This window comes from Ipomoea triloba, chromosome 4 (assembly GCF_003576645.1).
Source record: "Ipomoea triloba cultivar NCNSP0323 chromosome 4, ASM357664v1".
NCBI classification, from domain to species: Eukaryota; Viridiplantae; Streptophyta; class Magnoliopsida; order Solanales; family Convolvulaceae; genus Ipomoea; species Ipomoea triloba.
In genome coordinates, this window is record NC_044919.1 from 30,846,966 (window position 1) to 30,902,639 (window position 55,674).

A 55,674-nucleotide genomic window follows, 5' to 3' on the forward strand; every position below is an offset into this window, starting at 1 on the left:
TATGTAATTAGGGTTCTAGGAGCTAGAATCGATGGAACTTGTTAGACCTATTTCGCGCACTTAATCAAATGAATTATAACATTGGAAGATTTAGTTGATATTTCTAAAAATTTTCAATTCTTTAGGTTTCTTGATGTTTTTCGAGACAAATTTTGATCAACAAAAAAAAACTACTAAAATGACTAAATGAGAAATTAAATAATATATATGTGCCCATGGGAAAAATCAATCATATCACTAATTAAGATAGGACAAATGTCATTTTCCCTTCTACTTAAAATGGAAGGTGTACATACCTGTGATGCTGCCTTGATAATTGTCTCGCATGTATAAGAATGGTCGACGGATTGGAACTTATCGTCGATCACTGAAAGCATAACATCTATGAAGTCTCGATCGTCGTCCTTAGACCCTCCATCTCCCTTCATCTCCCTCCTTTTGACATGATCTTTAATCCAATTCTGAAAAATATCATCCATGGCCTTTGAGACTTGCTTCATGGATGCAATTTGGCCGCCAAAATCTAACCATCTGACCAACCTCGTCGGAAAAAACGCATCCCCGGGAGCAAATTCCCCTATGAGACACATAATTTCCTTAAACACCTTAGTTATACATCGTGCCTCCTCGTCCGCCTTGCACCGTCTTTCGGCATGTACTTGTATCTCTTCCCTCCTATCAACTTCACGATCAAGTTTAAGGTCAAATGCCCAATCCATTCACTCATGTCCACCTTTTTTGGTCGGAAGTTGACATCATCGAGTACTAAAGTGTAGAGTTCTTTGATGTTGGCCTCCAACTCCGACATCCACACATGCTTCAATTTCTCCAGTGTGTTGTTTGAGAGCAATTCCACTACCGTACTGAGTGAACGGCAACACTGCATGGTCGTAGCCCAAATACTTTCCTGCATATGCATCATAATGATACAAGTTTTTATCAATTAGTTAGAATTATAGGATTAATTTTAGGGTCACATAATGCATATTATTGGTTGATTATGGATCATTAGTTAGAATTACAGGATTAATTGGCCATTGTACGATCCAGTTTGAAAGTGTTACTTACCTGCACAACTAGGCGGGCGATCAGCAAGGATCTTGTCGTTAGTAGAGAAGCAATCTCTGGCGGTTTCCCAGCTGCTAATGATAACGGACGGCTGCATTCCGATCCGGACGGTGAATATAGGGCCGTATTTATCCGCCAGCGCTCCCAAAGTCCGAATCAGTGGTTCCTTGCCGGAGGTGGCCGATCAGCGGCCATGCGCCGGGGACTACCGGAGGTAACGGCGGCTTTGATGAATTGCTATTGCTATTACTTTTTCTTCCTCGCCATGAAGTGCAGAGTAACGCGAAGATGAATATCCCTGCTAGGGCTAAGGAATTGGAGACAATCCCAAGAAGCTCCATTATTGATGGGATTGAAGCTGGTAGATATTGCGTTATTTATATAGGGAAATAATGGTGATGTTGATGAGTAATTGATTAATTCCCAAACCATCAAACCATTATTCCTTGTTGCTCATGTAATCATATATGTTGGTGCTGATGTTGATGAAAAACATCTGATCTGTATCAAACCAACTTATTCCCTTGAGCTTTATAACCAAAATCCCTATAAAATAATTTTAACTTCCGGAAACATCTTTTAAGGAGGGTTGATTATAACACCCAAAATTTTACAAAACACTATCTATTTTCAACAATATTATTTGGACAATAATACCTCAAAAAATTATTTTACAATTATATATATATATATATTCATGTGCGATTATATCTTTCGGTGCGGTTGTGTGGTGATCAATGCTATTTAAAAAAAATTCTAAACTGATTGCACCTTAAACTTCTAATCTACGCACTTAAATTGGATTAATATAAATATGACTTTGTAGAGAAAATCTTATAAAGAATATTAGTTGTGTTTTGGAATTTCAAAAAAAAAAAGTGTCTCCTAAAGTTTCAGACTGACGCACCTTAAGTAGGAAACAATGCACCTTAAGAAGGTAAACCACGCACCTAAAGTCTTAGGCCAACGCACCTTAAGTTTCAGCAACTGACGCACCTTAAGCACACAAACCACGCACATTAAAAAGGAAAATCACACACCTTAAGAAGAAAAACATGCACCTTAAGCTTCAGGTTGACGAACCAGTTTCAACAACTACTCACCTTAAGCAAAAAATCACACACCTTAAGCAAAACAATCACACACCTTAAGCACAAAAACCACACACCTTAAGTACAAAAAACACGAACCTTAAGTTTCAAAAACTACTCACCTTATGTACACAATCAACGCACCTTAAGTACAAAAACCATGCACCTTGAGCACAAAAATACGCACATTAAGAAGGAAAAATGCACCTTAAATTTTGATATAAATGCAAAAATTGTCAAATTGTCCCCGCGTTTTTTTTTAATTATAAATTTTGGTAATTCTGGACGTTGATTTAAGCAAGATCAATGACTCAGATTTAACCGCACAACCGCATGGGAACTGAATTCTACACACACGTACACACTTCAACTTGTTGGGTAAATGAAAAAATTAGCAAGGGATATTACGGAATAAGTGTATATATGAGATTCGATGGGATATTATGGAGTAAGTGTATATGATGCAAAATGATGACATATTGAGGGAATTATAATGACGAAGTTAGTAGAATTAGTAGAATGATGGAATTAATAAGGATGGTGTTAGTATGATGATGAAGTGGCATTTTTGCATTATTTGACAGCAGTTTAGTATTTTGATCATATCTTAGTGTAGGAATATCCAAATTAAATAATTCTTGAATATATGGAAAGGTAATTTATAAGGCTACAACTTTCATGAAGACCACTAAGACATTAATAAAATGTATGATAGTAAAAAATGGCATGAAAGTCAGTGGTATCTTATTCTTCCAAGTGGTATGTTATTAACTATATTATCTAAAATTAGAAATAAATTCCCATTATGTATGGAGCATAATTGAAGACAAGGGGATGCCTGAAGATAAGATGCCAATTAAGAGATATTATAATTTTATATTTAAATTATTAGGAAATAATTACAGTTATATCCAAAACTCCACATATAATTACCCTAGTTCTATAACATATTTTTTTTGTTGGTAAATTCACCGTGACTTTCTCTGTCCGTTTAACGGTCCGGGTACACCCGCGTTCACTCTGGGAGGCACAGAAGCTAGTCTAGGGAGAATCATCACTTGTGGGAATTGAACTCGATTTCTCCCGAAATTCTTCTCCACAAAAAGAGCTCACTTGCTACTTGAGCTATATATAACATTCTCATCATCCAAAACCACTCAAATCTTCTCTCTCATAGTAGTTCTTCTCTTTTCTAACATGAAGAGAAACTCTCTATAATTTTCTCTATACTACATAGAAAGAGAAATGTAGGAATGAAGGAAAAATCTAAGCAATTTGGACATCTTGACTTCGAGGATAAGATTTATGTCTATCCAAAATTACTTTAGCCACAATAAAATCATTCTCCTACCTGTTTATATGCAAGTTTTATTTTATTATGATTATCGAAAAATTATATGATTATTGAACAATTTATGTTGTTTAATTTGAATATGATTGATTTATTTGATTTGATAAATATTTATACAATAATAAACGAAGGATTGGATATATATATATATATATATATATATATATATATATATATATATATATATATATAGAATTTTATTCAAATGTGGTCGCGCCCTTACGTGCGGCCGTGCGGTTTACACCACTCAATGTTAAGAAATGCACCACTCAATATTACGAAATATACCACTCAATTTGAGTGGTATATTTCGTAATATTGAGTGGTGCATTTCTTAACATTGAGTGGTGTAAACCGCACGGCCGCACGTAAGGGCGCGACCACACCTGAACATGACCCTATATATATATATATATATATATATATATATACACGCACATGAATCTGTTTGTTCTGTGCCATAAATCTTACTGGAACACATTTAAGAATTCATAGCTGTTCAATCTGTTCTGGAACAAGCAGAACCTGATGGCTTTGGAACAGCGCATTAAACATGTCTCTTGGTCTGTGGTTTCATCTTCAAACCCATCACAGCACAAAGAGGTTAACTTGCATATACTCTCCAAATTCAGTTTGTGCAGAACAATTATGTGGCACTAACATATATTATCATGCGCCTCTTTGAAACATTATATATTGATTTCCTTCGCCCTTTAGGCTATATCAAATTTGAGGTTCAAAGATAGTTGCTGGAAGGATTGGACTCACACCTGATTTTCCCTGACTTAGATGTGTGAGTGTAACTATGCTACTGACGTGAAAAAAATTGTTCAATGTACATAATATGTTGCGGCACTGAATATTTACTTAACAATTTAATGTACAACCTGTGGATCTCAAGAATTGTCTCTTATTAAAGGATTCTGAAATTTTTTTCCATCAAGTAGGAACTTACATTTCTCCATAGAATGAGGGTTGTAAGCGAGGAGTAACATGCACTTCTAATGGAGTTGCTCTAATAACCATAGTGGTGGCTTGACCTTCAAACATATCCACTGGCATATTCAAAGGTGCGGTGACATTGTATCCTTGGAGTAAACGACCAATGGAAAGATGTGCCACTTTTAATGCATACGAGATTCCAGGACAAGATCTTCTTCCAATTCCAAATGGAATGAACCCGAAATGCCTACTAGGAGTATCCATCTCTGCTTGACCTTCCAAGAACCTTTCTGGCAAGAACTTTTCAGGCTCTGGCCATACTTGTGGGTCTCGTTGTATCTTCCACACATTGGTGTACAAAATGGTCCCTTTTGGAATGGCGTAGCCACCAACAATGCACTCTTCTATGGCCCTGTGTGGAAATAGCATAGGCGCTGGTGGGTACAATCGCATGGCTTCTTTGACAGCAGCTTGGAGGTATGCCATGTTATCAATGTCATAATCTTCTACCCATCTCTCCTTGCCAACTATGGTATCTATCTCTTCTTGAATTTTATTCATTACATGGGGGTTGTTCAATAATATGGATAGTATCCATTCCAAATTAAGGCCTAAAGTGTCTGCACCATCTTCCAGCATACTCTGTACCAAAAGTAGGGATATTAGTAGCAGCATGAAATAATCCTAACTTGATTGAGTGCATAAAGTAATAATCCTAACTTGATTGAGTGCATAAAACATATGAAAATATGAAAAAATGACATTTTTTTCTTGGATTATCTTAATATCGTTTTCCCCGACCCTTTGATTATTCTCACAATGATTGTATTTTTTAGTACTTAATTAAAAGTATCTGAGACCAACAAATTCATGTCAACCAATAAATATAAACAATATAATGAGCGGAAATTATTATGGAAACTTAAGTGGGGAAAATAATGTTATCATTTGTTTAATTCAAACCCAGGAAATAAACAAGAAAATTCCTTGGATTTTAATTTTTGGATATGCAATTAGGGTTTTTTTTTTTTTTTTTTTTTTTTTTTGAGAATAGGATATGCAATTAGGGTTCTATTAACTAGAATCAAGGTTCTATTTTAACATTGGAAAATTTCTCTACATTTTAACATCGAAAGATTTAGTTATATTTCTAAAAATTTCTTCTTTTTTTTTTTTTAATTCTCAAAAAAAAAATTCTAATTTTTTAATTAAGCTTCTTGATGTTTTCCGAGAATAATTAACGAGTTTGGGTTAAACAAAAATACTTTCTAAGTGTGAAATTAAATAATATATGTGCCCATTATCAAGGGAAAATCAATCATATCATTAATTAAGGTAGAAAAATTGTCATTTTCCCTTCAACTTAAAATGGAAGGTGTACATACCAGTGATGCTGCCTTGATGATTGTATCGCGTGTATAAGAATGACCACCGGATAGGAATTTATCATCCATCACTGAAAGCATGACGTCAATGAAGTCTCGATCGTCGTTGTCTCCCTTCATCTCCCGCCTTTTGACATGATCTTCAATCCAATTCTGAAGAATATCATCCATGACTTTCGAGACTCGCTTCATGGACGCAATTTGACCGCCAAAATCCAACCACCTAACCAACCCAATCGGAAAAAATGCATCCCCGGGAACAAATTCCCCCATAAGACACATAATTTCCTTGAACACCTTAGTCAAACATCGCCCCTCCTCATCCGCGCTGTCGTTCGACCTGTACTTGTATCTCCTACCTCCGATCAGCTTCACGATCATGTTCAAGGTCAAATGTCCGAACCACTCACTCATGTCCACCTTTCTTGCTCGGAAGTCGACATCATCTCGTACTAAAGTGTAGAGTTCTTTGATGTTGGTCTCTAACTCCGACATCCACACAGGTTTCAGTTTCTCCAGTGTGTTGTTTGAGAGCAATTCCACCACCACTAGCTTGCGCATGTTGCGCCAGTATTGACCGTGAAGACTGAACGGCAACACTGCATAGTCGTACCCCAAATACTTCCCTGCATATATATATGCATCGTAATGAAAGTTAGCTAGAATTACAGTTGGGATCGATTATATTTTAGGGATATATATTGTTGACGCAAATGATATATATATTTTTGAATGTGTACTTTGAGTGAAGTCTGCATTGTAAGATCACAAGATAAACTTGAAATCTTATAATTATCAAGACTAAAGTAGGCAATCACAAATTATTCAGTCCCACTGTCTCTGATGTATTTCTCTTATATTTCTTTCATACTCTTTCTACTCAACTTAAATCTTTCTTCTGCGGTTTTCCCTGCAAGTTTGTGTGGACGTACTCAAACCGAAGCCTATCAATATCATAAACATATCCTAAGTGCTTTGGTTGATATATACAAGTTTAAACATATTCGGGTAAATAATTCCAACCCTTGAAGCTGAAAAAGCCAATTGATGGCTTCGTCAAATTAACCATAGCATTTGTAGAAGACTAGAAAGTAACCGATCGACTCAGACGCTTGGTCAAATCAGTCACCTTCTCGATCAATTATCATAATGACATCAAAATTTGTTACAAACTATATATCCAATTTTCCTGCTGTTATAATATTAAGCCAAAGCACATGGTGAATGCCACGAAGAATAATCGCATTTGTAATAGGGTCACATTTGTGTGATAATATCTTATGGATCTTTATCTGTGAGCGGGTCGATCGGGTCATCAATCAATATGAAAATGTAATACTTATATTGAAAAATGTAATATTAATCATGAATAAAGTTTTTGTTACTTATAAGGGAAAGAAAAAGTATGTTAGGTCAAAATTTTTAGATTTTGATGTAAAATTATTACATTTTTCATTAAGGTTGTGTTTGGACAGCAGGAAAATGACTTCTGGAAAATGGGTCCATAAAACATTTTCCTTTCCCGTGTTTGGTTGCATTCTAGAAAATTGTCTTGATGTGTTTGGTTCATTTTCTAGAAAATGAGCATAATTATTTTTAATTTTAAATATTTAAAATATACAATGCTGGTGGTGGATGTGGTGGGGTAGTAGGTGGAGGTGACGACGACGGGGTGATTGGTTGCTCCACTGCTACAAACGGAAAATGACTTCCCAAAAAAAAAGGGAAGTCATTTTCCTTAAAATGTTAGCTATTTTCCATTGACAAACTCATTGTTTTCTATTGACTTTAAATTTTCCTTGTTGCCAAACACTGAAACCCGGAAAATGATTTCCATAAATCATTTTTCGGGTTTCCAAATACACCCTAAAAGTATTATATTTGTCCTTGTAATGTTGGCAAATGTTTGTTATATTTTTATCAAAAGTATTGCGTTTTCCCATATGAGTAATAAACACTAATTTATTTCCTATTAATATTACATTTTTATAACGCAATGGAGTAGCTCAAGTGACAATTGAGATGTACATTTACCAAAAAAGAAATGATTATATTTTTATCTTGACCTAACCGATCTCACAGAATGATTTATGAGACGGTAGTTTTTGGCTTTGTAATAAATTATTAATAATATAACCACAAGAAAATCCATACTTCATTAAGACAATAATACACTCTTTTTTCTGGTAGACCCGAACTACCAATACTCTAATCACCCTTCTGTTTTCTTCAATTCCTTAATTAGGAGTATACTTTGACTCGAACCCAACCCTACTGAGATTGCATCATATAATTATAGCATGTACTTTGTCTCAATTAAAAGTCTAAGCTGATATAGTTAAATTACATATTTATGTTTATATATTATATGCTCAATATGTCCTCTTACGTGTGCTTACTTTTTTTTACCTTTGACATGAGATTGGTTCTGGAACCAAATTGAAGCATTTACTTCATCTCAATTGAAAGTCTAAACTGATATAGTTGGATTACACATTTATATTTATATATGAGTTAATTTCATTTTTTGTCCTAGATTTATAGGTAACAATTCACTTTTAGTTTTTTTTTTTTTATTCAAAATGTCCACTTTTAGTCCTAGTATTATTGTGACGTGATTATTTTTATCCTCTATCAACAAAACAGTTAAAATATTGTTAAATACACAAAGGCATTCCGGTCTTCAATTATATATATATATTTTTTAAAAAAAACATAAAAATATAGTGGGTCAACCTACTTTGTATAAAAAAAATATCTAAATGTCCTTATATTTAAAGAGATTTCAACGATTTTAATGACAGACGACCAAAAATGATCATGTCACAAAAATACTAGGATTAAATAAATATGTTCTAATAAAAAATGACTAAAAATGAATTGAGAATTATAAATTTAGGACAAAAATAAAATAAAATTTTTATATATTATATGCTCAACACATGTAACCGCGTTAATACAATCCAGTTTGAAGGTGTTACCTGCACAATTCGGCGGGCGATCAGCAAGGAGCTTGTCGTTGGTAGAGAAGCAATCTCTGGCGGTTTCCCAGCTGTTAATGACGACGGACGGTTGCATCCCGATCCGGACGGTGAATATAGGGCCGTATTTATCCGCCATCGCTCCGAAAGTCCGAAACAGTGGTTCCTTGCCGGAGGTGAGCTGCCGGAAGTGGCCAATCACCGGCCATGCACCGGAGACTACCGGAGGTAACGGCTTTGATGAATTGCCATTCTTTCTTATTCTTCTTTGCCATGAAGTGTAGAGTACTGCGAAGATGAAGAGCCCTGCTATGGCTAAGGAATTAGAGACAAGAAGCTCCATTATTCGTTGGTTCTTTTTTTTTAAAGACAATTATTGGTTGGTTCTTTGAGTTCAATTCCTCGGATGAGTATATATTAAATGCTGGATGAGTCTATATTAAATGCTTTTAACTTACGGAGTATTTGTTTGACTGCCACTGACTAAACCTCTTGGGCTATCTATCTTAAATAAAAAAAAAAAGAATAAAAATAAAAAAAAAATCCTCTTGGGCTATCCTTATGACTAAGTAAACCCCTTTAAAGATGATGTGTAAGCTTATGTGAATTTTTTTATTTTTATTTTTTGTTTTATTTTGTTAGCTTATTTGGTTTGCAAGTTTGCAATGGACTATATTTCTTTATTTTATTTGTTATTTTATTATTATATCTATAATATATAAAAGGTAAGGATGACTACTTTTGAAAGTGGAGAGTATTGTAGGGATGTAAAGAGAATAGTCGAGAATTTACAAATTTGATGATGTGGAAGTGAAATCCACTTTTGAAAGTGAGAGAGTATTACAGTGATAAGTATAGACTTTATGTAACCGTCTGTAATATTAAACTTGTGATCTTCAGATACGAAAATGATGCTCTACTAACTTATTAATTTTGTGGGGATAAAATTTTATTATGTTGATATAGATAATGAGAGTTATGAAAGTGGCGTGTTAAGTTTCTTGTCGTGTCACATATTGTGTTATATAATAGAGAAATTATAAAAAGCTAGTTTTAGTCTTGACTCTTGATTTGTTTGATTCTGTTTGAACTTTGAAGTGAATTATTTTAATTTAGTGATGATTATCCTACGACCTACAAATATATTTATTTTTATAATGGAGAGACTTTTGTTTTTGATGAGATATCTTGTTTAAAATGTTGTGAATTAATTTAGATGTACTTTGTCAGAGAACTTGGTTTAGTGGCACCCGATTGCACCCTCACATGGAAGGAGTTGAGTTTAAGTCCCAGTGGATGCGATTTTGACTCTTTGATTATGCTATGGACCAGGGTCCCCCTTGCAAGGTGGACCTAAATCCATGTCCATTCAAAAATTGTGTTATACTATCGAATATAGAGTCCTGAAATTGTAAACATAGAGTTTTGTAAATGAGAATATAGAGTTCAAAGTTGTGAACATAGAGTTCTACATTTATGAATATAGAGTTCTAAAATTGTCTTGTTGTTCATATTTTTAAATTTAAATTTTTAGTGAAAATAAATATATAATTATGTGCGCAAGAAAATAGGCTAGGAAATTTTTGAATTTTCAAATCTAACCGAATCAAAATCTGAGCCAAAACTAAACTATTTCAAAGTAAATCGAAATAAAACCGATCTAAAATTTAAAATCGAATGATTTCATTTTTAAAAAATCAAAACCAAACTAAACCTGAAAAAAAAAAAAAAAAGTTGAATTGAAAACCGAAACATACACCCCTACCAACCTTATCGACTAAGAGTCTAATATGGCGTCGCAGAGTCGAAGGTGTGAATCATTGAACCATGGTGGAGTGTAGTGGTTCAATAATTTGGTAGTGGTGGCCCTGGTGGCCGACATAGAATTTTCTCAAAATAATTAAAATCAAGTAAAATTATGAGCAATATCTCGCTACCTAGTACCTAGGCCTAGCCAATTATTATTGCATAGACCATGAGCTGTGTGGAGCATAAATAAAAAGTACATTTTTAATATACTAAAAATACATTATTTTATATATATTATCAAATAATATACATTTAATATAAAAACAATATATTTTTAGTATAATAAAAATGTACCTTTTTTTTTTGGTGCACAATAAAAATGTACCTTATATTAATGGTCCACACAACTATATAGAACATCGTCCACACAATAATTTGCTGGCCCCAGCTAGGGTTAATGGGCCTTTTGCCCATTTGTAATATGCTTTGCGAAATGTTGAACTAAAGATTTTTTTGAGCCCAATAAATTCCCATAATAGCCCAAACCAAAAAGATTAATGGGCCACTAAATATCAACAGTTGGGCCCAGTTCTGCAAAACTCAAACCTGGATCTTGTTCTTTTCGTCCACCGGTTGAAGCTTCAATGGCGGAACATCTTTCATCCTCCATACTCGCAACACTAAAATCATAGCTAAATCTCACTTAAATGCAGTCAGATGGTTAGGTTAAAGCTAATCTTTCTATTGATTACGCTCCTTTTGAGCTCCAAATCAACGATTGGAAAGGAGGAAGAGTTCTCAGAAGCACTGCTGTTGAGGCCTTTGCCTGATCGCAAAGTGCTTTCTCATTTTCACTTTGAAAGCAAAGTTCCCCCAACTCACACTCATGGCCGTCATCACCATCTTTTCCCCAAATCAATTTATCAACTGGTAAGGCCTATTCATTTATTTACTCCGCAGATCATATTCTGTTTTGGTAGTGGTTAATTTTAATGCGTTTCTCTACTTCATTTTTATTTTCTTATTTTCGCATAGTAGTTTAGTCTCAGGAACTTTTGTTTTCGTTCTTTTGCATAATTTGTTACTCAGTTGCATGTTGTGGGAGCTGACGAGGTGTAGTTGTAGCAACGTTGGATGTTTGAAGTTTGTAGAACTGTGGATGTCAGTTCTAGTGTTTCTTACGTGAGCAATCAATTGCTGATACTTTATGAAGCTCGGAAACTGAAATTGGATCAGATTCCAGGAAAAAAAAAAAAAAATCTTTTTGAGGACTCTTGTTCAATTGAAATTCAGTATTTTGCTTTCTTCTTCTGGAATGTTTGTTTGTTTACTTTCTTTTGTTGATATTTATGTTTTTTCTTGGCCCTTGTGTGGGATTAGAGCTTTAATTTACAGTTTAGTCTTAATACCGGTTGAATCATTCATAGATTGTAGCTGATAACTAGTCTTGCTCTACATTTTAGGTACACAAATTTCGCATACGAGAAATGGATTTGTCTTTCACCCAAGGTAGGTGGAACTATGAACAATGGGGTGGGTACGATCCAATTGCGAGCAACAATGCAAAGCCTCCTGGAGTTGAACTCTGGGCTGTTTTTGATGTCCCTCAAGATCAGGTTGATGCTTCCTGGAAAAACTTAACGCATGCTCTTTCTGGCCTCTTTTGTGCTTCTGTTAACTTCTTGGAGTCTTCAACTGCTTATGCTGCTCCTCAGTGGAGCTTCCGGTCTGTTGTTGGAAACTTGAGATATGGTACATTACCCCGTGAGGCTGTTTGCACTGAGAACCTCACTCCCTGGTTAAAGTTGCTTCCTTGTCGAGATAAAGCTGGAATTGCTGCATTAATGGACAGACCATCTATCTACAAAGGATTTTATCACTCTCAAAGATTGCACTTGATTTCAGATGAGTTTAGTTTAGATGCATCAAGTTCTGGAGTAGTGCTTGAACAAACTCTGACAACTGTCCTTCAACCAAATACTTTTGGATCTAGCTTGAATTCTTTTGATGGGTCAATAGTACAACCTAGCTGGTCTCTTAGCTCATTGTTTGGAAGGAAAGTTAGTGAAAGATGTTCTCTTTCCAAGTCTAGTAATGTGTATGTCCATCTTGACAAGAATTTAGTATCAAAGTTGAAGACTCTATGGAAGAAAGATGGTATATCTGATGATGTTGATGTGACCTCTGAAGGTTCATGGAAAAACCCAAGCTTTGAAATGTCCATACCTCCTGCCAGGGTAATCAAAGAAGTCTATACCTCATCCAAAGAGGAGAAATCCATTCTATGTGAATTTTCAATTGAACATTACAGCCAATCCAGACCATTTGATTTGGGATTCAGGTGGAAGCTACCTGTACTGTGGTCAAGTCATTTGGCACCCTTGCATGCAAGCAGGTTCCTAATGGGAAGTGGGAATGAACGGGGTGCTATAGCCATCTCTTTAAAGGCCACAGGAATGAGTGACAATACACAAAGTGCTACTAGCAGTGAAGGAAGATGCTTCTTGCGGGTCAATATTTTCCAAGTTGTTCCATGGTATGTGAAGGTGTATTATCATACACTTAAAATTTTTCTGGATGGACATGCCAAATCTACAGCAGATATTGTTGAGAAAATGCGAGTTTCACCTTCTGAAGACAAGGTTTCGCCAGGACTAATGGAAATTACTCTGAGATTAGCCTGTGATGTGAACTCAGCTACATTGACTCTGGAGTTTGACAAGGTATGCAGAATCCATATGAGCAATTTCTCTCCAAATCATTATTAAAATTGAAATCTCAATGCATGAAATTGATATTGCTAAATAAGCATAAGAAGCTGTTGTAAATTTTCGTTGAAAAACTGGAGTATGTCGCTCTATTGCCAATATGCCTAGCGTTAAATCCTTCTGCTAGTAAACTCAGTCAACTTGTAAATAGCATGAATCTTTCATTGAATGATGCCAGGGTAATTTTAGAAGTACAAGGAAATCATATCATTTAAAGTTCTAAGAAATCTTTACCTTTTATGATCTGAGAAACTTGGACCTCATATTTCATTGTGAGCATGTATTAAAAATGTTTCCTTCGGTGTCACCCAATTCCTGATGTGATTCCATTGCTTGGTATTCCTTTGCAGGGGTTTCTGCACATTGATGAATATCCTCCTGATGCTAATCAGGGGTTTGACATCCCATCAGCTGTAATTAGTTTTCCTGAGTTCAAAACAAGTTTGCATCTAGTCAAGGATAGCTCTGCCAACACATTGCCTATTTTATCTAAACTGCAGGTACTTATTTGTTTCAGAAAAGAATATTAAGAATTGATAAAGAATGTATCTTGTCCAGTTTCTTGTCATTAACAATCCGGATTATTTTACAGGATGAAAGCCCCGTTCTTTCCTACACAGAAGTATTACTTGTTCCTTTGACAACACCTGATTTTAGCATGCCGTACAATGTCATCACAATTACATGCACAGTTTTTGCTTTATACTTTGGGTCGCTGCTCAATGCACTCCGAAGGCGTGCCGGTGAAGAGGAACGGTTATTGAAAAGTAAAGGTAACACTTACTGAGAGAATTAATCCATTAATTTAGATACTTGACACTTCCATACTTGAGTTTATACACCGTGAGGCCATTCAAAAATTTTCTTTTTCTCGAGGGTAATCACTCATGGTGTATCTTTCCTTGCAGCCTCGAAGGGGACCGGTCGTTTAACTTTGTTAGTATCCAAATTGTCTGCTAAATTGAGGGGAAAACCATGGAATCCTCCCAACCCAGCCTCTTCATCATCATCATCATCTTCATCTTTCTTGAGTTCTAAGCTGATTATAAAGGTCATAATTATAGCCTGCATTGCTGCTGGTTGGCAGTACTTCTCGGAATGACATCTTGAGGAGCAGCTTATGAAAGCCATTTGTGTAAAATGACATACAGAACAGCTATGAAAGCCATATCTGTACAATGTGCCCAGAGTACCACTGTTTAAAATGTGACTTCAATTTTGTACCATTTAGTTACAGACATTGACTGCATGATTCTACATTGAGTTGTTAGTATTTATTGACTTGAAGATGCTAACTTAAATCAATAGGCACATGGAAGATTGGATTTGTGTTAAATGCTTTGGATAATGATTATGGATTCTAGATCTCTCAATCACTTTGGTAATATGAGAGAGTATAAGAGAGTATACGAGTTTCGACCCCTCACTCAATATAATGAACTACTTATTTATACATGATTTAAAGATCTATTTGTCATAGAGCTACTAATGGGAGCTTAACACGTGTAACAGAGAGTATCAATGTCAATGGATTTTTTATGGTTTTTAGAATAGTGTAAAATGATGTGGAGGGAAAGAGAAGAAAAAGAGATATTGCATATTATCTTCCTGAAAATTCATGGTTTTTTGTGGACTCTAGTGAGAGAAACATAAGAAATTGTGTGCATTCTGTGCGCGTTTCGCCACGTGTAGCGGGCTGGCGCGTTGGGAATTTTTTTTTATTACTCGGAATGCTTTTTTCCTTTGTTTTTTTCATCTTTTTTCTTATTCTCTCTCCCTCCTCTCTCTCTTACTTGGCTTCTTAAATATTGTGCAAAAAACCAGTTAGTGTGGATGCTTTAATAAAGATGTCGCCTTTGAGCAAGAATCTAGGGTGGTTGATATCTCTAGCACGAATGAACGTCTAAGATTCGACAAACTAATTTGTTTACTCTTGCAATAAGGAACTCAATTCCATTAATAGTTGTGACGTGACTAAATAAAAAGGACAGAATAATCAAGAACATAATTTGTCAAATCACCTCATGGATTTGAAGGAACTGCATGTGATTAATTATGGGAAGTTATAACAAGATCATAACAGTTGAGGGAATGATTTGTGCTTGGATCAGCGGACAATAGCCCGCCTTCTGAGGCCCAATATGGCGAATCCTTACGCGGCCGGAGAAGGTATTTTGAATTTGATTCTAAAATGTTATAAAAAAAAATAAACCAGCAAAGAAGACAAACACGGGTGTGTGTGGTGTTGTAGTAAAAAAGGTAACACTTCCTCAAAGAGGAGTGTTAGCTTTTATTATTTTTTTACGGAATGTCTGATGATTATTCTAATGATCATCTTTTATTGATAACTAACTAGATTTCAATGATTAGTTAGTTATTAGAATGATCAATTTTCAATCATTATTAGAATGATCAACTTTTATTTTAAAATAATAATGATTAGTTAATTATTAATGTTAGGAATTATTAGTTATTGATGATTAATTGATGATTAGATGGTTATAATGAAAGAATAGGAAATGTTTCGCGCGCTTTTGATATTGTTTTCCCTTCTTCCCAATTCAAATTTGTGGGTACTGACGAAGCAAAAATGCAGAATCTATCAAACCAGAAGCTTAAGGATTGGGGCAAAGAATCGGAATCTCTGATGGCTTCCGGTGGCGTTTTCTTCCCTCCTGGAACTCCTCGCGACAGGTTTCTCCGGAAGTCCGTAGAACCAGCGTATAATCCTCTAACCTCTTTCCTATACCAGTTCAAATCTCATAGCGAGATTCTATATAAAGAACGGATCCGGTTTCATTTTAATTTCAACTGTTTCTTTTGCTTGGGCGTTATATTTTGTGAAATAATATATAAGTTTTACTGTTTTCATTTCGGTTTGTCAAACTTCGGGAATGGATGCTTTGCAAGTTAACTATGGATTACTTAGTGAACTTGAATTCATGGGATTCTCCGAGAGCCGAGCCAAGAAGGCGCTTCAATCTTCTGGTTAGTTCATAAGATTTAGCTCTGAGTTTCTTTGTGCTTCATGACCTTCCTTTTTAAAATTAAGAATTAAATTCAGGTAATTCGAGTATTGAAGCTGCTATAAATTGGCTTATTGATCATGAGAATGACCCGGATGATGATCAGAAAAGCCCAGATGATGATCAGGATGACCCGACCGAGGTGTGTTGCTTAATCCCAGTCACTATGCATTTAGTTTTCGATCTTCAAGTAGTTTTCTCTGTTGCTATTGGGATTTTGTTTTGATTACTTTGGGAAAATGACTAATCTTCAAGGATTTGTTGTTATAACTTTTGAGTTTCGATATATAATAATGGCAGATAGAGTCAATTTGCAGTTATGCTTTTTTGGGCAACAATTGGCTTCTAGAGTACAAGCTTCTAGTTTTTCTTTCATTGCTTATTCAAGTTTTTTTGGATGACGTTGTGAAAGGACCACAAGGAGGTAAACTAACCTAGGTTTCCCGCTCAAACTAAGAAGGCCAATAGACCGCTCCCACTAGGAGTTGAACTTAGAATGTTGTGGTTACCAAACCAATAGTTGACTATCTTGGCTATTCAGTTTTAACCTATAGTAGTTCAGATTTCAGAATTACTTTTGCACCAAACTCAAATAATACTTAACAATCTCAATTGCTATATACTGTGTTACTTTTCCTCTTCATGGTTTTGTGTACAACTGTGAACAACACTGAGTGTGGAAATTGCATTCAGGTCCCAGTGATTATTGATATTGAAGGTCCTTCGATTTCTGAAGAAGTAGAGTCTAGATCACAGGGACTAAGGTCTGCTTCTACCTTTTTTGTTCATGAAGGAACTCTTGAATGTTTTCCCCTTCAAGCACTCAAATTAGATGTATATTTCCATTCATTATACTTATTTTTTCTATTGGTCTTCCGTGGTTAAACATTTCTGATTCTTATCAAATTTCTAGCTCTCCTGATAGGGATAGAGCGCGCAGTAAAATGGAAGAGGAAGCGAAAAAGCTAGAAAGAGAAAGGGAAAAGGTTATGTCCCATATTGATCATATCCTCAGCATCTATCGCCTAGCATACTGCATGTTTTCTCTACATTATTCCTTCCCGTTTACCTTCATTACTTGGTGATAAATGCCTTTAAGCCTTTCTTTCACTCAGCAGTTCCATTAAGATCTTGTAAGTATTAGCATATCACCCTCTATTGTAGCAAAACAGCTCTTTGAGTGGGATGTTTCTCTCTTTCTGTATAGAAGACGGGTAAAATTAAACTCTTTCTATGTGCAGCAATAAAATAACGAAGTTTTCTGGAACCTATTGCAAATAGGAAAATTATACTCCATAAAAGGAAGATGTAATTTGAACTTGGTTTCATAATCAAGAATTTATGGAGTTCCATGGTTGCATTGGAGCTAAGAGTTTATGTTTGTGTTAAGAGAGAGATCATATTATTTAATTGAGTTCTTGGACTCTAGGAAAGAATTCAATCTGGTAAGGAGTTGTTAATGGCAAAGCGAAGGGCAGAAGAAACTGAAAGAGAACGGTAATTTTTCAACTTGCTACTTTTGTATCACAACGGAGTTCTTTGTTATTTCATTTTCAGACTCATAGTGAGTGTTTGTAACTAAATCACATGGTACTATATCAGCTTTATAGCACAACGGAAGAAAGACAAAGAGGAAGAAAGAAGGGCAAGAGATAGAGTTCGACAGAAGTTGCTGCAGGATAAGGTATATACCTCAAGTTTCTTTTCAATCTAATATTTGTTCTAACCATTGTACACCACAAATGTATGTTCTAATAGGCAGAAAGAATGGGGATACATGGCGCATCCTTGATGAACGAAGAGAAGGTAGTACTTTTTGCACTATATCCTCTGGCTTCTAAGAACTTCAGTCCTAAAACCTGTGCTAATCTCATTAATCTTCTGTCAATCAGAGACAGAACCCATTAGTGACCAAGTCTGCTCCCTTGCCTGATTATTCTGCTCAGAGGACAGAGCTCATGAGAGAATGTCTGAGATCTCTTAGGCGTCAATACAAGGTAGATGCTGCTCTTTTTTACGTAGTGTATATTAGTATGCAATCCAAAAAATTTGTAAGAATCTCTTCTAGGCTCATTTTTGTGCACTTTTGAATCATATCAGCAAGTCCATTTTGTGTAATCTAATCTTCAAATGCCATGTGTGGCAGGAAGATGATACCAAGGTGAAAAGGGCATTCCAAACACTTCTAATATATTGCAGAAATGTGGTCAATAATCCTAATGAAGAAAAGTTCAGGAAGATCAGGCTAAGGAATCCAGCCTTTCAGGTGAACCCCAAGCATTCCAGTCTCTCAACATTTACCTATTTTCACATTCCACGTTTGTTAGGAAAAATATCTGTGATACATGAAAGGAATCAAAAACACTTTAGGCATGTATTAAATACAACAACTACAAGGCGGGATTTACCTGATGCACACTCTTGTGTAGTGGCTACGAGTTTCCCTCCTCATCCAAAATACAACAACGTACACAACTTCACAACACTCAAAACTATTATTTAAGTTCCCGGTAGCATGACTGAAACTTTAATCAACCATTATTATTATAAATTTCCAAGGATGTTAATGCCATTGCTCATGATCTGGTGACAGGCCAGAGTTGGATTTTGCAGGGAAGGCATTCAGTTTCTTGAGCTCTGTGGGTTTGAAAGAGTTGGAGGAGATCAGTTCTTGTTCTTGCCCAGAGAAAAGCTTGACATGGCAGTGCTGAAGTCTGCTGGGATTGTATTGCACTCTGCTATAACCAACCCCTTCTTTGGGCTTCTCTCAAAGTAAGTGAAGATCAAGACTGTCAATGATTGCTCAACTTTTCAGACAAAGTGGAATACAGCATATATAGTGCAGAAGATTGATAATTTAGAATGTAATGAGGTTTCAAAGTCATGGTGTAGCATGTGGAAGGAATCCACACCTTACTAAGATCTCTTCATATCTCAAATGCCAAATGCTTTATTCCTTTTGAGTGGATCTCGTCCTAACCACTAGTTTTAAAGTTATAATTGTCCCAAAGCACACTTTCAGATAATGATTGTGATTTTTTTCGTAAATTAAAGAGTTATAATTGTCCCAAACTACTTTGAATTGATTGAGAATTAGGCTGGATCTGCTTGGCCTATTGGCCGGTGACCTCTAATAACTGTTATGCGCAATAGAAAATTAGAATTTGTTAAAATTCACAAGAAAATATAATTATTAGTAATAGGATAAGATAGTCAGGAATTTGTCAAAAATAAAAGAATACCACCTATTTGATAACTAATATTTTCTAAGATCTCATGACCATGTCCTTAAGTCCTTAGATTTATCTCTTGACTCAACATTAAATTGTACGCTAGGAATCAAAATCAAACCCTCAATGTTTGTCGTATAAATTGAATCTCACCTTATCGTAAGAATAAGTCTTAAGTGATACGGAGTACTTTTTTTGGGAGATTCCTACATATATATGTAATGAATACTTAAAATTTATTTTACTTGCCAAGCACATTGTGCTTAATTGACACATATGTAGCTCTGCTCGAGGGAAAGTCACAGGATTGAACTCCGGTGGTGAGATATTAACTCTTTAGGTTACAACTGATAGAGAAAATACATTGAGAGAAACTCGTAGTCATTACTTGAGAGTGTGCATTGTATAAAACCGAACAAGTAACACTATGGTCATCAAATGAACCGTCTAACCAATTTTATTGTGGTTGACCTCGAATTTATTTTACTTTGACTATTACATCGGAGTGAGACTTACTGATATACACCATTAAATAGTGACAATGAATTTATCTCATCATAAAAAATATTTTACTTTTTCTAATATTTTTTTATTACACTCTAATATATAATATCTATTCAACAATTATACTAATTCTAATTCGAATAAGAATCAAAAAAATTATACGAATCCTAATCCTAATTGGAATAATTAGACCTCCCTAAATTTTCTATAAATTTATTTTTTAATCAACTACAACGGAGTAAAGAGTTCAACACGCCAACACAAAAGTTATTCGCGGGTTTAAATCGTACAATTTATTTCCAGGTGAACACCCCACGTTTAAGTAATCATCCAAATATCTCGTAGACGACTTTCGATTTCATATCTTCGCATTCACCGCTCTCCCTTCAACCCTCGCCTCCGCTGCGCTTTTCACCTAACGTGATTCTCTCTATTTCAAGGACTGGAAAATTGCAGAATTGCGGTTAGGGTTAGGGTTTGGACCTGAGAATTTAGGTGTTTTTTACTTTCGAATCCCGCCATAAAATAATTTGTGCGATGTACGCTGATCGATTGGAGGCTGGAGGGAGGCTTCCAGTAAAGGATAGGCTCAACGGCAGAACACTTGATGGTTCTGGTCGCTGGCGACAAATCTCCGGCAAGAGGTTCTCTCTCTTTTTAGTTGTACAGTACATGCATTTATCACCCTACTCCCCTATGTGCATGTATGGTGAAGGCGGGTGTGGCGTTCTAGGATAAAGGACTGCGTAATTGAACACTTAAACTTTTGCTTTCTAATCATTCCCTTTTGCCTAGTCAAAATGTTAAAGTTTGAGTGGAGAAGGTTTATGTGGCAAATTGCCTCACAAATCTATCTCTTTGGTGTTTTCTAGCTTGACTTAAGCAATAGCATTTACTCATTTAGTTTTGGCTAGATGGATGGTGAGGATGATGGTAGCAATAGTGCAATTTAATGATTGGTGTGGGGTTGTATAATTTTAGAGCAGATGGGCAATGGAATTTTTGTGTATATGAGCATTTACACATATGAGTTTGTGAGATTGAATGCTGTTATATTTGAAGCATAAAGCAAATGCACACCTTCACAATATATAAGATATCATTACAAAGCTATGATCTATTTTGCAGGCAGAGAGAGGATGATGACAAATGGGAGCATGATTTGTATGAGCACAACAGGCCTCAAATGTCAAGTATGTGAATATGTGATGATTTTGGCAACTGTTATATCTTTTTTTGGAAGATATACTTGTTGAATGCATGAGCAATGCATAGCTTTTCTTTGTATTTTATATGGCTAACCTTGTCCTGTTGACTTGTTGTAATGGACAGGAAGAAAAATAGGTTCTACAGACCTTCGTCTGAAGCTGCAGAGGAAAAGTAACCAACAAGCTTCTCAAAGTGGGAAGGCAGATCTACGTGAAAGGCTTTCTGGTATATTTCATCCCCAAGTGGAGAATGATCTGCCAAAGCCAAAGAATGCACCTGAGATCAGTAAACCTGTTATGAAAAATGTCATATCTGAAGCTCCTATATCGGCGACCAAGAAAGTTTCTAACAAGATTATTAAGAAGAGTCAACAGAAGGTAAGAATATTACAGCTTACATTATGCATTTATTTTATGGTGAACTTTTCCAGTTCATGTCTTTTTGGCCTTACATGACTTATTCTCTAGTTAAATTGGTCTGAGATTGTAATTTAATTATCATGTTTTGCCTTTTTAAGAAAGATATAATGACTAAATTAGCTTAGTTTCCCAGTTGTGAGATGACCGAGTTTTAATATGGAGTATGTCTTAAGGAATTAGATTTCATAATAAACATAGGAGAATGAGGTTAGTGTAGGCGTTTTGGATTGCCATTCTTCCAAGTCATTAGACCTGTCAACTTTTTCATTTCACCTTCTGAAAGGACTACATCTACTGTTTCCTTTTATCATCTATCACATTGTGCTTATGTTTCCTCTTGGTTTTGCTGTTATGTAGAAATTTTAGCTCTTTCAGAGTTAATCCATACTTGTTTACCATTTCTTTTTGTCCTTTTGGTTGTCTGCTATGTGCTTCAATACCATGTAGACATGTAGTACTGCTCCTCACTAAAGCTCAGTGTATAATTTGGACTAATTTGATGCAGGCTGGATCAATGGATAGTTTTCTGCAGTCATTGGGTCTTGAGAAATATTCCATTACATTTCAAGCTGAAGAAGTATGTTATATCTTCCTTTTCTGTTTATACTGTATTTGATGATAGCTGCAGAATATTAACCAAAAAAATTTGTAGGTTGACATGGCTGCCCTTGTACACATGACTGATGAAGATCTTAAGGCTATGGGAATACCAATGGTAAATTATCAGATTCTACCCATTCTGTGAATTATTCTGATAGGAATATATTACCATCATCACAATTTTCTTTCTTTTTTTTTTTTTTTTTGATTTGTGGATCTTGTTAGAAAATTAGACAATGAATTTTAGGAAAAAAATAATACGGAGTAGTAAGAAGGTTGAAAGATAATCTGCCATGGATGAAGCTTTTATTCTTCCCCATTGTGAGTCCAAGAATCTCATTGATATATAGGCTCTAGAGGGCAGTTGAATAAAGGAGTCTTTTGTTATTCTTGGAATGCTTGCGCAATAGGGTGCCAGAAGCTATTCTTCTGCACCCTTTTGCTTTCAGTTCTTTCTTCTAGCTCTTTGAAGAGATGTTTAACTGTTCTTATTGGAGTAGTGACATCTTGGACTCTTGGTATTATAACCTAGTTAACTTGCCTGCTAGAGTAGTGAAGAAGAAAGATATTGTGCTCCTTGTTTGGTTGGAGCAGGAAAGACATGTTGCTTTCTTATCTCCCAAAATATTTTCCGCCTTGTATAATACGTAGTAATTCTTTATGTTATATATTTAGTTTTTGTGATAAGTCCTCGTATACTGTGAATTACTTGAGATTTCTGTGTCAAATTGTGAAATGGACTTTCAAAATTCAAATTCCCTGACCTAAGTCTTTTGAGCTTATGTTGGGGTCAACCCTATCCAAAGGGATAGCTAACTTGACCTCTTTATTCCATAATACTCCCTAGCCCACCAAGTGCACTACTTGTAACTTGTTAGAGATGATGTTTTAGTCTTCTGGTTTTTTTTAGGGGTGGGGGGGTGGGGCAAGGAGAATAAAGGTGGAGGTGCACATGCCTATTTACATAATCTTTGTTATTTCTAGAAGATTGATTAGTCAATACACTATGAGCTGTTTAATACTTTAATTTCTCCTACAAACCACAGCTGTAAATTTGATGGTTCTGTTTGTTCCAGGGTCCAAGAAAGAAGATACTTCTGGCATTGGAGTCTAAATCCTGAGAGTTGGGGCTCTTCTTATCCTTTTACTCCTTTGATGGCTTATAGTGTGATTCACTCTTTAGAGGGCCCATTCATTTTAACTGTACAAGTATGTAATGCAACTTCTATGGGATTTTATTTTATTTTTCATTTTTTTATCACTCTTTTATATCACTGGTAGTGGATCCACCATCAACCATTAAGCAAGTGATCATTATTATTTTACTCATTTTTTGTGCTTTTACCATGTAAGCTGGATTGTACATTTTACTGCATTTCCTCATAAAGCAATACATAATCACAGGTGTTTGGGGGATTAATAAGTGAACTACTATTAATGCAAATAGTAACTTTAAGGTGATTGATTTTTGTATGATAATTTTGTATGCATGCATTATGTTAAAAGAACTTTCAAACCAGATTGAATATGATATAGTCTCACAATGATAGAGATATTAAATACTACCTATTATATATAGGTTTTGGTGTAAATTGAATTTAAATTTAAATTAGTTTCACAGTGGTGGGGATATAATATGCTATACACAAAAAATGGGATACAAGACATCTTGGGTGGATGATAAGATTAATGCTACACACCTACACCAATGATCTTGAACACTAACAAACCAACATAATACACTAATGGAGTGTTTGGTTCAGGTTATCTCACACAACTTCAACAATGTAAATATATATGTGTGAGATTATTGTCCACATTCTTAGATTATATGGAGGTGTTTGAAAAATAGTTTATCAGTTAAAGTCTAGCTTGTTTGACCAATTTTAGCTTGTTTGATTGGTCAAACATCTAATATGAGTGTTTGATAAATTATCCTTTTTGACCTAACTTATTGATGTTAATAAGTTGAAAATGAAAAAGTTACTTTGAGTAGCTTATTGATATCAGCTTAGTCTAATTTACTCATAATAGTGGTTGGTTATTATGTTATTTATATTTATTCAATTTTTATTAAATTACAAAAATTTATCCGCAGATAAAATCAGTTAACACAATCAGCTATTAGTTAACAATCAATTAATAAACATCCTCAATATAAAATTATTATATTATTTCAAAATATCCCCGAACTAAACTCCTAAAAGACAACTTTGGTTGCTCATGAATGTATTATATTTGTTACAAAATGGAGCAATCAGCCGCGACAACTTCCATATTTACAGATTCAAAGACAACTTCGGCTGCCCATGTGCACAGAAAAAATGGGCTACAAGATTTTGTGAGGTCATTGAGTGAGCATAGAGACGTGGTACGCCACGCATAGGTTAAAAGTCAAACGCCCTTTTGGAAAACAGGGTACTAGGAAGAATAAAAAAATTAATTAACTAATAATATTTTTACCAATTAAATGATTAATCCTTCCAGCAAGTTGAAAGCTTCATCGTTGACCATCTATATATACGAGTATACGACCAAGTATCCTGTGTTCTGTAGCATTGACCGGTTGATGAGTTGATGACACTTGTTGAGTTGATGAATGTTTCTTCGTTGACCGGGAACCCCAGCCTAGAAGGGTTAATTCTCACCGGTTGAATTAATGAATTCACAGGGACGATTCCTTGTTAATAGGAGCTTTTATTTACTGTGGTAAGTGAGGTAAGGGTAAATTATGCATGCAGTAAGATTGTGAGAGTGAAATGTTGGATGAATTATATTCACTTTTAATTTCACCATGGTTATACTCTGTTTAATTTTTAGAGTATTATTTTTGTCACATTTAGTACATTCTTTTAAAATTTATTTTCTTCCATTTAGTTTTGATAGAGTAAATTAAGTCAATGGTGAAGGTATAGAGTTACATTATCAGATAAAAAAAGTACAAAATAAATTTGCATTGACACAACGAATTGGTACAAGCTGATCGGTCTGCAAGGGTCATCCCATTAGGCCATGTGACAGGCCTAAAATGATGTTACTTTTCTAAGTTATCAGACGTAACTCGGCCATACAAGTTTAGTTGATTTCCATCAATGGATCAAGAAGGTCTTGACGAATTAGATATTTGGATCCGTTACATTGAACTTACTTTTTTGGTTATTGAGTCAGTTGAATTACCTTGTAACCCCTTAAATTCTTTATGACAAAAATAACTAGATTATATGTTTTCACAGCCTCAGACTCAAGAGTTGAAATGTTAAAATTAATATGATTTTGAACTGAAAATGTGATGTATTTAGAGTACTTGATACTTAGTGATCAAATATAGAAGCAACATAATAGTCATAGACCTGAAATTAGAAACAATTCAATGTTGAATTAAGCAGCGAAGAGGGGAGACTAGTCAACCATTACAGCCTGTAGCCCTATGGTCAAATGGTTTGTTGGTTAATACTGTATATATAAGGGCAAGCTGAACTCATCTGTTCAATTCTGGTTCTCTTTCTCCCTCGGAATTTTGTATATGTTCTTCATCACTCCCATTCTCTGAATTTCAGAAGGTTGGTTCAGAGTTTTGATTTCTTGAAGATCATATATAGTCCTTCTCTGTCACTATTTCTGGCTTTTCAGTACTTTTCACAAACACCTGCTCGGCAAGGGAAAAATGGCTGCTGTAAGTCAACTCCTTCAACTTCTGCATATTTAATCTTTACAATTTCTGTTCTCTCTATGCATTCGATCGTGTTTTAGATGGAAGGATTGAATGTAATTAATGAAAGAAGCTTGCAATGCAGCGTCCGAATGTCCCAAAATTTGGAAACTGGGAGAACGAAGAGGAGCCATACACGGTCTACTTCGATCAGGCAAGGAAATATAAAGGTGGGAAGGCGATAAATCCAAACGATCCGGAGATGTATCAGAGCGCGGCCCCGTCCAAACCTAGAACCCTACCGCCGGAGGAACCAGTCCGGCGCGGCGGCGTTAGGCAAACGAATGAGCGTAGGGAAGATGGCGATTTCCAGCAATTCTCTAATCATTCATCCAGGAATAATAATAACAACGGTAATATGAGCTCCAGAGGCCGCGGATCAAATTCCGGCGGACGCCGCCGCCAAAGTGGCGGCTCCGATCACAGCTTCGAGAAATCTCCCCTCCACCACCAGCAGCGGGCAAAGCTAGCTCCCGGGAGAGGTAGTCCGTCTCATGACAATAGCTTCGGTACTCCGGGAAGGTCTTATGATAGTAGCTATGGCGGTATTGGCAAATCCCGGCTAAAGCCTGAAAGTGTGAGTTTTATTGGATGCCTATTTTGAATATTAACCTTATTCTTATTATTATTAGTTTATATTTACGAATTTCTCTTCTGATTGTATGTATAGCCCGATAGAGCTGCAATTCCAAAGTTTGGAGGGTGGGACGATGTGAATCCTCAATCCGCAGAAAATTACACTGAAATTTTTAACAAAGTGCGAGAGGCAAAGCGCTTAGATTCTACAGACATACCTGGGACTGGGACGCCTAGCCGATCATCATATAATACACAAAAGCAAGAAGAACGCCCTCGGGTATGCCAATCTTTTTACAAATAAACATAATTAATCACAAAACCTCATATAAAGAGTTCATTATTTATGTTTTACCGCTATTTAATTCGCTCCATTCCCCCTTTTCTTTTTCCCAGAAATGTTGCTTTCCATGGTGGTAGATAGATAAGATCATAAGAAGAAAGTGTGGGCTTCCATTTCTTCATGATGTCAATTGCTGATCATTGAATGTGTAGTTTGGTGGGTGAAGGTGTTATGTTGCAGAGGATTTCTGATTCCTCTGTAATAGTGTTTTTTTTTTCCTTTTATTTTTGTAACAATTCATTTTGAGGTTGTATTTTTTTTTTTTTTTTGTAACAATTCATTTTGAGGTTGTATTTAATTTGTATGTAATCTTTTCTTAATTTTGACATTAGAATAAATTTGGGAATTTTTTACACCTGCAAACTATCAAAAACTAACCACAACTACTTTACAAATAATGCTCATATACAAATATACCATTTGGAATATTAGGTTTCAGACCAATCTAATCCAACAAATTATGCAATGAGTTCAATTGAGCATCCCAAACTTGAAAGTTAAGTGTGTGAGCCTGCCTATATGATATAATTAACAACGTTTAATGTAATGGCATGCATGGAGCGCTGTCACAACCGACACAATAGGTGATATACAAGAATCCCTTTGTTAACGATTGTCTAGGTATGAAATTTAGATCCAAATATAATGTATGAATTGTTACATTTTCATTTTTATAGCACGAGTGAACAAAACACTAAAATTAATAATATTTAATAGTCAAACGTCTATATGTGTATCTTTACTATTGAGTTGACTAAAGTAAAAAAAAAAAATAGCATTGCCTCATTCGATTTAAGGGTGTATTTGAAAATTAAGAAAATGACTTTTAGAAAATGAGTCATTTTTTATAAAATATTCTATTTTCCCGTGATTGTTGCATTCCAAAAAACTATCTTGATGTGTTTGATTATTTTTTTTAAAAAAATGAACAGAATTGTATAATTAAATATTTTAATTGTTTTGTTTAAAATCTAATACTCCGTAACATTTATAATAATAATATAATTAAACATTTTAATTCTGTCTATTAACATTATCATTACTCACCATTAAACACAAACATTTTGATTATCCAAGCAATTCAAGAAGAATATAAGATATGTATAGAAAAAGAACATTGGTGGATTATATATATTTATATAAATAAGCAAAATGAGTATTATTTATAAAAATAGATAAATAAAAAATTTAACACCGGAACCCGTGCTCTCGTTTCTTGTGGGAATCGATGCTTTGGTTTCCGCCGAAAACTAATTGTGATTTTTCATTATTATTTTTTTTAAAATAAAAAAATAAAAAAAATATTGGACTAGAAGATAAAGAAAGACGTGGGAGAATATAGACACCGGAATGACCGAAGAAGAAGTGGCGGAAGATGGCCGAGGAAGAAATCGCGGAAGAAATCAAGAAGGAAGAAGTGAGGAAGAAGAAGCCGTGTGAATCTTTGAAAATGACTTCCAAAAAAAAAAAAAGGAAAGTTGTTTTTCAAGAAAACAAAACATTTTCCCCTTTGACTGAAAATTATTTTGAATGACTTTAATTTTTCAAACCTTCCCAAACACTGAAAATCTAAAAAATGATTTTCAAAAATTATTTTATGGGTTTTGAAACACACCCTAATATAAAAATTTATCAAAATTACTTTTGATTTATTTCTCATTTCTCCATTCTCACCCTCAGGCCTCAGTAGTCAGTACTGTTTGGGAGTCTTCCCAATTTAAAGCCCTCTACGCTACCCATAAGAACAGTGTAAGCTCCCATAGATGATCACAACATTCTTTTGGCTTAGTTAACCATCTGGGTCACTCTCACGCCTATTCTTCAAAATCCCAAGATTCAACTTCCCCCGCACCGCCATTCCTCGAGCTTCGAGTAAAGCAAGCGGGAGAGAGCAGAAAAGCAACCTAGGTCAACTCTGAACTCTCTTTCGCCAATTTTTTGATCCGATTCGACCTCAGGTACCAACAGATCGCTCGATCGCCCTACTTAATTAAGCTCCCCTAATTATTACATACATGCATATAGGTTTCCGTATTTTGCGCTAACATACGTCGTCGTAGAGTAGCTTTCTTCTTCAATATCGCAATTCTATGGTTTTGAGTCACCGCTTTTATACTGTAACAGTTTCGGCGATTTGTTAGTTAAGATCAAGTGGCGATGGCGACAAAACCACTGGTATCGTAAGTCTTCTTTATTTGGCTAGTTCTGCTAACACTGATTTTTTCCTTTTTTGGGTGATTATAGGTGGGCAACTCGATTGTGGTCCTTTGTGGAGCAGTATTATCAATTGATCATATACTTCACCACTCTCCCCGCCAGGGTTTACAGGTTTTATTTACAATTCAATATTTGAACTTTTAAGTTTTTGCACAATTCGGCATTCAAACTTTATCATTTGAACACAAATCATTCAAAATTCACAGATGGCATAATAATTAGGGCCAGATTAACATCTCACCCGGTTTAACTCCTTGTACTAGTCATTCTAAAGTTGACAGAAGGTTATATAGTTTCAAAACTTTTACACAACATAGGGTATCAGGAACTTATGGAGAAGAAAGAAGAGTAAGATGAAGTCTTCTCCAAGAGAACTGACTCTATATGATAGGTTTATAATAGTTGGGCAGGCTTCCTTCTCCATTCAGTGCGACTCCTGTTTATTTCTAACCCACTGCCAGATAATCTCAATAAATGTAAGAAGCACTTGTTTAGATTGATCATAGCCGTGGGCGATCCATTTGTTCCGTTTAGTACTGAAGAAGCTGCATTGTCGATCAGTTCAAGGCTTGTGAGGGAATCAACCACATCATCTTGCTGGCATTCGCGCCTGTAATCTAATGTGATGGTTTGTAGCTCGTGTGTGTCGATGATTTCTTGAGGCATGCTCTGCAATAAAACCATGCAGCTTAAAGGTTATTGAAGCAACTTAGAAGGGCACAAACATTTGGTTCTTACAAATGTAACTATTGGGAAAGAGTAAATGAGTAATACCAAATCAAAGTACAACACTTTGACCATGAAGTAAAACAACATTGTGTTTGGGGACATCTGACAATCTCAACCAAGTTGGTCAAATTGTTGGGCTTGGTAACCATAAGACTACAAGTTTGACTCCCGGTGAGAGTAATTTATATTAGCCTTCTTGGTTTGAATTGGTCAGCTATGATAACGAGTGAAATGTTGTGGACTGGGGTAAAAAGGTTCATGTTGATTGCAGAAAAGTACACTCTGAATTTGAATGTGCTGGGACACATTGAAATATCAAGTAATTCCAAGAAAGAAGCTGCATTAAAGTACAAGGCTACAAACCTCAAGGACCCATCCAATGTAGGTGACATTATTTACATGTTGGTTCATATCCAAATCAGCTCTTCTTGGCTGCCAAAATCACTAAATATGTAAATATCTGAGAATAGAAGTTTACCTGGACATTTTTATTTTCAAACTGATACTACTTACCACCAGTCCCAGTCGGGAATTCTCAGCTGGATCCTCCAGCTTAGCTATCTTCTTTAGACTGCCGTTGTTTGCCTCAGGGAAAGCTAACCTAGCATCAACAGCAAAAGAACAATAAAGATATGTACTTGTTGACATCACTACAGTGCACAAACTGCGGGGGAATTTAAATGGATATTGCTCTTAAAAAAGGCGGGAATACATGCCCAAGGAAGAATAGAGTGAAGGACACAAGAGATAGTTAACTATAACTCTACCTTAGTGTTTTGGGACAGTAAATTACATATTCATTGCGCACATCATCAGTGACTTTCTGAAGCCGTCTAGTGTCCTCGTTCATCATCACCCACTTGCTGCAATTAGAGGATATAAATATTCTTCAATGTCTATGAGAGTACGAGTGCAAGTAATTGGATAAGGAGTTTGATGCAATTGTCAGAAGAGATGAGATCTGAAACCATGATTTTAGATAGGAAAGGTTCAAGCTTTCTAAATCACAATTGAAATACGTAGTTGCTCAGTGGTGATACTTGCTCAATTTTCATCACGAAAGAAAGGTCTATTTCCCCCAAGGAATTACATTTCAAACTAGGACCCCCAAATAAAAACTACTGAGCAATCTATCAGCTTATTCAAATTTCAAGTGCAAACAAATGTTATATACTCCATAGTCTGTAATGGATCAAGATTCAAAAGTGTTATACTTATTGATATTTCGTATATCTTTTCAAATAAGCTCAGTGGCTGAATTAGGAGTAGGCTCAAGCGCACCTGGTAGCCCTTCCAATAACATCACCATTTGCATAGTCCTTGAGAATCCAATCCCGTCTAGTCCCAATTCTTCCCTCATTCTGGCACCAAGTCTCTATCTCAATTACATCACTCCTGTGCATAATGCACGCAATTCATATCATGGTTGTCACCAAAATAGTACTCCGTGTATATAGCAATCACAATTACTTCGAAATAAAATGGAGTATTACCAAGCAGGGTATTTATAGATCTCAATATGCATTCGTGCAGTGACCCATATCAGATGCAGTTTTCTCATGGTATGTGTGGTTGCAAAACCATCTGTTGAAAACCCGACACTCTGAGCATGGTTGCATCCAACTTCCTACGCAACAAATTTTTTTAGAAAATAACACTCTTAAGCATATCATAATTGGAGAACCAATACATGAATCATAGATACTCCTAGCAGTGCATAAACTTAAACAGGGTATCATCTTAGCTCACACAGTAAACATTGAACCATTCCATTATGAAGTACCAACACTTAACATATGTAGGACCCATCCCAGCCAAGTTGGTTAGGCTTGGTAATCACAAAGTTCTAAGATAGGCTTGGTAATCACAAAGTTCTAAGTTCAACTTTCAGTGAGAGCGGTCTATTTGCCTTAATTGGTTTGAGCCCGTCGACTATGAGCAACTTAAACCAATTTATCTCATTGTGATCTTTTACCAACTAGAGTTATCTTGTGATTCTTTGCTCTCTAGAAAGATGAATTTTATTGTTTGGTTGGTGGAAAAAAAATTACTGGGAATATTGATTCCGTTGTTTGGTTGGATTTAGAATGATAAGGAATAATGAGTATAAAGATCTATATGCCCCTATAAATTAAGAAAAGTAGTAATAATTAAGAAATGATACAAAGGGTAAAATAGCCCATCCATTCCCATTTTTCTTCCCATCCTCCCGGAAAACAAAATCCATGGTCCAAGGATTTTCCTCAAAAGAAAAGTGCGCTTCCCATGATTTTGAGGAAAAGATTTTCCTATCAACCAAACATGCCTTCATGGTGTGTTTGGTTGGTACATGGGAATCAGAATCGGTATGTAAGTCAAATACTTGGTAATTGTATGAGTTTTGGTGAAAGTATTTTGTATTTTTTATAATACTGTGAAATTGAAATGATTACCAATATTTTTTTATATTAAATGGAGGGGTGATACCCTACAAAAATCTGTTATTGTGAAATACAAACATTCCTCCACGCTGGGAGACCAAGACTATCATCCTCCAATATTCCTAACATTCCATCCGGAGGGTGAATGAGGACATTCAGTCCTTTGGGCAAACTCGTCGCCAATTTGGCTAAGTAGTCAGCCTGATTACCAATATTAATGTTTGGTTATGAATGATCCTATAAAGGGAATAAATGTTTTAAAAATACAAAAATAAAAAAATCAATAAAATTGATCTTACTATAATGATATCCAAAGCACTTATACAAAAATCTAAAAGCACTAATCCAAACTTAAAAATCATATTACCAATGAGATGAAATGATAACATTTTTAAATTAGGTAATAGATTTTTAACTGAAAGATAATCAAATCTCATAATTGTGTTTTAAAAAATTGTTAACCAAATATTAATTATGATTTTGATTCACATTATTATTGACATATGTAAATCACTAGATAGCTGTTACTACATTACAGAATAGAGTAAAAAGCTGAAGGAATCCAAAAACTTTACAGCTAGAATCCAACAAAAAATAACATAATGACATCCATTGAAAACTTAAATCCAGATTAGTGTACAAAAGTAGCAATCATTATCCCTAAAATCGAAGTTGATTCACTTAAAAATGCGAGGTTTACACTGAAAGAGTAGAGTACCTGCAATAGATTAGCGATAGTTTCAACAGTGGCGGTTTTGTTAATCCCAACCTCATAGCACCGAACAATGAACTTCTCCTTGTAAGACAAGCCGTCCTCCGTCAAGCTCCCGAGCCGGAGCCGGTCCGCGAGGCTCGGCTCGAACGCCAACTGCTGGCTCCTCGGCTCCTCGGTGGCCACCGCCAGCGCCGGACCATTCGCCGGAGCGTAGCAGGAAACAACCACGCTCCGGCGCCCAACGGCGGGCGAGTTAGCGAAATTGAGACTGGGAAACCGGCATTGATTGCTCAGAACTTGCGGGTGAGAATCAATGGCGGTGAGGTTGCATGCCGAAAATGCCCCTCGAAGAATCGACATTGTAATCAAGCGCTTACATAATAGTACGGTGCGTTGTCATTTGAAGTTTATATGGTGAGAAAAGGAGAAGAACACAGTTCGATAGGATCGAAGCGGACGAAAATATAGGACGTGGAAATGCCACTTGGCTTTTGGGGAAATTACCAAGTTGCCTATGACATTATGGTAAATTACTTGTAGTTTGTTTATTGTTTACCACTACCTACCCCGCTGTATCAGCTCAACAACATAGAACTGCCGCAAGTATATTTTTCGTTTTCCCCATTTTGTGGATAAATCCGGCACGAAATACAACACAGTACACATAACATAATCTCAATAAAATAATTTTTATTCATATTAAATAGGAAAAATGTCGATTTTAGTCCATCAATTATACTCATATTATAGACTCGGCCTATGAATTATTACCATACACATATTTTTTTCCCTTTAATTGTCTATAAAGTGACAATTTTAGTCCACGGGTAACAAATTATGCTAATATTAATAATGCATTTTAAATTTCTAAATTATTGAGAGATACTTTAATCATTTTTTATTGATGATATTATTTTGTATTAAATAATTAATTACTCATTGAGTTTGACAAACACATTTTTTAACCATTGGAGTGTTGCTAAAATATTAGCATTAACTTCATGCCAAAGGTACTACAACAATATCTACTATATTAATAAGAGCCAAATAGAGTTAGGCCTAAAATTGGTAGAAAAAATGGCGGTCAAATTATTTAATCAAATGGATGGTTCAGATTAATTATTTAATCAAATAGATGGTTAAGATAATTCAAATTAATATTATTAATAGAGATTACCTAATTTAACCTTACTTTTATGATTATCCGTTAAGTTTTCCGTTAAATATTCTCTTCTCCGTTAATATTCCGTTAACTTTTAACTTACCCATTAATTTCTATAAGAAAGTTCTTAGGTTCGAACCTCATCTCAATCAAATTTGACATAATTAAGTTTCTCACTTTATTTTACTCTTATTAAATTAAATTAATTAGTAGCTACAACAAAAAAAATGATACATATGTATTTCTTTAATTTAGAATTATGTGTCTACAATACCTTTATTAAAAAAAATTATTCATTATCAAAAAATTAAATTAAATAAGAGAAATAATTTCATTAGTTATATTGTCTTTATTTTATCTCATGCAAAGATTCTTTACATTTAAATTTATCAATCGATATTCATTACATTGTCCATTATCTTATTTTTACAATATCGTGTAATTAAATATCAAAGTTATAGTACAAAATAATGTTATATATTTATTTACCAAGTATTTTATTAATACTATGAAAAAAAATTTAAAAAAAATTTGAAGCTAATTATATTAACTACTTGGGGATTGGTTGACAAAGATAGTACTCAAATAACCCAACAAATTGAAGCGGAATCACTCTATTTTACTCTTATTGAATTAAATAAATTAGTAGTTACACCAAAAAATGATACATATGTATTTCTTTAATACCATGAAAAAAATTAAAAAGAATAGTTTGAAACCAATCGTATTAACTACTTGGGAGATTTGTTGACAATGAAAATACTCAAATAACCCATTACCCAGCAAATTGAAGCGAGAAACTACATTTTAATATCTCTGGAATACATAATATTTTAAATTTTCAAATTTTTATTAATTTATTTAATCTTTTTTCTTAAACTATGGATTTCTTTATCCATAATAACTCATTCAACAATAATGGTTGAACCAAATGAACCCCAAGCAGAACACCTAAAGGAAAACCCATAGCTCCTATATCATAATCTCATTGCATGACGTTGTCATCTATGCTACCAACAATAACCGAATTGCAAATAACACACTACCAACAAAAAGGAAGAGAACAAATCGTAAAGATGAAGACAACGACAATGTTACTCAAAAGAGAATTAAGAACACTTAAAAAAATTCAAATTAAAAGTAGTCTTTATTTAGACTATCATTTTTAGACCAAATATTTAGACTATCGATTTTACAAGGTTGCAAACATTTATTTTAGTAATAATTATAATGAATTTTTTATATTATCTTGGATTCATATACTTTGAGTTAGATATTTAAAAAAAAAAAATTCGACATTCAATTACCCATGTCTAAACTTCTCCTATATAATCTTGCATTAATATACTTTCAAATATTTATTTAAATATAAACATTGGGCATTAACCCATTCGCGCAATGCGCGTATAAAACTAGTAATAATAATAAGAGACAATTGTATTCGACTAACAATCAAGACTTGAATATATTACTTTTAAAACAAATAGCATTGCTTTTTAACTCTAAGGTCAGATGTCAAGTTAAATTCTTAACCACTTTAATAATTAATAATATAAAATTATAAATAAATAGCAATTTCCATTAAAATGTAGGTAAAGAAACATAGATGCGGGGACATAGCGTGTTCACACTCCCCTCCACATTTCATAAGGCTATTGACCTATTGGGTCATTGGGGCTCACATATACAAAATATTTGCACGAGCTATAAGTTGGGACAATAAGATGCTAACAAAACAATGACATATAACAGAATAAAGTTGATAAATTAGCCTTCAATGGTGATCAAATAGTTTTGGAACATTATTTCTATATCAAAAACTCGCAAGTTTAAGTTTAAGTTTAAGTTTCGTTAATATCTCTTTTGCTCAAAACATAATATTAGATTTACCTATTTTACACTCTCAAAATATATACACTCTCAAATTAGTTAAAATTTTCAAAGTCGAGGGACTTAATTGAGCACGAAAAATTGTCGAGGACCAAATTGGTAATTTCGCAATAGTCGAGGGACTATTTCGGTAATAAACTCTTTAAAAAATGAACAATTTTATCACATAACATTTTCTAATTAGTTAATTAGTTAATATGACAATAATATCACTACTTTTATAAATGTAAAAATATTTTTTTTTATTTAGACTATGTATATATATTTTTTGTTTTGATCATTTCTCCCCAAATAACTTTATCACCCCTAGAAATAAACTTTGTTATTTTGACTTTAGGAAATTAAACAACCTTTTCTTTTTAAGTACTATTAACTTTACAAGGTAGTCAATACCCAACACCAGAGACTTATAATTGGGTGATCCAAGCATATACAAGGGTTGAGTCTTATAATAGGGTGCAAGGTGTTGCTGAGCTACTGGACATGCTAATGCTGATAGCTTGCATTTCATCCTAAGCTGGGCATAAATTAGCCTCAAACGGTGATCAAATAGTTTCGGAACATTATGTCATATAAAAAGCTCCCAAGTTTAAGTTTTACTAATATCTCTTTTCGTCGAGACATAATAGTAAATTTACTTATTTTATACTTTCAGATGTCTGTTCATATAAAATTATTCATACATACATACAGTTTTACGACTAACTTATTTGAATAATAGAGTACGGTAATGCAAAAAAAGTTGTTTTATTTTTCTTCATGTAATTTCTAAAATATACTCCGTATATAACTATCATATGTGAAAACTTGAATTAACCTTATTATTACCCATCTTTTCCTATACTTGGTTACTTTGACTTTAGGAGATTAACCATTTATTTTGGAGTATTATTAACTCTATTACAAGGTAATATATGTTCTATACTTTTTCGATCTTGTGACCTTCCCTCAATAAGAGTTACAAATGTGTCATATGAGCACAAGGTACTTGGCAGGAGATTAAACAACTTATTTGAGTTATTTCACATCAATTAAGATTAATTTCGTATATAAACCAACTACAAAATCATAATCATAGAGTTTCCACGTAAGCATTCAACAAAATCATGGATTTCCCTAATATAGTTCCCATGTGTACAATATTGAGTTCATTTATTTTTTCTAGGAAAAAGTGTCAAATAAGCCACTGAACTTGTCGCTTTTGTGCAATTGGGCCATTGAACTTAAAAGGTGTGCAATTCAACCATCAAACAAGCAAAATTTGTGCAATTAGACCATTTTTACAAAAATTTTTAATTCAATTTGAGTTAAAAACATTTCAATGTTGACTCCCAACTAGTATGGTAGAAGAAAATGCCACTCTTAATACATATATGTTAGTAATATAATTGAATTTTACCAGAATTTTTTTGTAAAAATGGTCCAATTGCACAAATTTTGCTTGTTAGATGGTTGAATTGCACACTTTTTAAGTTCAATGACCCAATTGCACAAAAGTGATAAGTTCAGTGGCCTATTTGACACTTTTTCCTTTTTTCTATAGCTAATTAGATATTGAGATCGTTTATTTTTCTATAGTTAATTAGAGAATCCAATTCATAAATAATCATTTTTCAACCGCATGTATCGAGATAGATATTTTGAGGAATATGAAATAAAAATTGTGGGCAAGGAAATAAAAAAATTATTTTTTCAAATGTAAAATTAATTTATCATAAATGTTAATTTTACTTCTTTTTTTTTCTTTGACGATGAGGGAAATTCATAATTACTACATAGGGATGTGCATAGGGTAAACCTCTCTCATCCTTTGTAATAATCCACAAATTACATGGGAAACGTAAATTACATTAGAAAAATCATGTGCCACGGACACGTTTAAGCAAGTATTGACAAGAATTTGATTCGTGATATTTTAGTATGGAAATCATGTTCTACCCACTCGATTATTCTTTTTGAGCTATTTTACTTCTGGGCATACAATTGTCATGAGCCTTTTTCTTTCTTTCTATATTTACACCCAAAAAAAAAAAAAACTAATAGTGGAACAAAATTTAAAATTAAAATTATCCTTTAATACCATTCACCATCAATTATTAGTATTAGTATATAAAAATAATTTTATACCTTTGATTATTATGCCACGCGACTAGAAACATGTATGAGAAGAGTGAAAGGTCTGAATTTGATCCCTTGTGCACATAGTTGACTGCGCGACTTGCGATTTATCTACGCAGTAACTTTAAAGACGGAGTCCGGTAAAGATGGGATCATCTAGTTAAAAAAAGTCCATGCCTCCGCCTTATTCGTCCGGGCATATTACGTTATTATGTCATTTATTTATGAGTTCTACTACATGTACTCCCAAATCTTAGTCCCTCAAATTTACTCCTGATGTGGTGGATCTGATAAATTATTTTTTCATGTGGACTTCTGTAAAAGTGTTATACATCAAATTTTAAGTGTAAGAGTAAAAGTTAGAGAATAAATAATGAGAGTACATATAGTATTTTGGTTTATTTATTTGTGTGAACTATTTTCATGGTAAGTAGAGAAAATACTTTAGAATTATTATTAGTTTTAAATAATTTTTTTTTTAAATCCAAAAGAAAGGGAAAGAAAAGAGAGAGATTGCGTGATTGTGCCGGTATAAAAACCATAATCTAGTCAGCATCGGGGGTCACTCTCGCGCCTCTTCAAGATCCCGCTTGCAAAAACCCTAGATACAACTCCCCCTTCACCGCCATTCCTCGAGCTCCGAGCAAAGCAAGTGGGAGAGAGTAGAAAAGCGAAGAGACGCAATCCGCACAGCTCACTCTCCTTCGCCTAATTTTCTCGATCTGATTCGAGCTCAGCCGCTCAGGTATCAACAGATCGTTCAATCTCCCTGCTTAAGCTGCAATAGTTTTTTTGCATACATGCATATACGCTTATAGGTGTTCGTATTTTGCACTAACGTATGATTAGAGTAGCTTACTACTTTGATATCGTGAGTCTAGGGTTTTGAGGCGTCGCTTTTATTGTGCTACAGTTTTCGCAGGCAGTTTGCTAGTTGAGATCGAGTGGCGATGGCGACAGTAGCAGCTCCAGAGGTGGCGGCGCAACCGGCGGTCTCTGCCCAAGTCGTAAGTGTTTTTCCTTTTCTTCTTTGTAGGAAAAAATAATTTGGCCTGTTCTGCTGACACTTTTTGTTTTGGTGGTGATAATAGGTGGGCAACGCGTTTGTGCAGCAGTATTATCATATACTGCACCACTCTCCGGACCTCGTTTACAGGTTTTATCAGGATATAAGTAAACTAGGCCGCCCTGAGGAAGATGGATCCATGAGCAGCACTACCACAATGCAAGTAAGCCCCCTTCTCTCTGTATATCCAGCAACCATGCTTGTTTGTGTTTATTTGGTTTTGTAGTTGTTTAATTTTTCCTCTCTTTTGGATTTGAGAACTTAGTTACATCATTATGTATGTAAAAATGCAGGCAAATATCACAGCATCTGTTTAATTGATAAGATAGCTATGATTAGTGAATGAAAGAAAAAATGACTTGAATCTTTTCCCTTTTTGAGCAAGCAATTATTGAATGCCATAGGTTGAACACTTGAGTACATTGATGTAATGCCCTCTAGTGATTTATAAACCTGGGTTTCTAGCATTTGGAATGCGGATAATCACAACAAAGCAATTGGAAATGAGAAATATTATTTGTGAAAATTTGAGGAACAAAACATGTTTACCAATTAAATGGGAAATTTGATGTTTTAAATGAAATTCATTTCATGTATCTAGCTGAAACACTTATTTTGTGTGTTGATGTAAAATCTGCAGGCAATCAATGACAAGATACTCTCTCTTAATTATGCGGACTTAAGAGCTGAAATAAAGTCTATTGATGCCCAAGAATCTTTTAATGGAGGGGTATCTGTTCTTGTTACTGGGTATCTGACTGGGAAGGATAATGAGATCCGAAACTTCTCACAGTCTTTCTTTCTTGCACCACAAGATCGGGGGTACTTTGTATTGAATGACATGTTTCGATATGTGGACACCATCAATCAACATGATAAGAGCCATATTCCAGTGGTTCCTTCTACTCCAGAGCCAAGTAAGTGAAACAATTAAATAGAATTCTGTTGCTTATGGCTCTTTTAATTGGGTATTCAACTTTTTGGTTTCCACATATTGGTTGCAGGTCCTCCAGAGCAAGATAATCATGTAGTGGAGCATAACACGGCATCAATAGAGGAACCTAATGGAGAAGTGGTCAGCCCGGCTGAGAATGGAGATGTAGCTGTTGTGGAAGAGGAGGAAGTTCCTGTGGCTGAGGTTGTTAATGAAGTAGAGGAGGATTCACATGTGGCAGTTGAATCAAACAACAAAGTCGAAGAAGTGCCCAAGAAATTGTATTCTCAAATTGTAAGTGTATGAGCAGTTTGAACTGAACTACTTTCATAATTTTGGTGTTTTGACATAGATATCTAGTTGATTGCCTGTGCTTTATAGTACATTTCCTTGTAATATTTTTTTTAGCATAGATAGACTTGCATCTGCTCAGCATGTTCTCAGTTTCTTTGAGTTATCATGGTTCTGACAAAAGGTTACCTAATGTCAGGCTTCCATTGAATATTTTCTTAAAGAATTATGCCCTTTGTTTTCAGGTCCAAGAGCTCAAAGAAAATGCGGCTTCTTTCTCCCCTCCCCCTGCCTCAGCTCCACGGAAGCCTGTAGTCAAGAATGTAGAGCAAGTGAATCAATCTCCAGCCCCTGTAGCTAATGGTCCAGATAATTCAGGATCTTTTGATGCCATAAATAATCAAGAACCAGAAGGCATGCTAATGCCACATTTTTCTTTATCTTTTTTTCTAAGATGGTTCCACCTAAGCTTTTCTCCCAACCGTAGGTGTTTTCTTACACGTTCTATTATATCCTACTTTCAGCAGCTGATGGCCATTCAATCTACATCAAGGGGCTGCCTTTGACTGCTACAGTGTCTGTCCTTGCTGAAGAGTTCAAGAAATTTGGACCTATCAAGAACGGTGGCATTCAAGTCAGAAGTAACAGAGTATGTATCTATGTTTTTTAACCATAAATTTTCCATATATTAATTTGTTATTGGCTTGTGACAGCAACAGGGATTTTGTTTTGGCTTTGTGGAATTTGAAGAGGCAAATGCTGTGCAAAAAGCAATTGAGGTATCCACTTGTCTGATCAGCTATCAGTGTTCTTTTATCTTGTTCTTATTCTGAATTGTTTAGATGTTTGCAGAGTATGTTGAATATAATATTTGATAGAGAACTGTTTTTCATATAGTAGTTGGTTGCATTTCTCATGGTTTATATTATTTTGTAGTGCATTTGGCTTTCTCTAGTGCCTTTAGTATGCAGTATGCACATGTGTATAACAAACTGTTTAGGTTACATAGCATTCTGCCAAGATCTTTGTTACAAATATATCTTAGAATTGTAGAATTCCTGTCTTTCCTGTGCATCATTTCACTTACAATTTGCATTATTGATGAATTTGCTGTCTCTTAACTAGTGGCTGTTAATTCTATTCATTGTATACAACAGGCTTCTCCAATTCCAATTGGTGGACGCCAAGCTGTTGTTGAGGAGAAGCGGTCTACTAATTCACGAGGCAAGTTTGTTCAATTACCTTACTGTTTACAGTTGGTTTGAACTAAGTGTAGTAAAACCAGCCTATCAAAAAGCGGTAAACCCACCCAGTCATAGTGATTGTGGAACCACTTTATTCGGCCCTCTCTTTATGTTGCCATTTGTGAAAAACAGGATTAAGCATATATGCTGACTGCTCACCTTGAATTCAAAATCCACTTGTATTGGGAATTTCCATTTCCTTTTAATATGTGGGGCTTTAGATAAAGAAGAATGCTTCTTTCATTAATTGCCTGAAAGAATCAAAGCTATTTTTCAACCTCGTAAAGAATATCTAAAAGATTTTTTCAACTTCTGAAAATGAGTGCTATTCATCTTGATACTTTAGTAGTCTAGTTTGTGGAACTGTAGTTATTTTCTAATGGCTTGAAATTTGCATTTGGCTTTTCCTGCAGCTGGAAGCAATAATAGAAGGTTCTTACCTGGGCGGGGTTCTGGATTCAGAAATGAAGGAGTGAGAGGGCGAGGAAATTATGGAGGTGGCAGGGGGTATAACAGAGGAGAGTTTAACGGCAGGAATGAATTCAACAACAGAGGTGGGAATCGCGGAGGACCATTGAACCGTGGAGGTGATGCATATCAGAGGGTTGACAATGCTGGAAGCAACGGTGGTCGCATGAATCGTGCTGGTGGTATGCCTAATGGTACCGCAAAAGCCATGGCACCACGAGTATCTGCTACTGCGTGAACAAAATACTTGGATTGATCTCGAGAGCTAATTTAAGTAGGATTACATTTTTGAATTGCAATAATTCAAAAGATTGAGTGTCTGTCATGAATGACCATTATTTTTGTCAGGGATGTTTCACGAGTTCTTTCGTAGTATTATTATTTTTTCCTCTTATTTCCCCTCTTATGGGTATAGGATGATAGCTGTTGAGTTGACGTAGCTTCTGTTATATGTAGCATATAGGTATTTAAGCCCCCACATTGAATTGATGATTTTCCCGTCATTTTGCCGACCACGTTGCAATTGTGGATCAGTTTTCGGGGGTGTTGTCACCTTTAATTGTGGAGATGAATTTGTTTTAGAGTGGTCAGATTTCGGACGTAAAAACAATTGCAGGAAACTATTTTTTGTTATCCCAAAAGTATTGAAAATTTTTCGGGAAATTATAATGCATTCAGAAATTGCTACTCTTTAATGCTTATAGAAACGGCATTTGTAGACAAGCTGACAGGAAACTGAAAAGTGAAAAGACACCCTTTGTGTCTTTGTTGTATGATTTCAATCAAAAAATGTATTTAAAAAATGATCAGAACACTGCTAACTACAACATTGCTTAATTTTGATTTCAACCAAAAAATGTATTTAAAAACAACATTGCTTAATTATGAATCCGACATATTATGCACCAAACGATAGGAAAATGTTTTAATACTTTATGAACAACAGAACAATTGAGGATTATATAGAAATAATGCAAAGGTGGTTGTCATACAGCACAATGAGCACATAAAGCAGGAAAGACAAACAAATATATTCTAAAACAAAAATGAGCATGTGAGACCATATTTAGTGGGACAAGTAATATTTTTTAGTTAAAAAGTAGTTTGTAATACTTTTATATGCATTCATACAAAATATTACATGTTACTTTAAAAAATTACACGGAAGACTTATTCAACAAAAATTACTCGTTAATTCAAATATACAACTACAGTAAAAAAATCCTGACACTTCTGCTATAAACATAAATGGAATGGTTAACAAAAACTGAAGATAAAGGAAACAAAAGAGGCCATTAATTTTACAACTTAAGCAGATTTAGACACAGCACATATCAGGATGTGCAAAAAGTAGAAAAATGAGGTGTCATGTTTGGCCTACTCAGGAAACTACCAGTGTCTAAAGGAGCTTAGAAGGATGAATTATTTATTACCAGATTCTGCCAGTAATGGTATTGCTCAGTGCACTTGCATCCAAGTCAAAGAAATTCATCCCATAGGCCCCCACACACAGGCTTTTGGGTTAAACTTCTCTTTAATCAAAGGATGAGAAAAACTAATGTATTGTGCATATCGGTGGAATGATCCAAAACATGTATACAAGCTCCACTCACTTTACCATCCATATCTATCTTTCAAAGGTCTGTTAAATCCCTTTGGACAACTATATCATCATCCAAGAACAAGATACTGAGCAACTTTGGATCCCTTTCTGGAAAGTAGAACCTAAGATGATTCAATATCTATAGATACTTTGGGTTCCTGAATATCATATTTGTTGAATACTTTGTTGCATTCTCAAATAAAATTCTGTAGATTAGCATACTCGAGCTGCCGAAGTACTGGAACATAAGAAGAGTTCACAACAGCCTCCACTTAGATGTGAGCCCCATCATAATCCTTCATCTTGAACATAACTTGCATAGCCCCAAGATTCATCTCGTCTCTCACAATGTGAAACACATGCTTCCATGGCTTTTTTGAATTCTTCACTGCTGAATTCACAACTGGAGCAGCAACCATGTTGTCAGAGAAAATTGCATAATGGTAAAACTTAATTGGGATCCTCAATCTCTGGTGGAGTAGGCTTCCCTTCATCTGTGTACTTGTCTGGATTCACAATGCGCTCTTCCATCAACATTATAGCCAAGCAATGCAAGCCCATAAGAATTGTATGAAAACCCCTAACACATTCCCAGTCATGTCCGTACGTCAATTACTGGCAAAATTGATCAGTAACGTGAGAAATCAATGCAAATGAAAAACTGTGAAAGAAATAAGCAACAATATATCAGAAACAATTAGTAGCAACTGCATGTGTTTTGATGTCCACATTTTTTTTTCTGATTAAAATTAAGCTGTATTAAATAAAAACAGCGAAATGCCAATGGAGCTGGTGAAGTTGAAACCGCAGTGCTTCTGAGAATGCACAAATGGATCAAAATAAAATCACAGAGAATCAAAGCAAAATCGATTAGTAGCAACTGCATGAGTTTTGATGTTCAAATTTTTTTTTTCTGATTAAAATTATTAAATAGAAACAGCGAAATGCAAGTCATGACGCGGAGCTGATGAAGCTGAAATCGCAGTTCTTCTGAGAGATAAACAAATGGATCTCCAAAATCACAGAGAATCAAAGCAAAATAGAGCAAGTATTACACACGGATGAGTGAAACACAAAACGAGAAAGGTGCTAATACATACACAAAAACCAGAGGAGATCAGAAGAGAAATGCGAGTGTTGATCATAAGTACTAACAGCTTTGAGATCGGAGATATAAAGCAGAGAAAAACTACGAGGAAGCGGAGCAGCTCGACCGGAATGTTCGCGCGCGGGAGGTCCGGAGCGGCGTCGTAACTGCCAATCCGCCATTTCCTACTCTCGTTTCTTCTGCTATCTCTTCTCTGGCTTGAAGTTCAAAAACGATAAAGAAATGAGAGGGAGAAAGATAACCGCTCCCTTATATAAAGCGGTGTGCCATTGTGTGAAGGTGGGGCCCACAACTTGCCCTATTGTGGGCATCCACGTATCAACACTTTGTGAACTTGTTAGCATCCTCATCCATAGTGTTGATAAAAATTAAATTTATAATTTTTAATACAAAAATATATAATTTGAGATATATTTGTCAATAAAAACAAAATTCTCTCTTCATCATCCTAATTATATATGCATAATTTGAGATATATATTTACTCATAAAAAGTAATTAGTCTCAAAAATTTCCTCACCCCGATCATGATGAGAGAGAAGGTCCGTGACATTACACTCGCCCATAAGATTCTCATACTCCAACCCTACATGACCATGATCTTTTAGATAGGAGGATTAGTATCTAATACTCAGCCTACCACATTAGATATAATTTTTACAATAATAATAAGACTTGGTGATGTGTTCTTATTCCCGATCTACTACTAAAGACCAACTTAGCTTCAATTTGAGACATACAATTGAATTTAGTACCAGAACTACCGAACCAAAAAGAATCTATTATCAAATTCCTTAAACTAACAAAATGGGAATTATCTAGAAACCTTTTGTTGTATGTGTATATCTCCCCTGTGCACCTTCTTGCTAACATTCTTGAGCCATCCAAACCTTTTGATTGCCTTTGATATCTTCATGAGATTAGGCCTTCCGATTCCCGAATTCATCTTCCCAGCTGACAACTTCAATGCTTGCAAACAACACAGCTTCTCATCCATCTCTTCTTCTTCTTCTTCTTCCTCGCTATCTTTTTCATATTTCTCCTTTGAATCGTCGTCTTGCCGTTCCTCGTTGTTCATTGTTTCCATTTCGTAAGTCTCCCACAGCAAATCCATCCCTTCTCCGCTCTCATTCCTCTCCTCATAGAGCTTGCAGGCCAATGTCCTCTTCCACTCCCTCTCCTTCCGCATGTACCCATGGCTTCCGAGATTGTACTCCAATGTCCGCCGGCTCTCTGCATTTGTGCTGGTACCGTTTCCTCCACCGACATTGTCGTGATTCCCAACGGCCGCCTTGGATCCGTTTCTAGTTCCGACAAATTCGTCGGCCTTCGCGCCACATTCCTCGAATTTGCCGTTATTTGCCGCATCCTTGACCTCCATTGCTGAGTCAACTGATTTTTTCTCCATGAATCCGACCCGAAATTCTTGAAATCGCATCAGAGATTCCTCCGACAGGATTCTGTTCTCTTCAAAATTCCCCAAATCAAAAAGCTCATCCTCACTTTCGCCATCAAAAGAAACAGAAATCCGAGCACTAACCTTATCGCTCTCTGCTAAAAACTTGTCGCGAATGGTGACGGCGGGAGAGAGAGCGAGAAGGGCAAGGAGTAACAGCGATGCGGCGATGGAAAGCGGGGAGAGAAAGGAGAGGAGGTAAGGGAAGAAGAAAATGGAGAATGAGAAGTAGAGAGGATGAGAACGAGTGAAGGAACGTAGGAGCTTCAAGTGGGAGATTAGAGAAGTAGAGAATAGGGAAGACATTTTGGAGTGGTTGACGGAATTGAAAAATGGAAGATGGAGAAGAAGTGGCTATCTTCTTCGCCTGCGTCTACATGTGATTGATATGGTACTATGGTAGTAACCGCGGCGTGAATAAAGGAAAAGTTTATATATATATATATATATATATATATATATATATATAAGTTATTTACCTCAAGTTGTTCATAGTCGATCGCCTCAAACCAAGATGATGAATAGACAACTCCAAAGATGAATCAAACTTTAAACCTTAGAGCATCCTTAGTAGAGTTATTTAGCAGTTTTTGTAAGTGTGGTTATGAAAGAGAAAATGAGATGGGAGGAAAAAAAATTTAAAACAAATCAGATTTTAAAAAAAGAATAAAAAAAATTGAAGTTATCCAGAGACGCGCCTGATGCGCCCCGCGGGAGCGTGAACTGCACGCGTTGTAGAAGATAGTGGGGCAGTGAGGATGACAGAAGCCACTGTACTATGAACCTTTATTTTGCAGAGCATTCTTCCCACTCTCTCTCCTCCTCTCCCTTGCCACCATGACAATAATCTCTCATTATATGCTGATGATGCTGCTCTTATAATTATGTACCAAACAAATTGTCTGACCAACTTGGCTAAGTTGTCCCCTCCTAGTTAACTCCTCAACCAAGGAAGGCTCTATTGAAGGATGCATGTTCCCTTTATTTCCAAAAAAAACATGACATTTAGAAATGTACAAATTATATTTTTCTAAATATTCTTTTATATGGTTATATACTCCGAATGTAAAACACTAATGGCATGTTTGGTTGGCAGGAAAATCTTTTTCAAGGAAAATATTTTTATCAAAATCATGGAAAGTGGTAGTTTCCCCTGTTTGGTTCATTGGAATCCATTTTCCATAGGAAGTTGAGTTCCTCACTTTTGAAGAAAGTGAAATCCGTTGGAGACCTTGGTATTTTGTTTTCCTGGTTTGCTGGGAAGAAAAATTGGCTTTGGAAGACTAATTTACCCTTGGCTTTGTTCTTCCTCTCGCTTCTTCTGATTCTTCTTCCTCACTGCCAAATTGAAAACTGGAATCTCCCTCACCGCGTCCTCGTCGCTCGCCCGTGCCGTGCTCGCCTCGTCTCCTGCCGCCGAGAGTCCGCGCCTCCGCCTCGCCGCGAGTCCGTGATGCCGCCTCACCGCTAGTCCGCTATGCCGCCTCGCCCTCTGGTCTCTGCCTCTCTGGCTTTGAGGAGAATATAATTGAAGAATGAAGAATGAGGAGAATATTGAAGAAAGAAGAAAACCTAGCATTCGGCCCAAAATGTTATCAATAAAGAAAAGAAAAAACATTTGGCCCAAAATCCTTGCAAATACTCAGTAGAAAACTAAATATTGGACCCCAAATTGAAACAAAATAATTATTATTTTTATTATCATTATTAATACATAAGGGCATATAAGTCTTTATACTCATTATTCCTTACCCATTTTACACCCAACCAAACGGTGGAATTCATATTCCCAGTAATTTCTTTTACACCAACCAAACAACGGAATTTACTTTCCTGGTAATTTGTTTTCCATGGAATTTGAATTCCGTTTCCTTCAAATATTTTCCAGCGAACCAAACGGGCGTAATATGATAAGTTTGCATCTCAAATTCAAAGGTATATCATTATTTCTACACTAAGTATTGATGAACGAGATAAATCATTGAATGTGTCTCAATTGATATACTTATCTCCAAATGCATATAGGATTATAGTCTATACATTAGTGCATAGAGTGCCTACCACTGCATGCTAATATGATGGAAATGCTATATTTGGTCCCTTTTTTACACGGAGGATCATTTAGTCTTAGCCTCATAATTAGGGTATTAATTAAGATGGTGGTGTGATTGGTTTAAAAAACTATTGCATGTCCACTCCATAACTAATAGTTATGTGTCATATTAGAGACAAAATTAACTATTCAGATTTCATCACTCATTGATTGCCTGCAGCTTGTCATATACATACGACCACATAATTTATTCGCAGCACTTTAATTATAAACTTTTTTCGTGCACCTTTGTGCTTTTAATTTATTTTTCCTCTAAAAAATCATTTTTAAATAAAATTTCAAGTTCGAACAAAAATAGCATGTGTTATTCTTGAGATGATAACGTTTTGTACACCTTAAATATTCTTCTTCTTCCCACCTTAAATATGTATATATCCTTCGAGGTGACCGTTTTGGTCTCAAAATGTTGTTTTAGCATGGATTTGTTTATCACTGGTGGTTAGGGAGGTTAGATGGTCATGATTTGCAACGTTTGTCCTTAATTATAATTATAATAAAGTCTTTGTCTATTGCCTTTTCATTTTACCTATTTATGGTCAATTACATAAAGTACATTTTTAATATATTAAATTTACATTATTTGTGTAATGAATGTACATTATATTGTATAATGTACATTCAGTACACAAATAATGTACATCCCTTAAATACAATATATATTTTTAATATATTAAAAGTATACTATTTTTATACTGAATTTACATTATTTAGTAGTATGGCCCACATAGTTGCGTGGATTATGATTGGTAATTTGTCTTCAAGCATTCTGCAAATCCTGAATCGGTATTGGGCTGACAGTCATGGACGTTATTTATTCTGGGTCCATTGTTTTTCGGCCGTCTGTGCTGCCAAGAAGCCCATAATAGGACTCCGCAATAGCTAAAAGCGTTTTCCTGTACATAATTATTGTGTGCAAATTGTAATCAGTAACTCCCTCAGGCCTCAACCTCAATGTCTCAAACCTTGACTGGTACTAAGTCAGAGTTAACTGATTCAAACTTCCTCGTTTACCTTTCTCGGTCTCGTCAAAAATTTTGACCAAACTTTGATCGTTGGAGACTGGTAAAAAGGAACAGACACAAAACATTAAACATGTCAATGTCATTGAGAAAACACCCTTTTATACGCACGGCAGAAAATACTACTCCTATTTTCAAATTCTACTCTCAATTTTTATTCATTTTTATAAAATTTTGATGTTGACATTTTCACTAGAATACACGGAGATAACTAATCATCAATTGTAGGAAGTACAAATAAGGGAGTAGAAATATATAGTACATGTAGTAGAACTCTTGTATATATTACTGCCGCTTTTGAGACACTGTTTCGGTATTCATTACTTGAAATCTTGGTATTCATCTTCGTTTATATGTATGGCAAAAATAATCAAAATATATTTGATAAAACCTAACAACTGGGGACATGTAATTGGTAAATAAATTGTTAGTCCTGCCTTGGACACTTGTTGACAGGCCCCAAATGTTTATACACTAGTACCCATAATAATGGTCCTAAGTAAAATTCAAACTTTGCACTATATGACCAGTTGAGATGTGTCCGATGACCAAATAAACTACTAATATAATTGTAAGCATGTCAACTCTTATAGGAAGAATGGATAAAAAAAATATTTTAAGGTATCATTATTAAGGTGTAATAGTATGTTAAAATTAATTTGACAATGATAGAGACAGGTCCAAAGCAAACCAATCCGATGAAGCAAAACAACGTGAACCCGACCGGTCCCGAGCCCAACGCTTATTCCCGGGCGACTGAAGCCAAGCCTAGCGCTCGACCTCGACTACGATCTAGGCCTGAATGTGAGGCTGGGGTGGGGGCATGTGGACTTGGTCAATGAGGTTTAACTGCCTATCTTTTTCTTAGGGGTGGTTATGAGGCTAAGAAGAATATAAATTGTCACTATTTATCTTGTTAAGACACACAATTTTTCTTGTAATCTCATTACACAATTGATTAATACAACGCCTTTGTCTTTTCAACACAATATCTTGTTCTATTTATTTATCTCTTTAATTAATTTGGATCATTCAGGTTAAATTATTTCATTAGACAAAATGTCTAATGCATCATCTCTTACAAAAAAATCAAATTTAAAATTTTGTAATTACCAAATCAATCGTCTGATTAACTCAACTAGAATTGCTCTATTTTTACTCAATAGCTTTTATCAATCATTAGGGGCACCCAAAATAGTCATTGTCACTACTTTTAGTCGCATAGCACACCAACTCTTGCCTAACCTAACCATATCACCATTCCCTTTATATCCTTAACTTTAGCCTTTAATTAGCTTGTCTTTAGGTTGCAACGCATACAACTACTTATAAACACCTGATGATTCCACTATAAATAGCGTGTTAAATTTAAAGATACTTAGACTATTTACCAAAATTAATTTTATTTATGTTAAATAAGATGATACCTCTTAATAAATTTAAAGAGACTCAAATCACCCTTTTATCCATACTTTCATGAGTAACTTATAAAATAACATTAATTATAAATAAAATAGTATAAAAAATGTAATTATTCCCGTTCACTCATAAACCACCCAACATAAAGCTTGTATTCCTTATTTCATTTTTGCTTGTTACAGTTCCAACATACCTAAACATCATTATAATTCATAAAATCATTCCTTAATTTAAAAAAAAAAATCGCACAAAATTAATAAGGTTGTTGACTGATCGTTGCAAATTTCTCAACTGTCAACTTTCCTCAACTTGGCCATTGGTATTTTTAGCCAGCTGCCTGATTGTCATTTGTCAATATTTCCACGTGGTTCTTCTTCTATTTTAAAATTTTGGCCACGTGTGTCCAGCTAGCAAATTGTTAACAACACTCTCTCTCTCTCTCTATATATGGAAATGCTTGCAGGTTGCAGCTTGCTTCTCCCTTGCCTTCATGCTTTGATCAAATTATTGACTTAGTAATCACACTATAACAAATTTGACTCACAATAAAAGTGGCTTATTGACTTTCTTAATTTGAGCCAGTCACTTATGGGCAATCTAAAGTAAGGTTAAAAGGCGATGTTTATCCCATGCATTATTGAACTATTTGCGACTAAAATACTCCATACACAATTACTTATTGTGGAATCAAGCGGCATTCGGTGTACACTCCCATATGGAAGGGAGTGGGTTCAAGTCCCAGTAATGGAGGCATCTGTTGAGTCTTTGCTCTTTAGTAGGTTGAGAAATTAAAGTAGCTATGAACAAATACTCAACAAAAATACATTTAGATATAGATGATTTTTTAAACTATAGTATACTCATTACATTTCATTGTTCATACATGATTTGCCAATTAGTATTAACTCAAATTATTTATAATTTAATTTTTATACATATTAACGTAGTATTGACGAATAAAATTTATATATTAAAAAAATAGATAAAGTTTTTTTATTTATAATAATTGAAATTTAAAATTAATTATTGATGAAATTAATTAGAACTTAAAAAAAAAGAGAGGAGTGTACTCTCTCTCTCTATATATATATATATATATATATATATATATATATATATATATATATATATATATAAAATATATATATATAATTTTCATAAAATTATACAAAAGTACATAATCATTGATATTTTTTATAGAATGTCAATGAAGATTGACGCTCATATTATCAAGTACATCAATTTTATTTTATTTTTTTGTGTGACGACAACAACTTGCAACCACTACATAATGGGTATGTATTAAGTAAATATCGTTATTGTTTAATAATTTATAAATCACACAAGAAAATAAAGTAATCGCACTAAAAAAGATTTTATAGTGTGAACTTCACAAAGAGAGTGTTCGACAATCTGATACAAAAATACTGAATATAACTAACATAATTATATCCGATACATTCAACTTCATATGAAAACCTTATGATCATTAGATTAGGCGATTGGGGGTGAAAGCTTTAGAGAAATGTGACACGATGATTCAAAAAAAAAAAAAAAAAGAAGATAAAAAAGAAAAAAGAAAGAAAGAAAAATGCAGTGGATAAATATTCAGATGAGGAAATTCTTTAATGATTTGGAGTGAAGACAGATGACAGGATCGAAGCCCTGACATTTGCAGCCATTTTATCATTTCCCATTATTTATATTCCTATTTAATTTCTCCTACTAGCATTTGTTTATTGGTGTTAAGTACCTAGTACCTTTTGATACAATTATTTTGGTACACCTACGTAGTACTCTAGTAGTCTTCATAAGAAACCAAAATAAAAGAAAAAAAATATTGAAGCAAGTTAATCTTTTTTTTTTTTGAACGAAAGAAACTCATTGTCATTATATAGAGTATTTATTAAGTAAATTTTGTTTTTTGTATAATAATTTACGAATCACAAAAAATAGATAAATTACACTAAGAAGGCAATGTACATATGAGAATCATGCTTCACCACTCAATTGAGGCTCGAACTCATGGTTTCCCATTTAAAAATTTATTTTGTGTCATTAGACTACAAGGACATTGACATACTACTTTGTAGTTTATTATAAGAAGAAACCCTTTTTTCCCAATAGGCTAGATATTTTGATATGTTAAAGAAATTTTTAAATTTAGGAATTAGATCATTTAATTACTATTTAAAGTTTTCATAAAATTGACAGAACATTACTTGTGCATTTCGTATAATGTATTTCTCCGTTTTCATTTCATTGCTTCCTATTTTTGTACTACCTAACTGCTAAGTATTGAAACTCAAATTAAACTGTACTAGTTTAACATGTTTTAAGAAAAAAAAAAAAAAAAAAAAACTCCTAAGTCAAAACATATTCTATAATATTCTAACTCATACTACATTCGAATATATATTACACTTGAACTCAGCCTATTGCGGAGCATTTTGGTTGAAAGGTGGGAATTAGGTGAGAAATGAATTACAATTCTATAGGAGATGAATAATGTAAGAATTTAAATTCTAATGTTTGGTTTGCAGAATTGCAAGAATAGAATTATTGGGATTTTAATTCAGTTCGGTATACATGTGAATTGAAAGGAAATAAGTAATATAAATTTCAAATTGCCCATTATTATTATTATTATTATTATTATTATATTATTCCTAAATGACCAAATTTAATTCAAATTTTGCTTTTAAAATTTTATGTAACACATGGTAAATAAACCCTAAAATTGTATAATTGAGGTAATAAAATAGATAAGAGAGTTTTAAGAAAACATATTTGATTGAGGTTGACCTACTGATTGAAGTTCAATTCTGTGTTGAGACTTGAGAGTAGAAGAAGAAGACATAATATAATCAAAAGAGAGGTTAAGCCGCCAGACATCAATTTTAGGTTTAAAAACGATAAAGATAATTTTATCTCAAAGTTATTATTTTTGTCTTCATAAAATCCATGGAATTGAAATATGAAGGGGGCATGATGAGATTCTAATTATATGAAAATGATGAAATTTCAATTCTGCATTGCATTAATTCCTTCCAACCAAACGAATGAATTTACTTGTCTTCATAATTAGGTGGAAATGGAATTACGCCCAACAATGTATATTTTTCTGAGTAGCATATGTTATATACTTTCTCTATTTGTTGCAGCCTAAAGAGTCAATACCCTATTACCAAAAATTTCTTTATTTATTACAACTCAAATAGTCAATACCCCACAATCGGGGTTCGATCATGTGACATTCCCTCAAGAAAAACCACCATCTAAGCACAAAGCGCTTAGGATCAAATAATGTATATTTAGTACATAAATAATGTATCTTTAATATATTAAAAATGTACTTTTTATTCATAATCTAAAATAAAATTTGCCACTACAACTTGTTGGATAATGCAGGTAGTAAATATACTCTTTAATTTTTCTGTATCATAACCGGGAAAAAAAAGTGCGCACAAAATTTGTATTCCTAATAACAGTATATTGTAAATATAATGATATTTGATTAATTTTTCGTTCAATTTGATAATAAAGTGTTGGACCAAGGCATATGGATCAAATCCAACATCCAATCATTGTTATGTATAGTATTTATATGGAAATGACTTCTAAATTTTCATGTAGGTATTTACATTAATATTTTGTATAAGAGTACACAATATTTAGTTCAATCACGATATTTTTTCTATTTGATCGAAGTTTGATTCTGTAACCTTTCCTTAAGAAGAGTCAGTATAAGGTGCTCCTTCAATCACGATATAAAATCAAATAATTTAAATATAATTACCCCATAATAAATATGAAGGATAATGTGACGTGTGAATAATTACGTGAAGTATGAATATTAAAAAAAAAAAAGAAAAGAAGAAAAGTAATAGTTGTTGTGTCGTAGTAGGACGGCCATCCAATCATGGAATCCCTTCTTCGTCGGTGCGATTCTTCCCTTCACTCGTCTTTTTTGGCTCTCCTTGCCTTGCCTGTTGCTACCAACCAATACCCGCCTATTAATTATTTTATGCCCTTCCAATTTTTTATTTTATTATTTTTTGCGTATTTCCCCCATTTGCCCTTTCTTTACTGTTTCTTACCTTAGACAGATTTTTTTATTTCCCGTTTTGTCCCTCGTCCCATATTCTATTGATTGTACCCTTTTAACTAGATACCGCATCTTCACAAAATCAAGATTCAAAATCAGATCATAGCATTACAGGTGAGGTGGTCCAAAATTATTTTTTGTATCAAATGGTTATATTATATTGTATTACACATATCTATCCCTACTTTTTTGGAAATACAACACAGATTTGTGATGTGCTTTTACCGCCTCATTTTTTAATGATGAGAAAAACTCGTCATTATTATTGATGGTGTGCATGGTGTCAATCTTACTCTTATGTAATAACCTGTAAACTGCATATAAGAGGTAAATTATATTAGAAAGAGTCTAATTACATTAGAAAAATCTTGTATAGCTGGCTCAACCTAGAAGGTGATGGTAAGAATCAAACTAAAAACATTTAAATACGAGATTAAACTCTACCCACTTGATCACTCCTTTTGAAAAATATTCTCCTTTTTTTTCTTTTTTTTTTGAAAAATGAAGATATCAATAAAGGAAAATATGAAACAAGTTCACTTATACGCTTCTCTAATTTGAAAAACAAAGATTAGAGAATGTGAAGTTAAAGAATTTAAAAGGGAGAAAGAAAATTTAGAAATTTAAAATATATATGCGCGCGC

At 34.6% G+C, this 55,674-nt stretch overlaps 8 protein-coding genes, 2 long non-coding RNA genes and 1 pseudogene across 16 annotated transcripts; 6 read left to right on the forward strand and 5 right to left on the reverse strand.

Moving 5' to 3' along the window:
- The window catches only part of LOC116016153, a 2,280-nt pseudogene extending 1,561 nt beyond the window's left edge, over positions 1-719 (reverse strand).
- A 3,608-nt stretch (positions 720-4,327) lies between these two features.
- Positions 4,328-9,224, reverse strand: LOC116017789 (cytochrome P450 CYP82D47-like). Its single transcript, XM_031258426.1, has 3 exons — positions 8,819-9,224; positions 5,838-6,463; positions 4,328-5,094 (listed from the first exon to the last, which is right to left on the reverse strand). The coding sequence occupies exons 1-3, from the start codon at positions 9,159-9,161 to the stop codon at positions 4,462-4,464; spliced, it is 1,602 nt and encodes a 533-aa protein (XP_031114286.1). The 5' UTR covers positions 9,162-9,224; the 3' UTR covers positions 4,328-4,461.
- A 1,978-nt stretch (positions 9,225-11,202) lies between these two features.
- LOC116017372 (GPI transamidase component PIG-T) lies at positions 11,203-14,708 on the forward strand. The gene is made up of 5 exons (XM_031257950.1): positions 11,203-11,497; positions 12,031-13,290; positions 13,686-13,835; positions 13,928-14,108; positions 14,244-14,708. Exons 1-5 carry the CDS (start codon positions 11,285-11,287, stop codon positions 14,435-14,437), a joined length of 1,998 nt encoding a protein of 665 aa, XP_031113810.1. The 5' UTR covers positions 11,203-11,284; the 3' UTR covers positions 14,438-14,708.
- A 1,193-nt stretch (positions 14,709-15,901) lies between these two features.
- LOC116015637 (UBX domain-containing protein 1-like) lies at positions 15,902-19,433 on the forward strand. 3 transcript variants are annotated; one of them, XM_031255772.1, is made up of 11 exons: positions 15,905-16,056; positions 16,246-16,323; positions 16,400-16,503; positions 17,055-17,125; positions 17,275-17,347; positions 17,791-17,858; positions 17,964-18,045; positions 18,120-18,167; positions 18,254-18,358; positions 18,508-18,627; positions 18,955-19,433. In XM_031255772.1, exons 2-11 carry the CDS (start codon positions 16,278-16,280, stop codon positions 19,135-19,137), a joined length of 900 nt encoding a protein of 299 aa, XP_031111632.1. In that variant the 5' UTR covers positions 15,905-16,056; positions 16,246-16,277; the 3' UTR covers positions 19,138-19,433. The 3 variants fall into 3 exon arrangements, with proteins under 3 accessions (XP_031111631.1, XP_031111630.1, XP_031111632.1); XM_031255771.1 differs by having other exon boundaries at positions 15,902-16,323; positions 17,287-17,347; XM_031255770.1 differs by having other exon boundaries at positions 15,903-16,323.
- On the reverse strand, positions 18,020-18,959 carry LOC116015638. The gene is made up of 2 exons (XR_004097675.1): positions 18,770-18,959; positions 18,020-18,662 (listed from the first exon to the last, which is right to left on the reverse strand). It is a non-coding gene; the product is annotated as an uncharacterized LOC116015638 (long non-coding RNA).
- Positions 19,434-20,379: 946 nt separating the features above from the next.
- On the forward strand, positions 20,380-23,743 carry LOC116015234 (protein bicaudal C homolog 1-like). The gene is made up of 6 exons (XM_031255261.1): positions 20,380-20,739; positions 21,224-21,288; positions 21,428-21,681; positions 22,229-22,300; positions 22,376-22,438; positions 23,400-23,743. Exons 1-6 carry the CDS (start codon positions 20,633-20,635, stop codon positions 23,442-23,444), a joined length of 606 nt encoding a protein of 201 aa, XP_031111121.1. The 5' UTR covers positions 20,380-20,632; the 3' UTR covers positions 23,445-23,743.
- Positions 23,744-25,823: 2,080 nt separating this feature from the next.
- On the forward strand, positions 25,824-27,306 carry LOC116017159 (RPM1-interacting protein 4-like). The gene is made up of 4 exons (XM_031257689.1): positions 25,824-25,996; positions 26,118-26,609; positions 26,703-26,888; positions 27,005-27,306. The coding sequence occupies exons 1-4, from the start codon at positions 25,988-25,990 to the stop codon at positions 27,026-27,028; spliced, it is 711 nt and encodes a 236-aa protein (XP_031113549.1). The 5' UTR covers positions 25,824-25,987; the 3' UTR covers positions 27,029-27,306.
- A 1,326-nt stretch (positions 27,307-28,632) lies between these two features.
- Positions 28,633-30,415, forward strand: LOC116014982. The gene is made up of 2 exons (XR_004097521.1): positions 28,633-28,909; positions 29,196-30,415. It is a non-coding gene; the product is annotated as an uncharacterized LOC116014982 (long non-coding RNA).
- Positions 29,361-33,438, reverse strand: LOC116014981 (oleoyl-acyl carrier protein thioesterase, chloroplastic-like). The gene is made up of 7 exons (XM_031254957.1): positions 33,036-33,438; positions 31,391-31,524; positions 31,179-31,292; positions 30,665-30,760; positions 30,411-30,498; positions 30,261-30,329; positions 29,361-29,837 (listed from the first exon to the last, which is right to left on the reverse strand). Exons 1-7 carry the CDS (start codon positions 33,390-33,392, stop codon positions 29,562-29,564), a joined length of 1,134 nt encoding a protein of 377 aa, XP_031110817.1. The 5' UTR covers positions 33,393-33,438; the 3' UTR covers positions 29,361-29,561.
- Positions 33,439-38,752: 5,314 nt separating this feature from the next.
- LOC116014979 (nuclear transport factor 2-like) lies at positions 38,753-42,868 on the forward strand. Of its 4 annotated transcripts, none has more exons than XM_031254956.1 (10): positions 38,753-38,947; positions 39,116-39,209; positions 39,294-39,431; positions 39,909-40,185; positions 40,273-40,496; positions 40,739-40,907; positions 41,018-41,142; positions 41,213-41,272; positions 41,651-41,717; positions 42,151-42,868. In XM_031254956.1, exons 2-10 carry the CDS (start codon positions 39,153-39,155, stop codon positions 42,441-42,443), a joined length of 1,410 nt encoding a protein of 469 aa, XP_031110816.1. In that variant the 5' UTR covers positions 38,753-38,947; positions 39,116-39,152; the 3' UTR covers positions 42,444-42,868. The 4 variants fall into 4 exon arrangements, with proteins under 4 accessions (XP_031110816.1, XP_031110813.1, XP_031110815.1 ...); XM_031254953.1 differs by having other exon boundaries at positions 38,754-38,947; positions 41,207-41,272; XM_031254955.1 differs by having other exon boundaries at positions 38,754-38,947; positions 41,021-41,142; positions 41,207-41,272.
- Positions 42,869-43,504: 636 nt separating this feature from the next.
- LOC116017295 lies at positions 43,505-46,720 on the reverse strand. Of its 2 annotated transcripts, none has more exons than XM_031257848.1 (3): positions 45,742-46,720; positions 44,964-45,113; positions 43,505-44,423 (listed from the first exon to the last, which is right to left on the reverse strand). In XM_031257848.1, exons 1-2 carry the CDS (start codon positions 46,675-46,677, stop codon positions 45,099-45,101), a joined length of 951 nt encoding a protein of 316 aa, XP_031113708.1. In that variant the 5' UTR covers positions 46,678-46,720; the 3' UTR covers positions 43,505-44,423; positions 44,964-45,098. The 2 variants fall into 2 exon arrangements, with proteins under 2 accessions (XP_031113708.1, XP_031113709.1); XM_031257849.1 differs by having other exon boundaries at positions 44,909-45,113.
- Positions 46,721-55,674: the final 8,954 nt, after the last annotated feature.

Excerpts from the sequence above, each read along its gene's own strand:
- LOC116017789 (XM_031258426.1), bottom strand. The coding sequence starts at position 9,161 with ATGGAGCTTCTTGTCTCTAATTCCTTAGCCATAGCAGGGCTCTTCATC. Across the intron at positions 6,464-8,818 it reads TCGCCCGCCGAATTGTGCAG|GGAAGTATTTGGGGTACGAC; the intron begins GTAACACCTTCA and ends ATATATATGCAG. Across the intron at positions 5,095-5,837 it reads TCATCAAGGCAGCATCACTG|AGTATGCTGGAAGATGGTGC; the intron begins GTATGTACACCT and ends CTTTTGGTACAG.
- LOC116017372 (XM_031257950.1), top strand. The coding sequence starts at position 11,285 with ATGGTTAGGTTAAAGCTAATCTTTCTATTGATTACGCTCCTTTTGAGC. Across the intron at positions 11,498-12,030 it reads CCAAATCAATTTATCAACTG|GTACACAAATTTCGCATACG; the intron begins GTAAGGCCTATT and ends TCTACATTTTAG. Across the intron at positions 13,836-13,927 it reads CTATTTTATCTAAACTGCAG|GATGAAAGCCCCGTTCTTTC; the intron begins GTACTTATTTGT and ends ATTATTTTACAG.
- LOC116015637 (XM_031255770.1), top strand. The coding sequence starts at position 16,230 with ATGGATGCTTTGCAAGTTAACTATGGATTACTTAGTGAACTTGAATTC. Across the intron at positions 18,168-18,253 it reads CCTTGATGAACGAAGAGAAG|AGACAGAACCCATTAGTGAC; the intron begins GTAGTACTTTTT and ends TCTGTCAATCAG. Across the intron at positions 18,359-18,507 it reads CTCTTAGGCGTCAATACAAG|GAAGATGATACCAAGGTGAA; the intron begins GTAGATGCTGCT and ends CATGTGTGGCAG.
- LOC116015234 (XM_031255261.1), top strand. The coding sequence starts at position 20,633 with ATGTACGCTGATCGATTGGAGGCTGGAGGGAGGCTTCCAGTAAAGGAT. Across the intron at positions 22,301-22,375 it reads TTACATTTCAAGCTGAAGAA|GTTGACATGGCTGCCCTTGT; the intron begins GTATGTTATATC and ends AAAAATTTGTAG. Across the intron at positions 22,439-23,399 it reads AGGCTATGGGAATACCAATG|GGTCCAAGAAAGAAGATACT; the intron begins GTAAATTATCAG and ends TGTTTGTTCCAG.
- LOC116017159 (XM_031257689.1), top strand. Across the intron at positions 26,610-26,702 it reads CCCGGCTAAAGCCTGAAAGT|CCCGATAGAGCTGCAATTCC; the intron begins GTGAGTTTTATT and ends TTGTATGTATAG. Across the intron at positions 26,889-27,004 it reads AGCAAGAAGAACGCCCTCGG|AAATGTTGCTTTCCATGGTG; the intron begins GTATGCCAATCT and ends TCTTTTTCCCAG.
- LOC116014981 (XM_031254957.1), bottom strand. The coding sequence starts at position 33,392 with ATGTCGATTCTTCGAGGGGCATTTTCGGCATGCAACCTCACCGCCATT. Across the intron at positions 30,499-30,664 it reads TACTGTCCCAAAACACTAAG|GTTAGCTTTCCCTGAGGCAA; the intron begins GTAGAGTTATAG and ends TGTTGATGCTAG. Across the intron at positions 30,330-30,410 it reads ATTCCCGACTGGGACTGGTG|CCAAGAAGAGCTGATTTGGA; the intron begins GTAAGTAGTATC and ends TGATTTTGGCAG.
- LOC116014979 (XM_031254953.1), top strand. The coding sequence starts at position 39,153 with ATGGCGACAGTAGCAGCTCCAGAGGTGGCGGCGCAACCGGCGGTCTCT. Across the intron at positions 39,210-39,293 it reads CGGCGGTCTCTGCCCAAGTC|GTGGGCAACGCGTTTGTGCA; the intron begins GTAAGTGTTTTT and ends TGGTGATAATAG. Across the intron at positions 40,186-40,272 it reads TCCTTCTACTCCAGAGCCAA|GTCCTCCAGAGCAAGATAAT; the intron begins GTAAGTGAAACA and ends TATTGGTTGCAG.
- LOC116017295 (XM_031257848.1), bottom strand. The coding sequence starts at position 46,677 with ATGTCTTCCCTATTCTCTACTTCTCTAATCTCCCACTTGAAGCTCCTA.